Source organism: Acipenser ruthenus, chromosome 27 (assembly GCF_902713425.1).
Source record: "Acipenser ruthenus chromosome 27, fAciRut3.2 maternal haplotype, whole genome shotgun sequence".
Taxonomy (NCBI): Eukaryota; Metazoa; Chordata; class Actinopteri; order Acipenseriformes; family Acipenseridae; genus Acipenser; species Acipenser ruthenus.
The window spans coordinates 23091953-23153572 of NC_081215.1; the positions used below are offsets into that span (position 1 = coordinate 23091953).

Consider the following 61620-nt stretch of genomic DNA (forward strand, 5'->3'; position numbering starts at 1 on the left):
TTTTAGTACTAGAACTGGACAAAACTATGTACAATGGTAGATCGTAAACAAATATCACTATATAATTTGTGTGTGTGTTTTTTGTTTTTCACTTTTTGTTTGCAAATTTACTGCAGAGAAAAATAGTAAAAGTTTGCAAATATCTGTGTTATGCCTACTATTAATTGCTAGAACAGGAAAATTCGAGACTGCTTCAGCAAATAGATTTCTTTTTTATATGAAATTAGAATTTCTTTTTTTCTCCAGTGTTATACCCTTCTCAATTCTTCATCATTCACACTCACTTTTGAATCTAATTCTACATCAATCTCACCTTTTATTTCACATGAAAACATATATTGTATAAATACACATGGATAGTTTTTTTTCTTTTTTTTTGTACCTTGGGGGAATGCATTTTATGAAAACAATGAAACTTTTTTTTTTTAATGAATCTTCTGTAAAAGACATAAATCTTTCAGAAAACGGGTGAGAGATAATGTATCTCTTTTGGTTTGTAAAATTCTTTAGTTCACAATAGCTTCTAAAGCCGTGGTGTGCTGGCTTTTAATTTGGAACAGTTGGGAGGGTGTGGATTGCTGGCAATGTGGGACGGGACAGAGCAGCAGAGGCTCTATTCTAACAAGGCCTTGCTTAGTCACACCACCTGCTTCCTCTTCACACAAATAACTGATCATGACAGTATGAACAGACGGACCGTCAGCTTCAATACCTCAGACACCCAGCGCCAGACGGTGCAAGATGAGTTAAGAAAGGCTAAATTAAGTGGTCAATACAGTGAAGATCACAGGGAGCTCTTCAACAGTAAATGTCGTCCACAGAGCAGGAGATGTTATCTCAGCTAGTTAGGTGCTTTATTCCTATTCCAGAAAAGTAGATCCAGCATCATGTAACCCTTCATAATTTTAAGTGCTGATTCTTGAGAAACATATGACATCATTATTCTTAGTGTACACATTTAAACAAGGCTAACTTCATCATTTTAGCAAAAGTCAACAGTATGGGCAAATGTTAAGAGAGCAAAACAACATTATATCATTGGATATAAAACTAGCAAGAAACTACAAGAACACACACACACACACACACACACACACACACACACACATATATATATATATATATATATATATATATATATATATATACATATATATATATATATATATATATATATATATATATATATATATATATATATATATATATATAAATTAATGATGCATTATGGTTTTAACCGCTAATATTCCTGAATCTAAATAATATGTTTAAGCTTAAAAGCAATGGCATTGTAGATAAAAATAATTCTAGTTACAGTACATGCCCTTTCTTCAACATATTAGCAATGTGGGGTGCTGGAAGACACCTTTGGGAGCATTTTTGCATTTTGCACAGCATAATGAAAGCCATTTAGTATGCTGTGTCAAGGTGTTGCACCCTTCAGGCTTGTGTTTACGTTCTTCCTGGCTATGACAAATATCACTCAATTTGAGGGTTATGGAAATCATTACAAGCTGTGATGAAACTGTGACCCCACTGTTTGTGGAACAGTAATACCCAGCAGGTTTTTCCAGACAGCAAACAGCACTATGCTGGTGAGGTACAATGTTGTCAGCTTGCATCACTTAGACACGATGCAGAGCTAACATGGTGGAAAGGCTGTGCAAGGATGAATAGCCACAGTTGCAAGTCATTATAACATAAGTGTCCCACCTTAAAATGGAAATGCATGTGAAACAGTATTGAGCAGAGTAAGCAGACTGTAAGATTATAAATAGCACATGGTGTTTAAATCTGCTTAAGAATCCCAATGAACCCTTAAGCTCAATTCATCTTTGCTTATTATCTCCATTTTCCCTATGGATTGTACGGTACCAATAATACAGGTATTACAGGGAATTAGAATGTTCCCAACACTCTGGCCCATCTGTGTCATCTTTGAAGTACACATCTGAGTATTCTACTAGTTCTCTAAATCTTGTTTGCACACCTGAATTGAGAGGTGGCACAGGTCAACCTCATGTTGGCTGAAGAGCAGAACACACATACCGGCATACTAGAATTCTGAACAGATTTCCAATCTTCCTCAATAACCGTGAACAAAGGGTGGGCATTGTCACCTCACTCTTACTTCTAAGCCCTTCAAGTAGGGGACACACAGACAACAATTGGACTGACAATCATTTTGATTTGTTTACCAGATAGCATCAGAATCTCTGGGGACTTATTCTAAGTTGGTCAAAAAGACAAGAATGAGAGTTAATGTTATTGTAAAAAATGTTACGTCCAAAATAATTAAAGGGTGTCTTTGATCAGAATTGGGGATTCTGCAGCCTGCATAATGATATATACCCTGATATGGATATGATACAGCTATAGGAAATGTCTTTGTACCCAAAGGCTTGTATGAGTTTGTATCAGAGGTAAATGGCATTACATTAAAATGATCTATACTATTGAATTATTCTTGATTAACTATATATTATACGGTAAAACCATAATGTATGCTGATTTCCACCTACTCAGGGTCACCTCATCGTGGCAAAGACACTAGCTGGTAGCCACACTGACCTGCCATAGAGTGGATATCAGCTTGTATCGTACAGCCCCCTAGATGATATTCTATATATATGGATAAAGCTTATAACTGAGTCCCAGCCTATACAACATCATAATTCCCTGATGATTTGGGGTATTAAGCAGAATTCGTCATTCATGAAAGTCTAATTATATATATATTCCTAGGAAATCCAGTCACAGTTATTGATCGTGAATTGAACATGCACAACATTGCCAGTATTTTATTGCATATTTTGTATGGTTATATGAACTCCAGCCTGACATGAAGAACTCAGTGTTTCCGTTTACAGCACTGTGCGTAGGTACTGTAGGTATGTAGGTACATGTGTACCTGTGTCCTGATGTAATCTCTCTGGCATTTCAAATATGTGTTTTTACAAGTTCGTAGAGATGATGCATGCATTTGAAAAACAAACGCTGTGTGCAACTGACTATGCACCATTTCCTATTTTAAAAAGTTTTTAAAATTGCTATTTCATTTTTAAATGTGGGGGGAAAAAACACTGAAAAAACATGTTTCAGGGCAACATTAATATTTTAAATAAACACTGTGCTTTTTTGTACAGTGAGATTGTTCATATCCACAATCTCAATGTATCTGTTGGAACATAGGGACACTTTTTATCATACCGTTCTGCCATACTAGACAAATCATTCAGCTTGGTTTACTAAACCAGACCCCACTATCTGTGTGAATCTGTGTGAAATAAAGCATTCAGTAAAAGTAATCTATAATTATACCCTAGTGGTTACACCAGCTGTACAAATAATAAAATAAATAGGTTTTCGGATTGGTATTAAAATTATGCAGGTTTAGCAAATCCTTACAATAATTCCATTCTCCTTATTCTGAATTCAAAACATTTCTATGTTCTTGTAAGTAGCTTGCGGTGTTTTTGATGCATGGTTTGTTGGGAACCTAAAATAGAGAACTAATAAAATAAGAAAGAGACTTCAGGGGTGTTTATAGATTTCAATTATATCCTGCTTTCTATCCTAGGATTGAGCTGGGCCTGATTGGGTTGCCCTCAAGTAGCACTTGAAACTTAGGCTGTATTTTTTTTTTACAACACTGTCTCCTAAATCTTCTAGGCATTTTCTTTGTAGTGGAATCTGCTTAGTTTGGTAAGTATACAGAGGTGCTAAGGGCTGGTCTGGACAAAGCAGCCCTGCTTTACAAAAGTAAGGAGCCAAATAGAAAGCAAAATTGGAACTCTGGTACCAACTCCTGAGTAAACAGACAAAACTAATGGATCAGCCATTTCTCCTCCCATCCAATTACTGAGATCCAGTGGAGAGAATATGGCCACGTTGGTTCACACAAATTCTAACACTCTTAATCCCTTCCATACATATAAACCTCACATTCACTAACATTACTTCACGGCATAGCCACCCAAGCTGCGTGAGTGCTGGAATGGAATCACCAGCTGCGGAAACCAGCCTCCTTCAGGTTTTAATCAGCTAATGAGGGATATGCAAATGAAAAGCTTATAGGATTAATACTTGCCTAACAGTAGCCCACCCCACAGTGCTATAACACTAATACAGGTGTTAGTAAACTGGTATTAGGAGCTGGCTAATTTAGACCCATTCATACTGCAATTGTACTCTCAGCTCTGCCATTTGTAGTAGTGTTTGTGACCCAGCAGGGGACCTGTTTAGTACTGTGGTGGGTCTGACACGACCCCTTACAGTTACTCCAGACCCAAGTCTGCTTAGATACATTTTAATGAAGCTCTTGAGGGTTTTTGCTGGGTTGGTGCCAGGTATCAGAGAGAACTACTACCACTACAAAGATTACAGTTTATGCTACACCTTTTCTATTTGTCTGTTATTGAAATAAACAACAAAAAATACATATTGAGTTTTGTGTAAGAAACAATACATCTTGGCTACCTGTACTGCATTTGCCATGTCATTTGCACAGTGGCTAAAAACGATCTGCATGTAAAAATTACTTTAATTGTCTACTACTGCTACACATTGAGTGATTAGTTCCACATTGAGCAACAGATTGAAAATGTAAAACAGGTAATACTTGCGTAATACATAGCGTTATATAAGTCAACTATTTGTTACTTGATCTAGCAAAACATTTATAAAACAAATGGCACATACAGTAGCTGTATAACAGTTAACAAGTCTCCATATTAAAATGGTACCGTTATAAATGTTTCAAACATTTTAGACAATTTTAAAGTCAGCTTGAGAAAAAAATAATACTAATTTGGATGATGCAAAAATCCAGCTAAGTATAAACCTGTTTTCCTTTCCACATGGTCACTGTGTCATAATCTTACCATCGATTCTACATTGATTGGTTGTTTAATATGCATTCTTTCAAAAACAATGCTAGCATTTACACTGAAATGCATTTATTTGTAGATGTTTAAAAATAACTGGCAAAGGATCTTGTTAGTAGTTATTCTTTTTATAATGCTGCAAACTATAGATTACATTCTAAAACGGTCCCTGCTTTCTGCTTGTCCACATTACTGAACACTTGCCAACATTTCTAAAATGGGTATTGTGCCTGAGTTTGCTTGGTTAATATGAGCGACGGTGAGGGCCTGTTATTGCACCTGTTTTGCCAATTTCAAGATTGAGAAACTTCAAGATACCAGATTGTTAGATATGCATCCAAATGAGTACCGGTTGGTATCGAATGGTATTTAATATTATTTTACAAGAAATGCAAGTCATTCAGCTCTGAGGTTACGTCACTGCTACATACAGTGTTGGTGAACATTTTGTAGGCTATCTATGTGAGGAAAAAGGTTAAAGGTTCAGATTTAACAAATCTACAGCTAAGGCTGGTAAATGTAACATACAATTCAGTGCTTAAAATAGTTTGGTAGTAAATGTTAGCAATCCAAAGAAACATTAGCCTGCCCAAACAGCATAACAATGGGAAGATTTTAAATAGCAAATAGTTGTCCTGAGAGAGAGACAAATACACATAGCATCTTATAGGCTTTCTGTTATTGCTTAATCTCACTCAGAAACATGAGATATAACTTATTTTCTATTTCCCACAAAAGCTTGCCTGGGAAAGTTTTAGATGGGGCCAATTTACACCATGCCAGGGGCAAAAGAAGCATGCAAATGATGATCAAAATACTAAAAGAAAGAGAAAATGAGAACGTTATAGTCAAAACATGTATTACTGAATTTTACAAAGATTGTTTTTTGAATAAGGAAATGATGACTAAATATGTATTTCTTAGGAAAACTATTTTAAAGAAGGTTCAATGGATCTCTACAGTATAAAAATCTACTTTTCAGAGTTGTTTTTTTTTAAAAAAAAAAACACTTAAAGTTCAGAAAAATAACATTTCAAAACCTTAACTCGTCGTTGGGATTTCTATGACATATTATGAGTTAATTCAGTATGCTACCTTAAGTAAACAACTCCCTAACCTTTTTCACTGTACAGCAATGTCTTCTTGATGAAAATAACACAGGCTATTTATTTTGAGTGTGCTAATTTTACTGGCATTGACTTCATGATCCCTATGGAAGATATCAGTTTTTCTTTAAATATGCAGGCTATTCATTGTCCTGCAGTTTTAATTGAACCAAAACAGTTCTAATATTTTATAAGAAGATAGAAATAAAAACCTCTCACTATATTTCCCATACATTTTGAAAATAAATTGTGTGTGCAGTATTTTACATTTTATCACTAGATTTTAACAAATAAATATTGATTATTATATTACTTTTATACACAGACAGAGAATAGTTTTTTTTTCTAAAATGTTAATGTTCTTATATTTATTAATGTTTTGCATGTGTAAGTGTATTGATTGTATTGCAAATTTCATACATAAATGAATAAAGGATGGATTCAATTCAAATATAGCATGACATGTACTGAGATCTATTGTTAACATTAAGCTTTTAAAGGGTGACCCTAAAGGTTATAACCCAGAAGCACACAAATCTGTAAAGACTAGTTGTAATATACAACACAGGGCTTAAAGGATGTATTGCAACCCTAAGAACCCGTTGAGGTTTCTAAACATTAAGATGTGAAGCAGCAAACAGATGTCCAGTTATAATCAAACACAGCTTTGAAGAAAGGAAAAAAAAAACATTTTACCTTTCACTCCCCCCCAGAAGATAATTTTGGTCTTGAGAATGTCACTTTACTTTAAGGAAGAGTATTCATTGTTCCATAAGCTCAAGACAGAGACACAAATATATTCAATCATGTATTATGTGGTGAGATCAGTTATAACATAAATTACTCAAAGTGGCTCATATGTACCCCAGACGACTGTATAAAACAAAAGTTAGACTAAGTAGAGCATTCCTGGTGTAGTCTTTTACTGTACTGTACCTACTATAATTTACAAAATTATTTAGTTCATTGTTTCTGACACCTACCTGTAGTTAGAAAAAAAAAGTTTACTTGCAACTTTGCCTCCTGAAGCTCTAATAAGCTATTTGCTCACTTAATGAGTGGATTGCTCTAAACTGTTCCAGGCTGGAAACATCTATTAAACCCACAGTGAAGGCTCAATAATGCTTAATTGCTAGCATTAAATGCAGATTGAGATTTCCTAAAGCTGGGTTTGACTATGTGTATTGGCATTCTCTAAACAAGGCTTTCTCCCCAGGTTTCTTGCATGATCTTTCCTGTTGCATAACCCTTTCCTGGCTTAAAGACTGAGCCAGGACTTGTTATATAAAGTTAGGGGAAAGGCCTGGTGGCTGACGAAAGGCCCATGATAATCAGCTTGTGGGAACTTCTTACTGTTCAGTGGCTTCTTGTTTATTTATAAAAATCAAATCAAATCAGAAGTGAAATATTCTGATCTTAGATACCCCAAAATCCAGTTAATTTGAAAATGCATTAGAGGAATTATTGTGTTGCAATGCTTGTATTACTGTTTGAACTTTTTGCTTCATAGTCTGTATATTCCAAGATGCATGAGTCCAGTGTATTGTATAACATCTGATTGTAATACACAGCATTATGTTTTTGAAGGGGTTGAACTATTGTGGTATATTTGATATAATAATAATAATAATAATAATAATAATAATAATAATAATAATAATAATAATAATAATGTATATATTGTCTACGCCAGTAAGGAATAATATATATGAGGCTTTTATACTCCCAATAATATAACTTTCAAATTGTACATTGTTACAACATACTGGGTAGTTTTTCTTTTTTTAATGATCTTAAGTGAAAGCTTGGTAAGTTTATATAGCCAGCAATGTAGACAAAGAACTGAAACAATATTATTTGTATTCTGCATACTATGCTAAACAAACACTGCTTGTGCCATTTCTACCAAAAGTTTCATGCTACATAGATCTAAATCTTCCTATCACATGTTTTTATTATTATTATTATTATTATTATTATTATTATTATTATTATTATTATTGCAATCCGTGCATACGGTTGCTTTATTTGAGAGACGGGCGGTGAAATATGAAATGCAATTTACTCATAAAAGGATAGAGTTTCATAATGTCAAAATCAAGCAGGCAAGCATGACATCCAGAGAAACAAGCAAGTCAAATTATGTATTCTATTCTTTCTTTCAGGTTCCTGGGTGCCAGATGACCAGAATAAAGCTCATATTAATTACATATTATTCAACAATAAAATCCTTCTGACAGTTTCTTTTTGATGACAAAGAGTGACTCTAATTAATCTAATCCTTGCAATAGGATCAGCTGTGCACAGGCCACCTCACCAGAGGGGCCAATTTGTACCAATCTAACCCCGATCAGCTAAAGCGAGGGTGAATGTGACCAGTAGGCTGTATTCAGGGCACAATAACAAACAGATTGTACTGTCAGCCTTCATGACAAGCATCAGCATTGCCCATTTTAATCAGTAAAGCCTTTCTAAGCTTTTAACGCTTTTTAAAGTCTGTATCGGAAAGTTGAGTTTCAGACGAGGAAGCGTTGACATTTCCAAAGGACAGTATTTTACTACGCTGTCTGTAGATAGTGTAGTAGCAGTATAGTGTGTCTGATTACTATGCTTGGCATGTAATAATCTATCTATACATCATTGAACATTTTAAACGGGGAACATCGTTTTATGCATTTATAGAGGTACGATTATTTATATTACACATTAAACCTTTTTCTTTTCAAAAATAAAATACCTTATTCAGGCCCAAATCAATGAATGAATCAACATGTGCAAATGACAGAAATTCAACTCAAGGTCCTTCCCTGCTGCTGTTTGCAATTAATACCTAGTGATAAGAGAACAATGACTCCACATTTCTCTTTTCATAACAAAGCAAGCACTACTGCTGCCATTGTTACCGTTCTAAAGATCACGGTTCTGGATTTTAAGTGGCTGGAGGTAAAGTTTAGATGACGTGAACAGCAGGTGATGTCATCAATCACGTTTATTCTTGATGTTTTGAAGTCATACATGGTAACATTTACTTTTGATATCCTTTATATACATTTTCACTGTATGTAATTTTGTAAGAATTGTTCAAGCATGTCAAGTGACAGGTCTAATACGCAATCTGACTAAATATACGTTGGAAAAATCTAAAATTCCGTAGTCAAAACCAGAATTCGGGTTTGAGTTATGGTTAAAGTTTTATTCATTAATGCTGGTTTATATATTAAAGTTTTGAAATGTTTAATTAAAATTGGCTTTAAGAAAACCGTTTTATTAATTGGTTAGTTAAAGCTTTGTTCATAAAATTATTTTCATAAATGTCCCTAGCAGAGCAAAGCAGGTAGTCACTGGTATTAATTTATCAGGGGTAGAAATATCTAAAATAGCATAAAAGTGTAGAAGAACAACTGTATAATTTTATTTATTTATTTTTTTTTACCTAGTACAAAGAAATACATGTTCAGACAGGGCTACTGGGGTATTGCCGTTGTAGTGTGTTTTTTTAACCCAAAGTAGTGACTTTGGCGCCACCTACATGAAAGCAACAAAATTGCAACATCATAATAATAATGAGGTCATATGCTGTGCACTGACAATAAAGAGATGTTGCTGTGAGACATTTAGTCATGCAGAAAAACAGTTACAAAATACCCTTTTCAAAATCGTATGTAACTTCACGTCAAATTTCATAAACTTCACTGCTGAATTGTACATTTTATATAACATTAATTATGTTTTCCCAATGTAATATTAGCTTTAAGATTCTGCATTTAAGTATCACATTATAAATATAAACCTTAACTAGAGACACAATACCAATAAGAAATAAAAGGTTTGTAAATCAGGCTGCTGTGAGTTAAAGAAATTGAGAAACTGGAAAGAGTGCTGGAAATCAACAGTGACAATCAAATTGAAATGCCAGTAAGGGATACAGCTCCTTCTAAACTCAAATGGCCCTCTGCTGGAAAATTAAAATATGACAACTAAAAAGAGAGAGCTGTTTGCAGTTGTTCATTACACAGCTGTGCACATGATCAACCGTGACGTAGCAACCAGGAAGGATTCGAAGACGAGAACTTCAACAGCAGAACTGTGACTACTGTCTTAAACATCTCACTTGTTAAAGAAGTGTGATGGTACTACCTGAATGCAACTGTATTAGAATTGTAGTTGGCATTGTCAGTGTTTTAGTCGTATTTTTCGCTGTTATTTTAAATCATTTGGAGAATTCTGAACCTACCACACCACCCAGGTAAGCCACACTAGAAAATTGCTTAATCTAGGGGGTGTAATATTTTTTCACTACGGTGCTAGATTAATTTGAACTCTGATCTGGAGCGATGTTACATTTTATTTTGTTGGTTTGGTTAAAATCCTAATATTCCACGGTCTCGCGTGACATTCCCCTTTCCTTGCTGATACTGAGATAAGGTTCAAGGTGTGGTACTTTGCCATTTTCTTAAGAGTAAACGCTAGTTTATTTGTTCATACTCAATAAAATCGTCTTTATATGTAAAAAGCATATGGGCAAAAAAACCGCCTGAACATGTACGTTGGCGTTCAGTATTTTTACACGAGAATACAACGGCTTAAAAAAAAAAAAAAAAAAAAACAGGTTGTTGGTAATTAGTTGCCCTGGAAAAAGCTTGTGCGGTTATGATCGAGTCTAGTTACTTCCCATATGAGGAAATAACTTCATTTCATTCTCTGCATCCAGTTTAACTGCGTTGATCCTTCTTAGCAATGATTTGGTGCTGCAATCACATTCCCACAGAGGTACAGATGACGTTGTATATCCGCAGTTTCTGATTTAAACAACCACACTGACCAGGTGATTATATACAGAGCATTTAGGAAAATAACCTCGGTCTTAAAGTGAACAATAGTTTATTTTTATTTATTTTATTTTATTATTATTATTATTTTTTATTAAGTATTAGAAATCCCAAACACAAACTATTAGCAATGTAGAAATTCCAAAAGTGTTGTGAAAAGGTAAACAAGAGGAATCCGTCCTCATGATTTTCCACATATTACACATTTAAAGAAAATATTTGACAACTGTAAAACATTTCAACAGGGATACAAAAAAAAACAAACAAAAAACTGTTTATTTTTTTTAAAGTAATTTATCTTTTTGTCCTCATTCCAGAATGACTGCCGATATAAAAACCCTGCAGGAGAACTACAGACAGAAAAACAAGACCTGTTTCATTCTCGGGGCGTCCGGCGAGACTGGCAAACTGCTGTTCAAAGAGATACTAAACAGCCAGATCTTCTCAAAGATCACTCTTATTGGCCGTAGACTGGCGTTTGAAAATGAATCTTATGAAAACGTGGTAAGCCAAGGTTAAGCACAGGAAAAACAATTAGCAAGATCCAAACCACTTTAGCATGTTCACAACTGCATGACACCCACATCACAGCTTTATTATGTGTTAAAAAAAAGAGCGTTTATACTGTGTATATATATATATATATATTATATAGTATTAAGCAATTAAAGGTATTTGATTAAAGATAGCCATTGCACATTTCAGTAACAGGTTGTGATTTGTGCAGCTGTAACAATGAAACCAAACACTGATACTGTATGCTGTTGTTAGTTCCAGGAGGTTGTAGATTTTGAAAAGCTGGATGATTATGCAGCTGCATTTCAAGGACATGATGTGGGTTACTGCTGCCTGGGGACAACAAAAGCCAAATCAGGAGAGGTAAGCGCACTGATGGGTATTTTTAAAATGTCGTTTAACTGAAGAGAACACCTTGGTGCCTTCTAATTTTTGACTTTTCAAATAAAAAGTAAATACTGGTACCATTGCTTCATTATTCATAAGACAAATATTAGGTCCCCGGTGGTTTATAAACAATTGTAAAAAGAATGTTTTTGGCCTGTTGGGAACAGTCATTTTGCAATACTTTTTTGCCTCAGCGCTGTTGTTTCTTGAATAGTAGGTTATACATTCTCTTGAGCTGTGATCAGGCATTGTGAGTTTTGTGAGGCGGAATGTTGCTGGCGCTTTTAAAACTCCTGAAAACAGTTTCGCAAACACACTCATTACCTTAGGGGATTCTTGCAACACAACACGGTCATTGTGGTATTCAGACACTTTGAAAGCTAATGAAATTCTTGGACTCTGAAGATCTGAAATTTCTTTAGGCTTCAGAGTCCACTTGTTGCTTATAAAACAATATTTAGGTTGATGTGGGGCTGAGTGTGTGTCACCTTGTTGAATAGAACCCATTGAGGGAGGATGATGGGTCTAGCGTCGGGCTGGGGGGTGGCAGCGTGGGTGCTTGTATATTTGAGAGAGGTTTTCAGTTGTTAGGAGGAGTGGTGGAAAGGGCCTGCCAGCGTCCTATGCTTGGGTTATTATTGATGTGGTTCAACTGCATAATGGGATTGAAAGTGAGTCGCAGCATTTATGTCAGTTCACATTTAATCAAATGACCACAGTGAATTGGAGTCGACAGTACAGAGGGCTAATCCAGAACTAAAGACAAAATAATTAGGGCCTCATTTTAATCCACTCAGTCATTATACAGGCCTTGAATAACATTAGGATGAGGCTATGCTTTCTTTTGAAGGCCAACGTTAGGAATTTTAAATGCACCAATGAAGCTCCGTGTAGACCTTTCTCAGCTCTTGTGGAATTATATTATGCATATAACTTGAAAACTGACTCAAATATATGTGTATATCTGTCTATCTATCTACTCTATCTATCTGTCATATAGAGATATAGTTTTATAAGAGATATAAAAAAATTTTAAAGCACAACTCAATTAACTGTATTGAGTAAAGTTATTTTTGTAGGCTAACATTTATGTAATGGCTGTTTTATTTTATAGTATTTATTTTTGCCTTCATTTTGCATAACTTTATCTGTTTTCCTTTTATTTATTATTAGTCATGATTTTGTTGTGTTGTTTCTGCATATAATTATCTGCCAGAAATAGTTCAGATTGTAATTTTTCCAATGCACTTTCTTTCCCCTGTGCAACAGCAAGGCTTCATACGTGTGGATCATGATTATGTTTTAAATTCAGCCAAGCTTGCAAAAGCTGGAGGATGCTCGCATTTCAACCTGGAGTCATCTAAAGGAGCAGATAAAACAAGCAGCTTCCTATATTTAAAAATAAAGGTATGCAAAGTGGAAATGTGCTTTCGTTTCACATGTATTAAAATGAATGGTTCTTTAATTGTGCAGGACACCATTTTCAATAGCCTTTATTACAATTATTGCTCTCTGCTGCAGTGGGTAGGATGTTAGGAAATGTCGAAAGCAATACATCTCCAGTAGTTGTAAATCTAGTGATTGTTACAGCATACCTATGTAACTGAATAAATAAGTTACTGAGTATTCATTAACTAGCATAGTCAGTAACAATGATAGAGACTTTCTGAATTTAGTTTACATAGGAGCTGAGAAACATCTGTATTCTCTTTTCCTTCGTCCATGATCAACAGTATTAGGCAGTTGGTTGATTTATTTAGTGTTTTTTCTTACATAGGACACTGCAGTTCTGAACCCCCTAATGTTTTGTGTGTATTATACATCATGTGATTCTTGGACAAGAAGATAATTTGGAAGTGTCTTTTCAACTTTCTAGGGTCAAGTTGAGGCAGATATTGAAGAATTGGACTTTGACAGATACACCGTCTTTCGACCTGCGTAAGTAATCTGTTAAATCTTCACACTGTTAATGCTTTGCTTTCCAGATAACACTTGAGGAACTTGAGATTCGAAGTGGAGCGAAATGGGAATCTGTTAGTCTTTTTTTTGTCAATGAATGCTTTGTTTCTAATTTTTTTTAAAACCACAAATACAGTGAAAACTGCTTAATAGGATCACTGGTTATTTGAAAAAACTGCAGATTGTAATTAAAAATTGCAGTCTGTTTGCTGTTCAACCAGTACAAAATCATGATCACATTGATCGATTTCCTCTCAAGTTTTTTTGGTATAGGGTTTGGTGTGCATTCTGTGTGGGTAATATGACAGTAACCTTTTATTCTTTTTGCAGAGTTCTTATGGTTGACAGACAGGAGTCACGTCCCACAGAGTGGCTGGCTCGGAAGTTTCTATCTCCAGTTTCTAGTATTTTTCCGACAGCGCTCTCAATACCTATCTCATCGCTGGTCAAAGCCATGGTTATCAATACAGTCATGGAAGGGGACAAGGTGGAAATATTAGAAAATAAACCGATCTACAACCTTGGAAGACTTGCAGAAAAAACAGACAAATAGAAAAAAGTGTGTTTTATGTGGTGGAATTCTCAGGGTAATCTTGGGGTAATACCCTGCATAATAAATTTGTTAAAAAAAACATATATATGGATGGATGGAATTCTAAATATAATGGAGAAATATTTTTTGTGCTATATGTTGACTTATTTAAATAAAGTGTGCCAATTATGTATTTGTTAGGTTTTTGTTATATTTTGTGTTGAAAAGTTTATTTTGAATACCTTGTTGTTAGGCAAACTTGGGTGTCACATAGTGCATAGTGTACACAGGCTTTTGGGACCACATATGCCCCTTCATCAGGAGAAATCCCAAAGTATGGCCAGCTATGCACAGAAGCATAGTATTGAGTCTTTTTCATGTTTCAATCTTTGTGATTAAAAGGGGGCTGTGATCAACTGTTTTTAGAGAGATTTTAAATTTTGAGTTGAGATCTTGAGAAATAAAATTAGCACATTGAAACGTTAATTACATAGGCAACAGAAATAGAGAGACAGTAATCAATTGAAAAAAATATATATAAGAGCAACACAGTCATATAGTCCACATCTAAGCAGATGCCTTCCACATATTATATAGCAATGGTATGTATTAGAGGAGAGGACCAATAAAATGAAATAGTTGAAATATAATAAATGTAAAATTATAATAAGCCGCCTCTTGTCTCTTGGTGTACAGGCACTGAAGAAATGATATAGCTTGAAGCCTTTTTATTTATTTAGGCTTATGATCTAAAGGCAGACAAACAACCTACACTATGTGGATGACGTGGAATTTAAAGGGTCATCGCTGAAAGCACTTTATCCCCAGCCAGATGAAGCTCATATACTGTAGTGTCATGAGATTAAGCATTATGCATGTTTTCTGCCATATCATATGCTCATTGATGCCACTAAAACAACAATATACATTCAATCACAATTACTAAACACCGTGAGATACATAACGTCTTCTCATAATTCAGCAAAGTTTTGAAAGACTTTGCTGGCCTCACAAGCGCCACACGGTGGCAGAAAAAAAGTACTACACAGACTCTTCAGGATTTCCGAGTGACCCGGAAGCAAAACGCGGCGTGCCTGGCTCAGTGATCCAAAATGGCGAAATACACAGGTATGCACGTGAAATGAATTTATTGTAAAATTAACGATTGGTTCTAAAACAGTAATCTGATATAAAGTATGTGGATTAGTTTGGTTTGTCAGGCTCGGCTATATTTTGTTGTCCGGCGTTATTCTGTTATTTTATTTATTTTTTGCGGTATTTGAATTTTTGTAATTAAATAAAATATTATATTACGATTGTTGTTTGGTAAAATCTAATCGATACATTTCATAACATCGTTTATATCTTTAATCAGTTTTCATTCATTATTTACAATGAAGTTACTGTCAATTTCTGTAGAATTAAATAGCCAGACTTACTACTAGTGGTCTTAACTTGTTTTGTTTACTTCTACAACAACACGTTTGCATTGCGACGCATGTTTATATGTTTAATGTCTTCGCAAGGTGAAGGTGATGCTTCTGTCGATGACATGCCTGAGCTGTCAGAGAGCGAGGGAGAGGATCTTTGGGAGGATGAGGAATGTGAACAAGAACAGAAAGTGTGTTGCTTATTCTGTGACAGGTACCGTGCAATACAGTGTTTCAGGGGCAATGTAAACGCTGTGTGGAGGTGGACCAATTAATGTAATGTAATTCGGTTCAATTATTGGTAACTTGAACACTGCATCTTTAAAACCAAACACATATTAGCGACGTTTTTCTGTACCTGGAGGAAACAATGTAGAATAGCATAGCTACATAGAAGGTAGACTAATAATTAGGACTATCTTTTTTTTTTTTTTTATAGAGCTGTTTGTGTCTCATTTTTCTAAGATTGTGTTTTTTTATTTTTAAATACAGGTTGTTGATTTCCATTCCAGATGCCTTTTCCCACTTTACTTCTGAACATCGTGTCGACATTGGCACTGTGGTCCGTAAACATCGTAAGAATTGATTTATTTATTTTAAAGCTTAGCCTTTGATGTGCCAGTGAGAATTCCAGTGACAGAAATAAAATGACTATTTTTGGTTTCAGGACTTGATGACTTTGGCTACATTAAACTCATCAACTTCATTAGAACCACAGTAAGCGTTTCAATGTCTTTAAAACCTTTTAAATATAGATCTTGTTTGACTGGCAGAATAATCTATAATGAGAAACATATTAACAACAGCGGAATCATGTCATATTTTAGGGATGAAACCTCAAAAGTTGAGGATTATGATGCTGTATATATTGGCTGCTACTTTTTAAACACAGTGAAAGAAAGTCTTATGCTGGTGCACCAAAAGTAGCATTAAATTATTGGAGCGGCTTTCTACTCAAGAATGACGTTGGAGCCCTGTGCTTTTTAGGGAGGTGCTCATCATTTCAAGATGTTGCAGCTGTTTGACTTGTTTTATTTATTGTCCAGAAATGCAGTGCTGAGACTCTGTTGTCAATGTCAAGCCCAGTTCCATGGGAGAGTGACGAATACATGAGACCATCTTCACACGATGACCCGCTGCTTCAGTTTGGTATGTGATGCATTCATTATCTGATAACAGATATCCTAGTACACACTATGGAGGTGGTCAGAATTTAGCCCATAACTATGGAGTTCTGTTGCAGGATTAGCTGGAATCGCAAAGACTTGATTAAATTCTCTTCCTAAAGTTTATTTATTATATTTCATAAATATCCCTGTGATACAACATCATTAAATTATTCGCATTTCATGTGAACTTGTCTTAGAGCCCTTTGGTATCCGTCATGCAGAGACGCACTTTGATACCTGTATAGTTGATTTAAAAAAAAAAAAAAAGCTTTTCTTTTTAAATTCAGATGTTGAAGAGCTGTGGGAGTCACAGACACAGGAAGTCCAGGCTTGTGATCAGTCAGGTAATGGAAGCCCAGCACAGGCAGCTCTGCTACAGAGGGCACAGAACGCTGAAGACAAAGCGCGGAAGGCTGAGGAAGCTCTTGCCAGAGCTTTGGAAGATCTGCACAAAATAAAGTCAGTGGACCCCCCCCCCCCCACCACCAATTAACCTGCCAGTGATTAATTCACTAACAATGCAATGTATTACAGTAAAATTGGATATTGTGCTGGATCAGGCAGTGTGCAGGGTATAATGTAATACTAAAATCGATCAAAAAAAATATTGGTTGCACTGATTTCTTTTTTGTGTCCCTAATATGTAAATAGGACTTCTACTGTAGATATATTTCCAATGTGGACTCCTTTAAGAAATGTTTGTGTTATAACGTCATGGTTTAAAATAACTAGAATGCCCGAGTTTAAAGTTGAGTTTAAATTAATTTTTAGTAGGCAAGGCAAACACATCATGCCAACTACCAGGTTTGACAAGTACAGGTTTGTAGAGGGATTACACTACTCATTGTAGTAGGGATATGGTCTAGACCAAATTAATACAGTGGGTCTGGATTCAATAGGTTTCACTGTACAGCATTTTCTTAGATAATGTTCTTTGAAAAAAATATATAATCTGACACGTTTTTCTATTTGCATGAGCATACAGCACATTATTTATTATGCATAAAGAGTATAACAAAAGTGATGGCAATCCATCAAAAAACATAATTTCAATATTTTAAATCATAAGGGTGGTTTCACAGACCCAGAATAACACTAATCTTGGAGTTCCTTACTTAACATTAGGTAACCTTTAGGCTAATGCTAATTCAATGCATGCATAGTCCTATCGGAAATAAATATAGTACATGTGAAGGTAAACAGCTAAAGCTAAAGCCTTCAGCATGGTTTTCATCAATTTAGCTATTTTAGCAGCAGGTAGTTTGTAGTTTATCTGTTTTGTTTCAACTGCTGGTGTGAGGTACTGTCTTTATTATCACTACCAGCAGAGGGAGTCTGAGCCTGGGCATGATAGGAAACGCGCTGGGAAAATTCCACTGCAGCAGAGTTGTACTTCTTCATGGTCCAGTTATTCTGCCTCAAGGGTGTGTTTGAAATTGATTACAGACAATTTGCCCAGAATTTGGTGATGAACGCAGATGTGGGGATGGGTGCTTCAGCTGGCGGTGCTGTAGCAGGGCTGCGAGCCGATGAGGACGATGTTTACTTCAGCTCGTACGGGCACTATGGAATCCATGAGGAGATGCTGAAGGTGGGACTGTCCTCAAACAACTGTATTAAAGTTTTTTGTTTTTTTTTTGGTTGTCATTTAGACTTGGGTTCCAAAATGAAGACCCTGTATTTTGACACGTTACCAGAATGCCCATTTCTGTTTCCAGGTCTTTATGTTTATGACTTTGGAATTAATCATGTCTTCTTGTGCCCCATGCTGCATGAAAGCAGTTGCACGCAAGGCGCATTATTGCATCCGAATGCGCAGCAGCCAGAAAGTGAAACGTCAATGTTTTGCAGGCTCCCATAAAGCAGTATCCCGTGACGCTGTGCTGTATGTGAGAAATGCTGCATTTTTAACCCTTGTTTTCCAAGGACTTTTTCTTTCTCTATTTAAAAGTACCAAACGTGCTTCAGTTTTATTTTATTTGATATGTGACAATTAGAAGACTCATTTTTTCTTTCTTTTACTATATATATATATATATATATATATATATATACACATTATTATTATTATTATTATTATTATTATTATTATTATTATTATTTCTTTTTTCCAAGGTTAACTTTTACCAGGTTGAATAATGCACCATTACCCCACAAAGTACAACAGTGGTTATCATTAAAGACCAAATATAATTTCTGGCCATCAACACCACAGTGCAAAAGTAGTCTTTGTAACAGCGTATTATACCATCTTCGCGTCATGGGGGGAAAGAATAAATAAAACCTTTGCAGATTTTATGTGCGTCAGTATAGAAACTTTGCTGACAATCACAAATAGATGTTTGTTTAATTAAAATATATTTATTTGATTTTTTTCATTCCCTTTTTAAATTTTGTGTCTGTGCTATGTTTGCCCGTTTTTTGTTTTATAATTCTAATATTAATAATAAATATTTGTGTAGGAATGTGAATGCATTCTACATGCTTAAAACAATAACCAAAAATAGACAAAAAAAAAACCAATCCTCTTGGGGGGGGGGGGGAAGTAATGTTAATACCTAGTCCCCAATTACATTGTAAAATAATTTTCTTGACTTATCAGCTTTTATTACGGTTTGTCACTTTTTTTCGCTCAGAATCTTTGTTTTTTGCTTGTTTCTTTTACATCAGAATATGCATATATTTCAAACTGAATGCTATAGATGAGCTGCAACTCTTGAAAAATAAGCTTCCCAAATCGAAGTATAAAACCCAAGCAAAAACCCAAATATCTTAAACAGGATAAAAATTGCATTAGTGATTATAAAATATAAAACCAGTGCTAATAAGAGGTAAGAAAATGGGTTTTAAAACCTTGCACACCTTTAATTGTAAGTTCTGCATCATTTTAAAATGATTTTAGAAAAATAAAGTAATCAATATTTTGCAGAAAGCGCACTTCACTGTCAGGGAAAAAAGGATTGTTTCCTGTCCCCTTTAAAAAAAAAAAAAAAAAAAAGGCTGTACGGAGAGTGAAAATGAATTAGCTTAATCAAGCATTGGTGTATGCAATCATGTCAGTGTACTTGGAGTGGAATTGATTAAGTTGAGGTAGAGGCAAGACACTGAAATTAGTGATGCTGCAAGTCTGAGAAGTTTCCAGCCCAGTGCTCTGCAGAGTGACACTGAACCTGGCCATTAGGGACAGTTCAGAATATGCAGCTGCTGAGTCCCGTCCCAATCCCCGACGGGACAGTGTTTAAAAAGGACTGTCGGCACTCCAAAAGCTAAAGATGGGTCAGGTCTGTTTTGTAGGATCAATTACAGACTGCTACAGAAGCATAGATTTGATATACTGGTGTTTAAACCATATCTAAAATCAAAATGAGTGGTTAAAAAACCCATAACCATAGAAGTATGCCTTTGTGAGCTATTAATGCAGGCTACCAAGTAAAAATAATAATAATTTCCCCTCCAAGAAAGAGAAAGTAGGGAAGTGAATACATAAACTAGGTGATATTTCATTACACTTCTGTAATTTAATTGAGCAGCAATTTGAAAGTCTTTCTAGATGGTGCGTAATTAGTTGGAGGTTAATGTATACAATACAAAACCTTCCATTTTGATTTTAACAAAGAGACCTGTTTTAATGACCTAACAGGACCTGTTATTTCGAACTGTCACTGTTCAGTTCAGTTGAACAGACACCCTTTTGTTTCCTGTTCTTTTCTTAAAAGTGCTGAATTGCAGTAAATGTGTGCTTGCAGTTTCACTGGTACCAGTTAAAACATTGCCTTAGGGTAGAAACAGTATTTTCTACCCTATGGCAATGCTTTTCTATATGCAGTAGTTGCCCAGTGAAAAAGATTAATAATGAACGACGGTGCAACTGTTTCTGTTTAAATGAAATGACTGCAGCTTCTTAAATGAAATGACTGCAGCTTCTTAAATTAAATGACTGCAGCTTCCCTAGTTAACGTGTCAGACGGTTCAAGTTTTAATGTATCCATTCAGTTTTGAGCTGCTCAGTAATAGAAATGTTTAACCTGGATCTGAAAGCGCATGTACCAGATGAACAAGCAATATAAATGAACATTATCTCCTAATCCTCTAATTAATAGAAAAAGAAAACCTTGACCCAGTGATTCTCAGCTTGATTTTGAATTGGAACAATTATATCTTACTCGTAAGATACTGTTTATTTTCATGTTGGCCACCAAATTGGTTGAATGTCAAAAAATAAAATGGAATTGCTTTTGAATGTATAGTATTGATCATTAGCTTTCTCAACTTACAGCAGCTCCAGGTTTTTTGTTTTTTTTTGTTTACTGCTCCTCATGTTGGACTGGTGTGTAGCCATGGGCGCAATACATGACTGATTCAAACCTGTAGTTGTGATTGCTGATTATACATTATTATTATTTATTTATTTAGCAGACGCCTTTATCCAAGGCGACTTACAGAGACTAGGGTGTGTGAACTATGCATCAGCTGCAGAGTCACTTACAACTACATCTCACCCGAAAGACGGAGCACAAGGAGGTTAAGTGACTTGCTCAGGGTCACACAATGAGTCAGTGGCTGAGTCGGGATTTTAATCGTGGGACCTACTGGTTACAAGCCCGTTTCCTTAACCACTGGGCCACACAGCCTCACATCACTTTAGAATTAAACAATCCCTTTTTCCAAGTAAAGTTTTTTTTTTTTTAAATTATGTAGCCATTATTACAAGGCATTCTATTAAATTTAAAAAAAAAATAATAATAAAAAAAGTCATTGAAATACACTGTCCAAAAACATAAAAAAAAAAAAAAGAGAAGCAAATCCAGAACACAACTTTAATACAGGCAGTTTGCTGTAATGAAACTGTTAGTAGTCCAGGACATTACAACAAACATTACTTTTGGTACACTTTTTAAATATTTATTTTTATTTTGTACCTTTGTTTGCTAATATAAATGATTTGATCTTAATCTGACGATGTTATTCAGCTGTAGCTTGCTGCTGGAGCTATGTTAAAATGTATGTTCTATTTAAATAATTACAAAAAAAAAGCCTAAAAGGCAATTTTGTTTTTTTCTGTTAATTTCCAGGACAAAGTTCGGACGGAGAGCTATAGGGATTTCATGTACCTCAATCCAGATGTCTTCAAGGACAAGGTAACTGGGCCAGGCTGAACTTCACAGAGGCTTTGCAGCATTATTATACAGTGGGGGTCCTCCTGGGTTAGCTGTCTCTGGGAGCTGAGGATCACTGACAGCATTTGATTTAATATACCTTGGCTTTATTACACATGAGAGTGTTATTTAGTTGGTGGAGACTGCAGAACACTGATAACAGAAATCCAGATTAGTTTTGTCATTGCACTTGGTAGCATCCTGCATCATGGTCATTAGTTATATAGTGACATTGCCTAGTTAACCCTTTTATGATTGTAGGCCTGATGTGAGCACATTGGAAGAAACATAATCTGAGTTACCTTTCCATTGACTGTATTGCTTCTGCTTTTGGTCAGAAGGTTAGAAACAACACAACGATTATTATTAGGATGACGAAAAATATAAGTGCTTTTAATGACCAGAAAGGAATTGTAAGGGTTGTTCCCGACTGTTCTACTGGAGTAGCGTGCAGTGTGGAGAGTAGCGTATCGGCACACAGGCTCTCACACATGCCCAGTGCTTTCCCCCATTTGATCTAACATACATCCATATTAGGGTAATTCATTAATTTTGTACACTGAAACAATCTAAAGAACACTTGGAATTTGTGTTAAGTACATGGAACTACAGAGAGAAATAAAACAGTGTACACATATTTTATTGTGATGCTAGCACTTTTTTCTTTGTGTTGAATAATTATTTCTGGAGGAAAATCTGCTATTAATTAGCTTTTAATACAAATAAAGTGGTGAAGCTGGTCATATATTCCAGACCAAGTGCCGGTCAGAATGTATTGCGTAGATTTGCATTATTCTTTGCAAGTCAGCAAGTAAAAAGCTCTTTTAATTTTGTGCTTCTTCATTATCAGAGGGAGAAGTTTTTCCAGTAATTTAGAATAGTATCCGTTTTTTTAGGTGGCTGGTTTGACCTATCCTAGCCAGAAGCTGAGGAAAGGGTGGAAAAATAATCTGAAAAGTCAAGGAAGAAACTAAATTGAGTTTAAGATCAGAAATAGGCCATCCATCTGTCTATTTATCACTTGATAGAAATAGATTGCTATTGTCTCCTGACAAGAAAATAATATGATTTTTAACAAATGCTTTAAAAAAAAAAAACTCAGATTCAGAAGGATCGATTTGTAAGCCAGCTTCATCACAGATAAGATAAATGTGACCTAAAATGTAATACATCGATGTGAATCAGAGGCAGCAAAAAAGTTAGAACAAATTAATGACTTTTTAAAGTCATTATTCATAGGATTTGGGAATAATAATGGATTATTGTGATATTGATAATTGTATTAATATTGATTAGCCGTTGTTTAATTAATATTATCAGTAACTTTGTGCATATTAGTGTGCTTTGGTAATTTCTGCTTTCAGGTTTTGTAGAACTTGAAACCCCAAATTCAGATATTCAAGATTTTGCATTAAAATACTGTAATGATTGATTTGATTTGACTGGCCTGCAGATAGTTCTGGACGTGGGCTGTGGAACAGGAATTCTCTCAATGTTTGCTGCCAAAGCTGGGGCCAAAAAGGTCATTGGAGTTGACCAGTCTGAGATCATCTATCAAGCCATGGACATCGTAAGGTACATACGTTAAACTATTGTCTTGGTAATAAAAGCAATGTATTGCCCATTGACAGTTGCCAGCGACGAAAGTATAGCCAGTATACGAGATGTATGCATTGAAATTAAGTGTAGGGACATACAAAGATTAACCATGCATTAGGACTCCCATAGCATTTTCTCAAGATGATGCAGCGAGACCAGAGTAAACCTTGAGTCTGCCTCAAGCCTCAAGCCTTCAGGGATGACCTGAAAATAGTGACAAGAATGATTAGGTATGATAACAGAATGAATCTTGCATGCAATCTTCACAAAATACATGTAGTATTAAGGACGACATGTTCTATCTGCCTTTCCCCAGGCCCACTAGCTGTGCTGTAGAGGATGTGCTAAACTGGGGTGTGAGCTATATTGAAGCAGTATGCTAGTCACATTACACTGTTGGGACAGAATTCACGAACGCCCTTTGAGTCTACCATGTATTACGGAATGTGATTACTCCAAATATTAGGTTTGCTGCCAATGTTAAAGCACTTTTCAGCACGAGCCTGTCATATATATGTTTCATGCTGTTCATCTTCGTCACTGCTGTGTATCCAAACGGTATTAACGCTTCAAGGTCTACTGTGTCATGTGATGCATTCCAGTCCTGCTGACCTTCCCACCTTTTATTTGTTACAGATGGTTGACGGGAATGCATGCCTGTCAGTTTAGATGGTGCTGGAATTTAAAAGCAAGCTGCTGAGTTTCAGGAACCGATTGCAGTAACGTTGGTCGTCCTTGTCGGACTTGGTTAATCCTGGCTAGTCGGACTTGAAGTTGGAATAGGAAATCTAAAGTGATAATAAATGGCACGCGCCCTGTTCAGTTATTTACTTTATGTTTTTACCAGTATACTTCACCAGTGTAATACCCCTATCCAATACCACATTGACACCAGCCATCAGGCTGAAACTGGATTTGATTCAATGCAGTTATTCCACAATTGGACTGAAAAACCCCTTCTTTGCAGGCATTTTCTGAGCACATTTTTAATTGCAAAAACATTTCTTGGTCTGTTTGTTTTTTCTTAGTATATACATTTTGGTATTAGATATTTTTATAATATAATGTACGCTTGCATGTAAGCCCTCTTGGGTATGACATTCTGTTGGTAATTTATTTATGAAATCAAAAATCTGCATGCCCGACTAATGACCAGTGCGAGTATGCCGAAGTATTAGTATTATTATTATTATTATTATTATTATTATTATTATTATTATTATTATTATGTACTTATGTTGTTTCTCCTGTCTTAAAAAAAAAAATATGGTCCAGCAGTAAACATAATACAGCTGTGTCTACACTGGTAGGATGAATCAGTGTAACTTTTAAGTTGGGGTAAAATGGTTTACATTTGCTGTGATACTCAGCAGGTACTGCACATTTAGAACACTATCTGTGTCCACTTTTATATAGCTGATGTTCTGTTCTATGGTGGTCTACTGTAAGGTGTATTACATGAAAGAAGAATTCCAACACATTGTGAATAGCTACATGTATATGTATTGGTCACGTTTTGTTGTGTGTGTGAGTTTCAGCACAGTGCCATCATAAATATACAGGGCTCTTATTTGAGATTTGTTTTGCCGGCCACCCCATCTTACTGCAAGTAAGACCGATGTCCAATTGGGTTAAATACATAAAGGTTCATTTGTTTTTGTGGTGAATGGGATTAGGCTTTTTGAGAAAACAGAAAATGTTTCATATTAAGTTACTTCATGCAAAGTGCAGAACAACGAAACTTGCGCGCATTGCTCCATACTGTAAATCCAGTTCAATCCGAGACGGGATCACATGGCCTCTGTAGTGTAAAACGTGATGCTTGACTCGTATGAAATAATAAAGCTAGTTCAGAAGAGTTCACAGGCTCTTCACTCTGCTGCTCGTCCGCCCTCCCGCTTCTCATTGCAGTTGTCTCTGGCATTGTTCTCTGAATTACACTTTTAATGAGATTACAGTGTTTCCTTGAGAGTCAGGCAGAGTGATTGTGGGATGCTGGGAGAATGAGATAGCAGGAAGGGACTGAGATAAGGATCTCTCTGTAGAAATAAATTGTAGTGGTGTGAGTAATTATTCTGTCCCCAGTAACATTAGCTGCCATGATAATGGAATATTCAGAAAGATTGATACTGTGTGCCTGGGAGAAGGGAGCAATCGTTAAAACTTGGGCACTCGCATTGTTTGTTGATTTGGATTCAGTGTTTGTATTTAACGGCGTCTGTGACCAAGACAGCTGTGAAAGCAGAATGATGTAGGGCAGCAGTGTGGAGTAGTGGTTAGGGCTCTGGACTCCTGACCGGAGGGTCGTGGGTTCAATCCCAGGGGGGGACACTGCCGTTGTACCCTTGAGCAAGGTATTTTACCTAGATTGCTCCAGTAAAAACCCAACTGTATAAATGGGTAATTGTATGTAAAAATAATGTGATATCTTGTAATAATTGTAAGTCGCCCTGGATAAGGGCGTCTGCTCAGAAATGTAATAATAATAATAATATATATATATATATATATATATTAGGAGATGCAAGTATATACAACCTTTAAAAAACATTTGAAAAATGAAACATTAAAATGTCTGAATTTTAATGCCGATTTTAAATTTAGTTTGTGTAGATGTCATCAATAAATAGTTAAACACAATATACAGTGTGTGTGTATATATATATATATATATATATATATATATATATATATATATATATATATATATATATATATATATCATTATTTTATTTTTTTACTTTGAAAGCTGTGTTCTGCAGTTCAAAATTCTATTCTTTTCATTTGCTGCATTGACTATTATCCCATTAGTCAGTGTGCTGTGTTTGATTCGAAATTAAACATGACTCCTATTAGTTTCCATGGTACAAGCAAACTATTCTCTCCTGTGGTCCTGCCATCAATTGAAAATGAAAGGACTTACACTTGAGAAAGAAATGGTGTGAGTTTGACCCGAGACAATAACATTGCCAAGCACATGCAATCCTGCACACAGTGTAGCTTATTTTGATTATGGTAAAGTCTGCAGATAGAGGTGTTGCGGCTGACATGTTTCTTGTACAGTAGAGGATTATTTCATTCATTTTATTGCCTTAGATATGTGGCATTTATGAGGAATTTAGTTTCATTTTTGTATGCATTTGTTAATAATAAACAAAATGAAATATGCTGTAGGGTAAACAAAATACTGACATTAACACCCTTTAAGAACTGATTTGATGAAGTGGATTCAATCAAAGTATTAAAATCGCTTCCAGCACAGAGCCCAGGGCCACGGGACATTGGCACGTTGAGTACACAGAAGTTAGACAGCACATGGGTTAGAAGACTCTTCTGTATCATTTTAGCTTCAATTGCAAATGAATTGACTGAAAGATTTTTACTAGCACATTACAGCCACCAGAAGCATTTCTTGGGGGAAGGGGATGAAATAACCACCAAACTCATTTTAGTTTTCCAAGGATGTTCATCTCTTCTCCTAGTGTCTGCCTTTAACTACCCTGCTTCAAGCCCCTAGAACGACAGAAAAATAGTGCAAGTGCAGTTCTACATCGGGGCATTGATTCCAGCTCTGTAAGCAGACTGCAAGCGGATTTTCCTGGATTTTACTGCCGATGGCGAACTTTGCTCTTGTGGGAGAACTGCAAGTGAATGGCCAGTGCCGGTCCCTATGGAACCATTATTTCTAATCGAGTAGGATTGCTCCCACTGGGCTGGCAGTCTATCTGAACAAGAATACTAATTAGACCTGGTTTTAGTGCCTCCTCCGCTTATTTACATAATACATATTTTAAGGAAGATTTTTCTACCCTAAATGGCCATTACGTTGCCTTTCAGATAATGTCCAGTAATTGATAAAGTATGTCCCCATTTCATTAAAAACTTATTTAAAAAAACGTGACTCATAACAACTTGGGACCAAGCATTACCTCTCACACAGTTATTCAGTTAAAGGAAACCTTTTTTTTTTTTTTGGTCGCTGTCAGTCAATTTGATCTCCTTTCCTTTTCATGTTCATTGAAATTAAATCTTCTATGGGTGTTAGAAATTAAGGTGAAGACAAAGTTAGTTTTTAGTTGGTACTTAATTTCTAAGATTAATAATTTTAATGCTGGTAAATGTGACCCACAGTGTAAAAAAGTATTTTTCATTTAAGTACCCAGTCACCATTGACGTGTCAGAAGATAAATAAAAAATATAAGCTGTACAGCAATAGAAACACTCATGGGGTATGGTTCTGCGTAGGGCTTGCGATGCAGATTACAATTTAAAGGACATGCTCATTTTGTAGCTCAATAAAAAGTGAGGGTGTTTTTTCCAGACATCTCAAAAGATTTGGTATTTGTTTTTGACAGATCAAATAATCTTGATGGCACAATTACATTAATCAAAGGAAGGATTGAAGAAGTGGACCTCCCAGTTGAAAAAGTGGACATCATTATTTCAGAGTGGATGGTAAGTCCAGTGTGAAATTGCCAATGTTTGAGACACTTTGTTTTACGGATAAAATAAGCATGACAACCACTGGCTGCTGTGAATGGTTTTGGTGATAGCCTGTTATTTTGATCAAGGCTAGATTGAATGATGTCCTGTGCATTGGGGTCCAAAGCTAGTTTAGTTTAAGATGTTGAAATTATTGGGTGGCTGTGCTTCAGAGAGTGAGTGACGGGCAGCGTAATAGTTTGTGGCATTAAAAGTCCATGAGCATTTAATAAGTCTTAAATCCGTGTCACTTGTGATTTTTTAAGAGATGCAGGATGTTTTCAGTTTTGTGAAGGTAGATGACTGTTCTGTCTTCTTTTAAAGCTCTGGCAGATTTTTCAAAGGATTGGACATTTCCATATTAAAATACAATTACTGAATTCTGATGTTCAGGCTTATTGAAGCAAGGAGTTATGATGCCTGAGATGAGACATTTCAATTTCATAATTAGTGGAAGCGAAAGGCGCTACTGTGTGGGTGAATTCCCTTAGTGCAAGGTGCAGCGATCAAAAGGGGTGGGGGGTAGGGCTTATTTATTTTAGATGAAAAAAATGACCCTTTGGCCTTTTAAAAATGTACATTGTTTACGGTCCTTTTCTGTAGGGATGCCGTTCAAGGAAGACAGTCCATAATTCTTCAAGTGTGATAACCCACCAGGCTTATAATTACTTATCAATTACAGTTAATTGATCGCTCAGTCTTTTTTTTTTTTAAATGTATTTATTTTTTATTAGGTTTTGTGGTGTCCATGTTGTGTAAAAACAGTCAGAAGAAAGCCATTTACCTTTTGATTCCTCTCTTATCTGTTAAAGATATTTTACAACATGGGCTAAAGCCCAAGCATTTAGTAATAAAAAAAAATAATAATAATAATAATAATATGCAGTTTGTACAGCTCTGATTTGGGAGGGTTGGTGGGACTGTTGTCCTGATGGCTATCTCCCATCTTATTTAAAATCACTTTCTGTTGAATGTCTCCAGGTCACTTACGGTACATGTATTCATCAGCTCAAAGAGTTAGAGTGCTAATTATTTAAATACAATTTAAATAGGATGAACAAATTGTATTTTTGAAAAGTGACAATTGTCATTATCTAGTGGATGTGTTTCAGCATGGTTTGTGCAACATGTACATTTTCAGAGTCTATTTTTATGATTTAGTAAATACTTGATCCTGGTTTCTTGTATTTGGGTTGTGAATTTGGTTGCTTCAGTTAAGGTTCATGTCATTGAATTAAGTTACTGTAAGGTTAGGGATAGGGTTAGTCAATTTAAACTATCCACTGTGAACCCCTAGCCGACAGGGATCCTATTTCTTCTACAGGTCTCAAAAGAATCCGGAACTTCCTGTCCAGGTCTTTGTTCCAGCCGTGTCCTTAATTATTGAATTGACCCAATTTAACCCCTGATCAGGGTCTTAAGCACTTGATGCTTTAATAACAGCTGTTAAACCTGGAATGGAATTAAGTTTCAGGACTGGAGTTGCCTAACCCTGTATTAGATGTTTTGTACATCTTGGTTAAAAAAGTACCTTCTGAACTAAGTGCAGTGGTTTGATGTATTTGCGGGTTAGTAAATTCAAACTCATTAAAGACTGACTTTTTCTGTAATAGCCTCTCTCTTTTTGTTCAAAGAATGTGATGTGAAGACATTGAAAAATACCAGTGTACGCATTATTGACATACTGTTGTTTTAACCTCAAAATATTGATTAATAGGTTCAATATCTGTTTGTTTTACCACTACTTGCGCAATGGATTGAACGAAAAAATTATGGGTTTGTTGTGGAAACTGATGGAATATGACATGGCGATTTAAAAATGACCTCAACCTACACGACAGTGACTAACACCAAAAAAGAGGATCATTTTAGAAATCCACTTAACAATGTGTATACAGCAGTGTCTGAGAATAGGGTGGTTACTTGAATGCTCTGCTAGGGGTTGTTGTTTTATTCTGTCTGATTTTATTTGGTAGTTACTACTTGCTCAAATTAATACCAAAGGGAAAGTGACAAAGTTATTTTCAACATGAACCCTCTTTTATTAACTGTACCTGTGCAGTGGCTTTCTGATACAGGACCAGTGGTCACTTAGTCATTGCTGTAAATAATTAAAATTATGCAACATTACATGTCAATATACACCAATTGAGACAAAACTTTTACCCTTTACCAAGACTGTAAACGTGTCTTTAACTATTCTTAAATGAGAAACAAATGTGCCACTGTGGGTCAGGCTAGGATACTGGGTTAGGTAAAGTAAGCTATTACCACTTCAGTTAGTATTTTTCACTGTGAGTGAAACAAGTTGTAGCCTTTCGTTGAACTTCAGTGGCCACAAGCTCCCAGCTCTCTGCACACATGAAAATGCTCAGATGGCAGGTTTGTCAAACTAATTAGCTTATGTACTGCAGTCTCATTCGGTTTCCTCTGCCCCTTCTAGGAGCAATGTGTGTTTGTGATGACAGATCTGATTTAAATTAATGACTCTGCTTTATTATCTCCTGTCACTGGATAGCCTGTCATCCAGGGGAGTTGCTGTATTCATTCATTCTGTTTGTCTGTAAACACCCCATGGTGATTTTGATTCATTCTGATCGGAAAGCGACCGTGCACTACAGTTCGGGTTTGGGCATCTGTTTTGTTTCTTTGCAAACATGTGTAGGACAGAAGCAGGAAAACTGAAGTAGGGATTCTCTTCTTGAATGATTGAAGGTTTATTGACTCGTAAAAACACATTAATTAAAAAAGAATAAAATGCAAAGCATCATTATATTTAAACAGGCAAATTTTCTGTTTTGGCTCATTTTTCTGTGAATTCCGCTGTACATTGCCTAATTGTTTAGCTACTTGCTCTTGTGAAATTCTTCATTAAGAAATGCTTGAAGTTAGTAAGATCACAGATACATTGCCTTCAACGTGTTTCTACTTGCGGCATTCTAACTACCGTGTGTATGCAGAACATAATTGCAGTGCAAGTTTGTAATTTTAACAGTGCAAAGAATTTACAATTTTAATTGGTGGAGTGGCTGTTATTATTATTATAACTATTATACATTGGATGCCATATTCAAACTTACTTTAAAGAAGTACATTTTTCTTCCTTAACTCAATGTTGTCCTTTTAAACACCTCATATCTCAACCATCTGAGATACAAACTTCAAATATCCAGTTATAGAAACTCCTGGGGCAAAATATCTATATGTATTTGACCTTGACATTTGACCTCTGACTTTGACTTCTGGGTGTCAAAGATTGAATGTTTTTAGGTATTGGCTTCAATACCCAGCAGTATTCTACACTTTTATTTTAAACAAACTGTGCTTCATGATAAATAATGTTTCATTTGCTTGTATTGACCATTTCCCACAGATTGGTTTTCACAGGACAATGCCTCCAGTTTCCATTTGGAGCAGTTCTGCACAGCAACCCTCCTTTTATCCATTTTGTGTCTAGAAGCTTGTGAGGCATTACCAGGGGGTCTTGTCGCTGAGAGCGATTTGTTTTCCTCACAGTATTCTTAAATTAAAGTGTGGCACAAACAGTGTTTACAGAAAATCAACATTCTATTATGAGAATCATTACAGTGATGTTTGGTTATATTGTCCAGATGCAACTGTCATATCCAACATATTGCTTCCTGCCAAATGGCCAAAAACAACAGCATCTGTAGCAGCGTCCGATACAGTTCTTTTGATTTGTGAGTATAACCATGCAATCACATTTTCTCTCTCCTCGGGGGAAGTGGTAATGATGTTTTGCAATAATTAGAAAAGTGCGTGTGTGCTTGATATATGCAGGCTTCTGTAGAAATACTGATGCCAGGTGGTCATATTGGATGAGTCGATTAAAACAATCTGATTCAAGTTATAGGTAGATTTCTGTTTAGTGTTTATGTTTTTTTTTATCGTCATTGCTCTTTTGCTCTGTAGAATTGCCTCCAAAGTTGATACCCAGCTATATTCAATGATTTTTAAAATAATCTCTAATTCTCTATTTAGTTACAAGCAGTTATTCCACCTGCTCTGAATGCTGTTCATAGATCTTACTTTTCTCTGATTTGAAACATGATTGTCCGCTTTTTCCACATGCTGTTCCAGGTGGCCCACTTTCTTCTGCTATTGACAGCTGTGCTTTATTAATATTATTAGCAGAATGACACACAATGCAGATACCTATTTCTGACAATGCCTTGTTTTATGTACTGTGTGTGCATGTATGTGTTCAATAGAATTCCGCTGTCAAATGATTCAACGCAGTGCTAGTTTAAAACTACTAACCATTCACCACCACGTCGTCCCTTCTTGTAAAAGGGATAAATGGGATTTGTCTTTCATTGAAGCTATCAGTGAGTTTAACGACCCTTTTGATTAAAAAGGACACAGCTCAGATGCTGTATATCTGCTACTTTTGCATAATACAGAATAGTAGTAGTGGAGAAAGAGGAAGGGTTGAATTGTTAAACCCAGTTCTGGTGAAAAGGGGACGTCCTGCTAGGTTTGAAAGTATTACAGATCAGATGTAAATATCTCCACCTTTAACCCTGCCCTAGGCTCATAGGTTGGGTCTACGATCATCCTAAGCCGGCAATTGGGCGATTTGTCTCATTCAAACCAACAGACTACAGGCTAGATATCTTATCGTTGGGCATTTTGTTATTCCACTGTTTAGCCTGTTCATCATAATACACATTTTATACCAAGTATATTGTGACAAAATGTACTCTCTCTATGAAAGATTTTCTGTCTGCTTATTTTTTTTTTTTTTTTTTTTTTTTCTGATGGTCCACAAGAGCTACACTGCATTCAATTTATTCAAATAGCCAAAAGGTGTTTTGGATTTTCGTGAAATTCTAATTGAATTATACCTATTGGATCCCTGTTGTCATTTTCTCCAGCATCTCAGTAATACATTTATTTAGGAACACAGCATGAGACCTAATATTTTACACACGTTTTTTTTGTACACATGCACGAATCTTGCTACTCATAACCGCTCTGAGATTTTTCTGCTTTATGTAATTATTCCCCCAGTGTGCTTTTCACATTAACCTCCTAGTCATACAATCAATGAATCTGTGCAGTGTGAAGGCCAGGCTGCCGAAGCATCCCAAAAAATAATCACAGCCTGTCTCCCTTTCAAAATGCTGCACAAGAAACCTATCCACTGGGGCCTCTGAGATGCTTTCATAGCACAATTGGGGCTTTCTGTGAGGTTAGACATTTGTATGCAAACTGTTGTTATTATTATATTTTTTATTTACCAATCTTCACCAAACTTGTATCCTATACTTCCAGCCTCCTATAGATGTCTCAGATTGCATTTGTGTATAATCGGATAAACTATTTATTATATACACACGTGATTATGAGCACCCTCTGTATGTACCTGCACTGGTTGTTATTATTTTATTTATTTATTAATTGTTACTTAGTTTTACTTCATGTATTCAGTTCAATCGCTGCACCTAAGACAGAGCTTTTATATTATTATTTATTAATTGGAGGTCATTTCAACTCCTGCTTGACTCTAGTTGAGAAACGGTTAGAAACGCTGCTGACCGCAATGCTGGCAGATGAAAAAAGATTTCCAAGGTGGTCAATTTATCAGGAAATGTCCAAGATTTAAAGTGGTACCAAAAAGTGAGCAAAAAACAGATTAGAGGGTAACTTGATTTGATCAGTTCTTCTGCCTAGGCAGCTGTCCAAGATACGACGTACAGAAATACTTGAAAGGCATGGAGTACATCTCTTGAATGAGAAACCTTCTTTATTTCCATTTTTGGACCATTTGTCTTCTTGTTGACTGCTTTTATCTCGGTCACGTCCGTTTTTTTTGTTTCTCTTTGGCTCGGCATATAATACTGTATCTTTTTCAGAAGCGCTCTGAGCTGTAGCAGCGGCAGTTTCCAGTAACTTTCCATCGGGTCTGTGCTTTATCGGTAGTGTACTAGTGGCTTTGGCATTAATATTCCGCTCACAGGTTTGTGCAGTACAGCTCCCTTTCAGGTAATTAATTGTGAAGGTGCTAATGCTGGGAAATGTGAACTCGGGCAGTGCAGAGGCAGTGGCTCCTGGAGCATCATGGGAGTCCATGTCAGGTATAATTCTCCTTCCACATGGCACCCCTACAGGTGAGGCAGCAGCCTGTGAAATTGCATTCTAAATTACACTGCAGATGAGCAGAGCACACAAGCCGCACAGAGACGATTGTTCTGATATTGGTTATAAATGGTACGTTTCAGGACCAAGGACAGCACTAAAATGCTCCAATGCAGAGGAGATATAGGAGACAAGAGGTTGAGAGGAGGAGAGAGAGGGAGAGCTGGGTTAGTGTAAAAGGTCAAACGAAGGACATAGACCATTGGGAAAGCTAGGACTGTCATTTTTCTTTTAGTCTTCATTTGCATCTCAAAGGGATTGTTCACAGTAATGCTTTATCAAATGAACTGGCTGTATTTCTAATTAGCTGTTCATTTTGTTAATGTAGTAAACACAACCGTTGCATTTCTTGGGGTTTGATTCCACTGCCCATTCTAATCTTTCTAATGTTTAATCAGCATATGGTCACTGTCCTAGGAATGCAGCAAAATTTCAATGAGTGGTTCACACAGTAGCAGCCAACCAATGAATAGTTTCTGTTCTTGTGGGAATTGCATTAGGATGTGTGTGTGTGTGTGTCTCTGTTGATTAACACAGGCTTAGAATATGTGCTAACAAACATGCCAGAAAAAAAACTGTGACGTGAACATAACAATCACACCTCCACTACAATAGATAGGTCACTTTTGGAACCCACCATATAGCCAGATACAAATAAGAAAAACTCATTATTGTAAATGGTATGAAGGGGGGGGTTACTGCTTGTGTGAGACTTTTGTTTAATGAAAAAGGGCATAGAATAGTGTAGAAGTATAGAATAGTGATTTTCCACATTATAGGTACGGTCATTAGACATTTCGAGACTTCCTCCACAGGTTTTAAAATAAGGATCATTAAATTGAAGTTTTATTTGCCAATGACCCTGGAACCAGGGGGTTGTTAAAAATAATGCACACTATCAATAGAAGTGTGGCTTTGTGTGTGTGTCTTAGTCCCTGCATCTATCAGCATCCACTACAACTATTTGGAAGATTCGGGATGATGCCTGCATACTGAGGACAAAAAACATTTACTTGCTGTAATTAAGTAATGGTGGGTATTAGGGATGGGTCGGTATACTGGTTTTTGTGTTTCCTGCGGTTTATGTACATTGTGGTATTGATGCCGTTCCTTTTATTCTACACCGCAACTATCATAATTACTTTATACAACGATTAGCACATTTTTCAACTGCAAACACGCTTCTTCTAAATCAGGCGATGGTACTTGCAGCCTTAGCAAAGTGTCTGAAGATCTTTTTGTGAACTGATACTGTATTTTGATAATGGTTTTGAAGGAAACTGTCGACACAGAATACACGTTTCAATCGCTGCGTTCTGTTACCCTGGTGTCTTTCTGACGTCACATGCAGCTTCTAGAGGAACGCCTTCTCCAAACCTTGCAGCGCTGCACACATTTTCAACGTCCTATATTTACATTTGTCTGGATTATTTATACAGACTCAGTTTGATGTAATTGATTAACATTCACTTTATTGTAACATTATACATCACTTATCACAGATTTAGTACATTGTTTGTTTTAAATAATTGATTTATTTAATATAGCGTAGATAAGGCTGTACTATAAGAACATGACCATTGTCTCAATTAAAATTAGCAAAGACAAGTGACTGTAACAGGATAGCCTACTATCCTGTTATCAAAGTAGTTTTGTTTTGTTTAAACAAGTTATTTACAGTATTCATATTTTCTTAGGTAAGTGAAGAAATGTTTTTTTTTGTACAAACTCCACATGTGTAATAAACACGTTTTAGTATTAAAATGCATTTTTAATGGTGTTGCTATACATATTGGGGCAGCAGTGTGGAGTAGTGGTTAGGGCTCTGGACTCTTGACTGGAGGGTTCTGGGTTCAGTCCTCAGTGGGGGACACTGCTGCTGTACCCTTGAGCAAGGAACTTTACATAGATTGCTTCAGTAAAAACCCAACTGTATAAATGGGTAATTGTATGTAAAAATAATGTGATATCTGTATAATGTGAAATAATGTATAATGTGATATCTTGTAACAATTGTAAGTTGCCCTGGATAAGGGCGTCTGCTAAGAAATAAATAAATTAAAAAAAAATTAAAAAAATGTATTTATCCGGTGCAAAAATCAAACAACTCCTCTCTGTTCTTAAATAATAACCTGTGTTGGTACATGTTCGTGTTTTGTCATTTCCTAATTCTGTTTACCACCAGCTGAACAAAGTATTTATCTATTTATTTTAATTTTATACATAGAAATGTTGTAACAAACTTAAGCACCATGTCATTTTGAGCAAATAATAATCTTTATACTGTTGTAGTATAACAGAGTGTACAACGTTAGCGTGTTCTTTAAACAATTCTGATTGTCTTCATAAAAAGTATGAGTACCAAGTTATTATTGTAGTAAAATACAAAACACCCAATGTTTAAATAATTCTGTGAAAGGAAGTGTGATTTTGATTGTTCAGTTTTTGTGAATTACAGTAATTTAAGTGATTTACATTAGTCTTCATTTTTTGCAAGCCTTTATTCCATAACTTGCATGATCTACTGTATCTGTGATATTAAGGTTACCACTGTATTTTTTTAACGGTTATATACCGTGCCAATTTTATACCGTCCCATCCCTAGTGGGTATCTTGTTGTACTTGCCCATGTGTCTTGAGAAGTGTAACAGGGGCTGGATGTAGGCATTAGTGGGGGAATTGTTACACAGTCAGCAGAAATTGTGCTTTGAGTTTGAGGACACAGAATCAATTCTACAGCCCATAAACATTTACTGCCGTAATTAAAAAAAAAAAAAAAAAAAAAAAAAAAAAAATATCATCCAGTGCTGTCGTTTTTTATTGCATATCTTTGTGACCGTGTTACTACAATTGTGTGTGTACTGTATATATAAATATAACCTTAAACACTGCTTCCTCTTCTAAGCTTTCTGTTGTTGAGAAGTAAATGATTAATTTATCTAAGGCTTGTCTTTTGATATTAGTGAAGTGGGTGTGGGGGGCGGGGGTTATCTTAATTTTCTTCCAGTATCAGAAATCTTACCAGAGCAACCTAGCCAGAACTTTCGCTGTTCACTGTAACCAAACTGTCTATCCTTTTAATGCCAGTTACTGCTGGAGTGCTGTAACAACTGAAAACAATGCCAGGGGTTGATTTATAGCCCAGCTGAAGATGAGAATGATCGTTCATTGGGAAGCCATTCATAGCTTTTACTGTTGAGCCTTAAAACATTCCCTTGGGGATTGCTGTTTATTGGCTAATTCAGCATGCTTGATTGTTTAATGTAGGGCCTCTGGGGCAGAGCCTGTCTGAGTATTTGTGAGACTGTACTTTAGAACACAAGGAGTAGGTCAACTTAATCTTTGTTCATCTTTAGAGAGGGTTTATTATATTGTAGTGGGTTAACCAATGGGACTTGTACCACGTTAACTGAACATAAAATTCCAATCCATGTTTTTAGTAAGAATTTTGGAAAACTTGGAAAAATTCTCTTTGAATATAGATTATTCAACCATTGTTCAAATGGATAACATTTATCCCTTTTCACCAGATCTACACCAAACCAGTGCTTCGGTTGTTGTACTCTGAATACATACAAATGAATGGTACACTCGCTTATTTTTCTATCTTTCTTTCACACAGGGTTACTTTCTTCTCTTCGAATCCATGCTGGACTCTGTTCTGTATGCGAGGGACAAGTACTTGGCAGATGGTGGATCAGGTGTGTATTAATGATGAAATATGTCACATTTGTACTATTCAATTTGTTTTAAAATCTTATGAATTCTTTGCAGCACTGATGAGCTATTCTTGGCTGATCTGTGATATTCCACCACAGATAAAGTATGACCGTATTATAAGATATTTCCATGCATTCATTTAGTCTATTACAATTAGTTAACACCAAAGCCTAACTCAAGTGCTGTTGCAGTGCGGTTTAAATTAATAAAACATTGAGCCATTGCTAGCTTATGGTTAAAACAGATGCATTTTTTTCCTTTAAATTCTTACATTTTCATATTTTGTATTTTGTTTAATAGATTGATATTAAAGTGTATTTTTCTCTCTTTTTTTTAAAATATTTGTTGGTTATTTAGTTAAAAAAAAAAGTAAAAATCTTCTGGTTTTAAGTATTCATATCTCGTTTCCACACAAATAGTGCTCAGTGTCTGTCACTGACCCAGCTTAAAGATTTATGACAAACCATGGCCTGACAGTAAAGTTGTTCCGAGACGCTGGTTTTTAGTAGGCTCTTAGGGACAGTGACATGAAAAGGTCACCTGGACTCCAACATGAGGCCTCACCAACAGTGAGCTGTGCTTGACTGAGCTGGCTGAGGGACTTTTTTTTTTTTTTTTTTTTTTGCTAATAGTTCAGATAGGACAGAATATGATGGCCAAAACTAAACAGGACACACAACATTCAAATTCATACTGATGCACATAATGGCGGTGGTCCTGGCTTAAACAGAATGGGTATTCACTGATAAGTTCGTAAGGCTGTATGTATCTGGCTAGTGCATTAAAAATGACAGCAGTATCCTTTAACAGAAAAAAAACTTGTTTATTGTACTTATTGATATGAATCTGTATTTTCCTGCTTGGGGAATATTCAGCCTGATTCCTGGGGCCAGTTGTACTAACCGGGGCAGCAGTGTGGAGTAGTGGTTAGGGCTCTGGACTCCTGACCGGAGGGTTGTGGGTTCAGTCCCCAGTGGGGGACACTGCTGTTGTACCCTTGAGCAAGGTACTTTACCTAGATTGCTCCAGTAAAAACCCAACTGTATAAATGGGTAATTATATGTAAAAATAATGTGATATCTGAATAATGTATAATGTGATATCTTGTAACAATTGTAAGTCGCCCTGGATAAGGGCGTCTGCTAAGAAATATATATATATATATATATATATATATATATAAGATAAAAAAACAGGATCGGATCCGGTCTCACTGGAAAGGCGTTGTACTAAGCGGATCAGGATCAAGCTCCACTGATCCGAAATCTTGATCCGATCCTGGAGCTGCGCAGCCGTAACTAGGGAAACTGACCAATGAGAAGCGAGTACGCGTGGCGCAGAGATTGAAGAATCCGAATGTCAGAAAATGAAGTGCGTTTAATTTAAACGACATGAATCAGAAGCAACTACTGTACATGTATAATTTAAAACTCCAGCGATTCTATTAAAACAGATAGAGTATATTAATACCGGTATCTGGTTTTGTTTTTTAACTTCTAAAATGTTTTAATAAATGTTAGTGTAATCACGATCGTGTGTATTTTCTGACGGACACACAGATATTTTACAGAGGTATAGCCTCCATACACACAAACATCTAGTGTCAGCGTCGGTTCAGGGCAAATTATCAACACATTTTAAGCAAATGTAATCAAGTGCTGACAGACAGCAGCAACTGGAAAATGTTGCCGACAGGGGGAGATTAAAGCCGTCAAAAGGTAAGCTTAAGTTATTGAGAAAAAAGGAATTGGGGGGGGGGGGGGGGGGAATGATATGCATTTAAAAAAAAAAACTACAACGTTAAATCGAATTATTGATTTAATTGTAATCGATAACGTGAGAACGGCTGTATGATTTTTCTCAACACAGAAAACATAGAAATAATATTTATGAAACCTCATTACGCAGTCAGGTCTATTTTTCTTGGTAGCTATACGGCAAAAACAGAAATGTCAGATATAGCTAAACACAAACTAATATTGTACAAAGTACTGTTACAGTTACTTTTAAATGCATTGTTGCTTAATGTTTTCTAAAACGTTAAATCATCTCTGTTTCAATCTACGTTTAGTTCCTCAGTTTTTCAAAAGTGGGATCAAGTTCTGATCCTGCTCAAAAGCAAGATCAGGTTTGAGCTCAGATTTGAGCTCAGATTGAGCACTGATCCGTTTAGTACAACACAACTAGGATCAAGATCAACATCTGAGCCCGGATCCGGGATCGGATCCCTTTAGTACAACTGGCCCCTGGTTATCATCTCTGTTCCATAACATTGCCTGCTTTAGACTCGGGGGAAACCCCAGGTTTTGGATGCTGGAGGCATCGATGATGGAACATATTTCAAGCTCTGTATGGAGAGACAACTCTAAATTAGGAACTGGCCCAGTGCCAGTGCCCTCCCTGGAAATTGTAGTCCCACTGAAGCATCATGGGTACTGAATCGACATGTATGCCATGCTATGTAGCACAATGTCACTGAAGAACCTAAAGTTCTTAATGATAGCAATTTGGAATATGACAGTGAGTGGTTGTTGTCCAGCCAACAGGAACATTCCTTACCACAACTGATCTATCTTGGTAATCTCTGAAATACACCTAGGCTGGCAGTTGGACAAAAGAAGAAAAGCCTAATCTAAATCCATTTTGATATCTGCTGGATTTTGAGCCAGAAAAGATTGTACCCAATTTTCTACCCTAGAGTTCTACAGTAGCAGTTATAAGCTGTTGTTACAGTGTTGTTTTTGTTAAAACACATGCTTTTAGTTCACATTTGAAACGGTTTTCGCATTCCCCATAACATTAACCTCCCTTTATCCTTAAGTGTCCTAGAGTTTGTGAGGCATTACTGAGAGATGAAGGATTTTCCCTCTTTGTGCTGTGACCACGTGAGCTTCTTGAAATGACTAACGGGTTCTGGGCAGTGAATCGAGAAGGACACAGATGTCAAAGCCATGAATCTCTGTGAAGAGCACCGCACTGGGCCTTCCTGCACTGCCCAATCAGCATGTTTGTAATTTCGCCTGTGCTGGGAAATAATTATTCATTTACTACGCTAATCGGAGAAAAATGAAGTGACAAATATGTCATGTAGGGAGGGTGAAAGGTTGCCTGCCGTTGAAGCAGGTGCTTGGCACTGAGAGGAAGGAACCAAGCTTTGACCGATTGTGTTGGCTTTCGTACTGCTTGCATGTCGTAGGTATTCATTCATACTTAAAGTTATAGTTCTTAATTATGTTTCCATTGTTCTTGATCCCTTCAGAGGTGCACCTCGGATATCGGGGGGGGGGGAAATGTATCATATGCTGAAATTAATGTTAAAACTGTTGTTCTCTCTGTTGTATTTAGAATGAACGCCCTGTTGATATTTCTTGGCATGTTTGATAAATGCTTTTGGGGTGTTGTTTAGATGAAGATTTAAGAATACACCAGCTAGGATTACCTTCCATCTGTACCAATAGACCCACATACTTAATTACAGGGGCTTACAGCTGTAAGAAGGGGGAAAAATACTGTTTGTCACCAGAAATGAAAAAACACCTGTTATGTAGCAAAACGGGATAACCACAGCCTTTTTTGTTCTGTCAAGGGTGGCTGTGTCCAAAAATATAAAAACATTAATAAAATAAAGTCAAATTAAATATGTAATGAGAGAGCTGGATTTGAACCAGCAGCCTAATGGACTGGAGACTGTCGCTCTTGCCATTTCCACATTGGCTGGCTAGCTAAGCCAATGTGTTGTTGCTGATCCTGCATCAGACCTTGGTCAGACAGTAGCCCATTGGGACCATCACATGTACTGTACTGTGACAGGATATGTATCGTATCATGCCTTTGGTGCATTGAACTCCTCTATTTACCAGACACATTGCCCAAGCCTTTCACATCTGGAGTCCACAAGTGCAATGATTTTGGTAGATTTCACTGAACTTACCTGTTATTAGGCAACTAACTAGATGTCTTTGAAGCAGTGTCTAGGAAAATGAGACCAATAATTAGATATGCACGGAGACTAAAGTGAGCTTGCACCCCAGAAGTGCTCCCTCCGGGACAGGGTTGAGACAGGCTAGTGGGACAATGTGAGGAAGCCCCTGATGCCACTGCTTGTGTATCTCTACTCTCTGGACAGATTCTGAGGACTTTAGTCGTCTTGTGCTGTCAAACCTTTAAAGAAAATAATACAAATGGTGATTGGAAGATGCATCAAGTAGAGGCAAGAGTGTGCTGAATAATGGGTGCATGCATGGATGGATGGAGAGTTGAAAAGGAAATGGTTCTTTTCTTTACTCAAGATCTAGGTTGTGTACTAGCTGAAAGGTTCATGGATGTTTTCATGTTAATGAATCTCTCTACACCCTTAGCAGTAAATTATAAGGAAGGTCATCAAACAGTTTGAAGATGTTTTAATGAGAACAAAATGAATGGCCTACACAACAACTAGAAACGCACAGAGATGGATGTTGGAAAAGCAGGTGTTTGAAAAGAATGACTTTGTCATTAGGTAAACCAATTAACTTGTAATGTGGTCAACTGGTCTTGAAGGACAAGTAAAGAATAAAAAAAAAAGTATCTGAATAACAATCTTCCAGTAACCCTGAATACTGAAATGTCGCAAAACGTCTATGATATACCAAGTGGAGAAATGTAATTAAAGTGCTGTAGTAAAAATTGAAATAACAGCAGTTGTTGTTGGTTTATATGTAATAAAATATCAAATTCTTTGTTTGTCGCATGCCCTTGCAGCAACCCCAGCTTTATCTTGTAGTCAAGCATGACATTTGACAAGGAGCAAGCCTGCGTTTTATTTGGCGAGAAGATTTTAGGCTGAAAGGAAGTCAATGGAAATGGAAATGAGAATGGAAATACATGAAGCTGCTAACTTTTACTCTTACCATTGCAGTATACCCTGATCTGTGTAACATCAGCCTGGCAGCTGTGGGGGATACACCGAAGCATGATGGCCGGGTAGCATTCTGGGACGATGTGTATGGCTTCCAGATGTCCTGCATGAAGAAAGTAGTGATTCCTGAGGCTGTTGTAGAGGTGTTGAAACCTGAGAGACTCATCTCGGAGCCCTGTGTCATCCAGGTACTGTGCACCGATGCAAAGATAACATTTTAGTGCTGGCACTTGGTCATTTTAAATGTGTTTTTTATTGATCTGTTTTTATATTCTTGCCGAAATACTCCAGCTGAAGTATACACCTGAAGTATACATTTTCCAAGTCTCTCAGTAGAGATGTTGGTAAGCCATTAACCTCAAATTGTCACACATTTGTTTTCAGTAACCTTTACTCTCACCGTTGCTGTAAGTGAATATGAAATATCTTCTGTGTGCATGAATATGTTTCAGCACCTCAAGACACTAAGCAATTAAAAAACATTCAACATTGATTTAGTAAGACAGCGGGGAAAAAAAAAACAAAAAAAACAAACTACCAGCTATACATTACAATGCACTGTATTTCATATAGCACCTTTCATTCAAAGTATTACACAGCATGGTTCAAATTCCGATTCTTCTTTTAATCTTTATCTTAGTATCCCAGTTTATTATACAGGTGCAGTCTAATTAGGCAGAGAGCACAACACCAATGTCAATATGTCTGGAAACCATACATTACTAGTGACCGTTTTATTTGGCATATTCTGGACAGGGTAGGAATCCAGGGTATCTCCAAAGAGATGCCAAAAACAGACATTTTCGTGGACTGTTCATAACAATTTCAGTTTGTGTTGTGCTTTTCGTGATACAGTACATATTGCGGGGTAACTAATTCTGTAAGTACTGCACAGTAAATGTGTTGGGATATGTGTTAATGATAAGAAAGCTCTACATCTAGTTCGTCTTTAGAGAGATGAAGTTCAATCAAAAACAGGAGTGACAGGCAACCACGACCAGAATAAAATAGCCATTAACCATTCAGCTCTACCTGTTAAGAAATGTACGTGGCCTGAACCTTCTCAGACACAAATGACTAATGATTAATCTGTCCGGTTTTAAGTTGAGGAATACAGTGTTAACTGTAACAAAACCATCCAGTTCCAAAGGCATGGTGAGAATTCCTTAAACTCCAACGTATCTCCTAACAGTTTGGGATTCAAATTGCCTGGTGTTGTCTCTCCTCCTTGTGATAAGTGGGGTATTTGTTAACTTCAGTGTTCAGTCAAACGAAAGGAATCCATTTCCTTCAGGTCAAGCAAGTCTAATGCTACCAGTTGTCTCATGGGTGGCCACTTTGACATTCATTGGCACTTTATTTAACCTGCCTTCATCTCCAGGTTGGGATGTTATTGTATCCAGGGATAACCCAGAATAACCCAAGCACCAACATATATAAATTCTAAAATACATTCAATCTTAAAACTTCAAATGAATGCAATACTATAAAGTGAATGCAATTCCACATTCCCAAATTATCTGACACAATTTATCTAGCGTTTTATTGTAAACGAATATTTTATGACTATCGTTAAATATTCAGGGATTTCACCTTTTTTCTCTTCTTTTTTTCCCCACACATATGATCCATAACTGCATGTTCCCATAAACGCATAGCACTATCATCCATGATAAATGACTTAAACACTGGAAATAATGGGATTTGAATTTTTAATCAATAACTCTTTACTGTGAAAAATGGACAGCTGCTTTGTTAAATTACAAGGCTAGTCATACATCACAGGACTTGATAGAATTCAGCAATATTGCATTTATATTGTAAAGCCTGTAATAAATTGTAAAAGTGTCATATATAATTGAAAGTCCAAGTTAACTTTGTGGAGTCATGATTTTTATTGTATTGGCACCGTTGTATAGATAGCTTTGTAATTTGTTACATTAAAAAGGAGACTTTTATACTGTTGTATTTAGTTTGTTTTATTCACAGTATTGCTCAATATGTCAAGCAAGCTGCCAGTATTTCGATGATGGGGTTAGTTTGTTTTTTAGTGGTACAAAAGAAATTTAGTAGCAACATTTTGTTATGGCCTCTTATGCATTCTCAGGACACTGATAAAGACTTGCGCTATCAAATTGTACAGGTGTTCAATATCCGTGTAACTTACAATGTGGCCAGAAATGTGCATAATACTGTTTCACTCCACGTCATTGAAAATGAAATGGCTGTTGTTTTTGTTCACGTTCTGTTCAGACTCATGCATTTCTTTCTCTTCTCACACAGAATCTTGATTGTAATGCAATACTGATTTCTGAGCTGGAGTTTTCTGCGGATTTCTCTTTAAAGATAACTGACAGTACTCTGTGCACGGTAAGTTGGTTTAGGTTACAACTGTATCTCTTTGACTGCAAAGGCTAATCATGATTGGCACACTAGAAGATTAATTACAGGAGTGCAGATAAATTGAAAAGTAGATTACCTCGGATGGTCCACTTCAAAGTTCACAAGTATTGGAACAACTGCCTGATGATAGATTTCACGTACCGCTGGGTGGTGAAGGAGGCAGACTGAGCTGGCTTCATTTACCTGCAGTTACTCTCTGCAGCTCATGCATTCCTTAACATTAAATTTAAAATTAATGCTTTTTTATATTTGGTAACGCTCTAAAAAAGTGATTGTTTATACTTTATGTATAACTGTATTAAAATAATTTTCATAACTAGACAGTACAGCAGGAACTAACCAGCTGATGACTAATGCATGGTTTAAAGGAAAGCTGTATGGAAAAACAGCCTCAACACACCTATAAGGAGGGCTTGGAAAAAGATCAGACTGAGCTCAGTCTTAGGGGTGTCCCTTTATCATTTTGTATGACTTATTTCTAATCGTGACACAAACTATTTAATACGTTACACAGGTGGCGGGTTGTCTTTTTGCAAACTTGGCACAACCTATAAAGAGTTAGATAGGTGAATGAAGAACAGTAATTATCTGATTTGTTATGAGACTAATAATTATTATAATTCAACCTGTGCATGCACAAATAGCATATAGCAGTGGTTTTCAACCTAATTTATTTATTTATTTATTTATTTAAACTGTACCCCTTCTGTCTAAATGTTTCAGCTCAAGTACCCCTTTACAATTTTTCCCGTTTTATTTAATATATAATTTGTCACAACAGTTTGAAACTACACTATGAGCTGCCAAACAAAAATGAAATATTTATGCACAGTGTTTCAGAGATAATATATAGTACCGTTTATGTTTTTTAAATCGTAGCACAAAGTCTTTTTAAAGCCACAATTTCATGTATTGTTCAGATCAATACAAAGTTCTTGTCTAGCTTGCCCTCGAGGTTGTGCTACCCTGGTTTAATGGGGTTAGACCTATTCTTTTATTAGCCAGTTCCTGTTTTTAACAGGATAACCGTGTACACCACCATGCTTTTGACTTTGCCTTTGTAATTCTATAAAGTGTTGTTGTTTTTTAACCTGAAGGATGTATGATATATGAAAAGCCAATCAGAAAACACAATTCTCTGAGCTTGTTTATTTGTGCCTGAAAGATTTTGCTGATGAATGCAGGTAAAAAACTAAATAGGATTCTATCAGGTATTTAGCAGTATATCATGGGGGTTATTGACGTTCAACGAGTGAAAGCTGTGCCACTGCCGTGATTGACTGTATGCTTTTAGTTTGTGGCTGACAGTCCATTCATCATATTGGCCTGCCTAACCTTGCATAAAATGAACAATACAGCCCTTAATTTTTATTCTCCTAGATATGAAACTAATGCCTAAATAGTAAACGCCATATTTTCTTCAAATCTAGAGCTTATAAAGGTCACCTCCCAGTTGAACGTCTTCCCTTTGTCTGCTTTCACTTGACCAACACATGGTCAGATGATTTGAATCGAATAGGCTGATGTTTGATTTACACTGCGCTTTTAAAGTTATATTTGAATTGATGTTATTTGTTCTTGCATTAAGCCTTCATTATCTACAAAGGAGCTAATAGATCTTTATTTCTAGTTTAGGTATGGTCAGAAGCACATCATGATCAAGGTCACTGGATGTCAGACCTCGGCTCCAGAATGAATCTATTCATTTATTGTGTAATTATAATTATAATTAATAATTGTTGCACTGGAATTGTGGTGAAATTGAAAATCTTCAAATAATGAAAGTGGTTATTTGGAGTGTAAAAAACATATAAAGTTGCAGGTAAAAATAGGGATTAAAGAATAATATTGTAGTAGGAATTTTGGGGAGTACCTAATTAATCATATGAGATCTCTTAAAGATTCTTACTAGAAGTGTAACTTACTAAAGTTTGAAATACAGTTGTGAATGTTTCATACACAGTATTAAAAAAGGAAACTTGATAAAATCCCTATATAAGTGGTTACTTTGCATTTTTCTAAAAAGCCTCAAACCCTCCTGCAAGGCTGGAGAGCGTTCAGGCTCCACGCTTGGATGAACTCCATCAAAAGCACATTATCCGCCTCCTTCCACGGCCAGCTGCTTAATTGTATCTGGCTCAGCCACACGCTGCTTGAACATGATACCAGTAAAGGAAAAATGATAAATGACTCCCTGTTGATGTTGGTGATGATGATAATAATTATTAAATGTTTTTCTTCCCTCGGAAGTGTCCTCATCTGCCTGTTTTTATTATTTTTATTTCCTTTGTAAATCTCTGGAATTTGTGTTCATTATTTATCCATGATAGTCTATAAAAAAAAAAAGTGTCAAGGCTAAAATGCTAATATCGTTAAAAAATACCCCTTAGATTTCTCCTGCGTTGCTTTTTGGGTTTGGGCTGCTGGACTGCTGTGCTTTTAATAAGATTGGCATCCCGATTTCTTTCGTCAGGAGCCAACCGTTATACTGTATCTGAATTTCTAATTATGTACCAACGAAGTATATTCTGTTTTGGGGGTTTACATAGTCTTATGGTAAAGCCATAATAAGATTGTCCTCATTAGTAATGTAGTGTTTGATAAATGTGGAAGGCTAGTAATGTTTTCACAGATAGCATTAAAGACACTGTCTCATTCACAAAACACAGTAGGAGGCAGTGGAAATAGACAAGGTCCATCTTATACATAATGATAAAAAGGGTACTGGTTGAAAAAACAAAAACTATTAATGGAACAGTATTTGAGTACTAGTGGTGATAATGCATAATGGAAATTTTTGCCTCATGGGGATGGAAATGAAATGTGCTTATTCTGTATATTGTAGTGTCTGTTCTGTAGTGTCTAAATGTATCTACATCATTTTAAATAAAAAGGACCTTCCCTGGTATTTTAAAATATTTTTTATAGATTGAAAAACGCTAAAGAATGTGTTTTAAATATCTAAACGGTGACAGAGTATCAGTCCGAAGAATTTCTGTTGTTTTTTGTTATACATAATATTTCTGAACAAACAGAAGATAAGTGTTTAAAATATGTAGATCTAGTCCTGTGGAATTTCCAAGGACATTCTGCGATGTATCTTTGAAAGAACAGTGCTTAATTGGTAAGGACAGTGTGTATTGAACGTTTGTTTATCCAAAGTGCTGCTTCTGTTTAGATGACTGCTGTGTTTTCTTCCAGTTATTTTCTTCTTGTCAAGATATTTGGGGGAACAAAAGAATGAATTATGCTGCTGCTACAGTCTCCTAACCAATATAATATTCTTTAAAAAGAGGGGGCTGGTTTCAGTTATTTATCACAGGAGCCTGTTACTCATCCTTTTCAATTTTCCAGCCTGTGCTGTTTCATGGACTGTAGTTGAAATGACTCCTCGGGTCAGATACCCAAGTCCATTACTACAGGCTCCCCAGGGAGAAGTTAAAGAAAGAGCTTCCACTGCAAATGTGCAGATTTCAATTAACTGTGTGAATTGAAACCTATTATGCCTTTGGCTTGTAGCCTTGGACAAACACACACGGTCTTGAGGGACAAAAGATACTTAGAACTCCACAGAACTTTATAAAAGATGCTTAGAACTCCACAGAACTTTTTATTTGTAAATCGTGTCCATGGTTCCAAACAGATCGTATACTAGTAGCTATTCACCTTGGATGAGTAGCTTCAGGAGCAGCAAAAATTGTGCTTGATGCTCGGCAAGAGGCCAGAGCCTAAACAAGAATGAAACACTTAAACAAGGTCCTGTTCACTTAAAAGGTCCAATGGCACTCTTCTGAAGAAGAACCAGTGAAACATGTTGGTTATATCTCAATGCAGGTCAGCAAAGCTCTGTCCTGGCTTCATTCCATCAACCACGGGAAATACAATTGTAAATGTTTGGATTGTATAACTGGGAATGTTAACAAAAAGCAGATGAAGATATGTTTCCAAGAGCTTGCACATTCAGGCTTCTCCTTGTTCAAAATAGTTTGCTCAACAATGAATGTATGTTATGTTCTTGTGTTGGTACAATTCATGAGTGAGGTGTGTGGGGCAATGTGCGAGCCTGTATTGGTTCTTTGGAAATTCTTTCTTTAGGGTGCTGCGTTGTCGGTAACAGGAAGTGATGACCTGTGCATGACCTCTCCCCTTTGCTGTGCTCGGCCAGTTCATTTAAAAATCAATTACATGGCAAAAGAACAAGCCTATTGAAGGATTAATCCAGCATTGGTGGGGCAGTTGTCTAATCAATAAATTAAAGGAAAAGTATACTGATTGTGACAAGGAGCAGTTCACAGGATTTCCTTTTAATCCTGGGTTGTCATTTAAGATGTTTCCAAGGCTGTGTTTAGACTGGATTTGGAAAACCACACGAACACAGTGAATTTTATCTAAATTGGAATTATAGATCTGGTAAATGTCATTAACAAAGAATGGGGTCATTAAAATTCATCATTTCAGTCGGTTGACATGGTTTTTCATTTTTGCACATCACTGCTTTTTCAGTCACCTGTCTATCAATAAAAAGCGATTTGTACTTCTGTTTCAGTTGTGAGATGAACATGCTGTTCTGACACAGTAATTATGAAGTACAACCCCTGTGGACCATGCTCTGCTTTGCTGATATATATATTCTTTAGATCTGCTGAGTGTGCATTTATTTTGAGTGAGTCCACAGTTGTATAGTTTACTGATTTAAAATCATTTTAAAATGCAGTTGTAAATAGTTCCATTATTTATTTCTTTTTTTTAATGGATATTCTTGGAATCTCATGTTTATTTCCTTATATGCAGGAACATTTTATTTGAAAATAGAAACTGGAATATTTTCTAGCTTTTTCTTGTAGGCTTGATTTATGATTATTCTTTTTACTGTTCTGCCTGATAATGGTTTACATCTGTGTGTAGACTTAAAAGGAATTTTGCAACTGTAAAAATCTAAAATATTTGTGTCATTTCTGAGTAACATGGCAATAGGAATAACACAATTTGATCGGTTTATTAGCAAATACTATTTCATAGTGTGTGTAACATTCTTAAATTGTGGTGTTTGTCTTGCTGAAAAAGCATTCCTTTTGAACAGAAAATGGGTACCTGCAGTACTCAGTATTACAAGCTTTCTCAATTGTTAGAGTAATAATGTATATTATTATTATTATTATTATTATTATTATTATTATTATTATTATTATTATTATTATTATTCCTTAGTTATACCAGGAACAAAACAATCCTATTGTGTTCAGTAGTTTACCAACTTGCAGTGGAAGAATAATAGTTAATACAGCAGTGTGGAGTAGTAGTTAGGGCTCTGGACTCTTGACCGGAGGGTCGTGGTTTCAATCCCAGGTGGGGGACACTGCTGCTGTACCCTTGAGCAAGGTACTTTATCTAGATTGCTCCACAAATAACACAGCTGTTTTATTTGCTTTTGCTGAATTAAAAACTGTTTTTTTTTCTTGCTAAGCATTGCAGAATTTTGACTTATTATCTCTTCATTGATTATTGTCCTCTTTGTCTGTTGAGAACCTCTCTCTGTGTTATCAGCTATGTCAGGATTAAAAGCTATTAGTTCCATATGGCTGCATTTACAAGCATGAATCCCAGATTGATGGAGTCCTCTTTCTTGGTGGAAATGTGTTAATTTATTTTATTTTTTTTCAGGGTGATATCTTCTCCCTCTTTTCATTTCTTAATCCAAAAGCACAACTGCTTTACTTTGTTGAGGACTATAGTTGTGTTTTCGGTATATTTTATATACAAAAGTGTTAATAGTAGATCTGTCCAGCAGGCATACTTTAATTGTGGACAGGAACCCATGAAAGAATCAACCACTCCAGATTTCAGAAGCTTAAACAATTTAGCATTTATTAATAACAAGTATTAATGCATAGTGGTTATAATGTTACAGCTTGTAGAACAAGTTAACAGCCCATATCTTTACAGCTGGTGCACAGCTGTGTTCTATGATTCTCTCACCATAGGTGTCTTTGACAGTGAAGCCAGCAAAGCTAGTTCAGGGACTCTACATGTGAAGTACAACACACTGAAAACACAAAAACATCTACTAAATTAAAAATGACTAAGATTAATATGTATTGATTGTTTCGTCTGTATTTTACAAATTATTTGTGAAAATTAATTAGTTAATTTTAGCTGTGTAAATATACCTTTAAGTTGAGAACAATTTTTCTTATCATTGAAATTGTTCCGGGAATCTGCCTAAAGAAAAACATAGTCTCTGCTTTCAGTATTATAATTCACCCTTTACTTTGTTACAGGCAATCGTTGGATATTTTGACATATTCTTTCACAAAAACTGCAACAACAAGGTAAGTGGTGTAAGGCTTTTAAAACTCTTAACTTGGCACGTGGCCCGAAATACACCCATGTCTGAACAACTGGCTTTTCATAACTCGGAGTGCAGCTGTGGCCTCGGGTCAGATGATAACACTTTTGTATTCGCATAAATTGTTTCTGCTTAATAAACTGTTTTGAGCCTATGTACAAATCAGAATCAAACCAATTGAAACACACTATTGGAACACATAGGCTTTTTCTGATACACGCACCTTGTGTGGGGCAGTGTACACGTTGGTCCAGTTAAATTGCACAAGCTCTTATTGTTTTATCAGCCATCTGTTCTTTTGCATTATACAACCCGTTACTTATGCTTCCCATTTAAATGGTGAAAGAAGTGAGAAATCATTGAAACTGTAAACATTGTGTGATTTGTCTGCGTTTTAATGTAAGCTCTGAATCAATGCAGGGTTAATAAACTCTTAAAATCAAGCTGTACATAGCTGGTGCACATCAGCAGCCTTGTTCGACCTTGTGATGCGTGGGTATAGCGCTACACTGCCTGCGAGAATTGAGCAAAACTCATGGCATTGTTCTTCAATGTAACTTCTTGTTATCTGGGTTTCTGCTGACATTGGTAAAGTGAAGAAGAAATGCCAATGTAACTTTTTATGTGCTTTGTCTCATGCTAGGGAAATAAGACCAAATTTGGTCAAGGAAATTACATAAGCTAGCTGTATGAAGTAATTTATTTGCTCAGAAACTAATATCTACACTGATGTTAGCTCAGACATTACACGTTACATTAATTGTATTATTTGAACCCGGTATTAGAAGTAATGTTTCTCTTCTTTTGACATTGCAGGTCATGTTCTCAACAGGTCCCCAGAGCACTAAGACTCATTGGAAGCAAACTGTGTTATTCCTGGAACACCCTGTTCCAGTGAAATCAGGTTTGTACAACCACTATGAAGTGGAGAGAACAGTTCATTTTAAATCCAAAAAGTAATTCTTACCAATGTCAGGATACAGAACCGGAGCTACTGTAATCTGAAACAAGAACCTTGATGTTTTCATCCCATGTGCAGGGATGGTAATAAGACTGCCATTGCAAAGCAGTTTGATCCGTTCTTGGTTTTAATATGAGTTTAATAAGCCACACTTGAGCTTGTTACCTGTGTGCTGGAGCTAATCAGTTACCTATTAAATACTGGAATGGGTGAAACTGTTATGCAATAGAAGTCTTATTACCTCCAGTATTCAAACATTGTATCATTTACTGTGTGCTACTCAAAGGAATGACATTGAAGTTAATATAGGGGTTTGATGTGTGAATATTTTAACCAATTTACACATTCCTATATTTGGGTTAATGGCTTTTTCACCACAAACTGCACAGATCGTCCATCCACAGTTTTTTTTTTTTTTTTTTACTGCAGTACACAATTCCATTACCTCAGATTGTGTTCACTTTATCATAATGAAAATCTTAGAAACATAGGTTAAAGACAGACGATTTAATATTAAAGTGATCAATAAAGTACATCTTGCTTTTGTCCAGACTTCATCAGTGCATCAGTTGCACAGGTGAAAGTGATTTATCATTCCTATAAATGAGAACAGAAACCTTTTTACCACATCAACGCACCATGTCATTGATGTGGTAATCTTATTTTCTAATCGCCCTGTATGTAAGAAATGTTTCGTTAAACATGCATGCTTTAAAGTTTCTTTCAGTAGCCGCAATCATTGTCAGGGGCTGACAGTTATTAAATGAAACAGCTGTTTTATTGTGAATACATGTCTTGTTCATATTTTAGGATTACACGATTGGGCCTTTTAGTCTCTTCAACAGCTAGAGCCACTTTAAAATGCATTGCCAGTGTAACGTCTCAAAAGCAACGGATATTATCCCAAGTTCATTCTCACTGTTTGTTCCTCGCGCAATATATTCAATTATTTTATCCAGTACCAAATGCAGTAAAACCTGTCATAATGACAACTTCTTTACAGGAACCACTCCCTATATATAAACTTATAGATATAATCTGAAGAACCCAAGGTTAAAAAAACAATCCTGCAGCAATACCAAATATGTGTTGAATGAATGCTCTCTGGGTGGCAGTTCATATAGGGTTTGTAATTCCCCAGCATATGGTAATGGCTGTTGTAGTGAAAAGAAACAGATTTCAGTACCAGCTGTTTACAATCTAAGCCACTTTTGAGTGTTTTATAATGCTTCTCAGCAAAATGTAAAAGACACAGACATGTCTTTAACTGTCTTTTACTGTCTTTTGCATGCACCTACTGCCTTTAACAGTAGGTGCATGCAATATATGTATTCTGCTAATTTACTACCTTAGTTAGGAAGTTTCATTGTATTCAGTTTGTGCCCACAAAAGCCAGCACAGATACATCTCAATAGAGCATGCACTAATACTGTGCATACTTGATCTTGCAATCATTTCCAAACTCACAGTGCATGTGTGAGTGAAAGCTTGTGCCACATGTGCAGTCTTGCCTCCTGCTTTGGAATGTCCACCCCCCCCACCCCCCCCCCCCAGATGAGTCATGGACTTGTGGAAATGCTCATTACATCCATTTGAAATACTTAAGAAGTGATGATTACACATAATCAGTTAATTTTCTACTCTGAAGCACTGCTCTCTCTGGGGGCGTTAAAATGAAATTAACATTTTGCACCCTCCGTTGGTTTTCAGCCTGACTGCTCCCTCTCTCAAATCCTACAGCACAGCAAGGCTAGTGCCGTCCTTGAGTAATGACAACCTTTACATTTAACAAGTGAAACTTTTTTTTTTTAAATGATCACATATTTGTAGCTTTCCCATTCTATCTTATAGTTTCCTGATGTTTAGTGTTTATGTTCAGTACATCAGCTTGTTCCTAAAGCTGTTACATAAAACTGTGACAGGTACAGGACACTCAGTACAAGTTGATTCAGTGCTTTGTTAAACTTTGTTCAAAAACTCTTTGGAACAAATGAAAGCAGATGACCAGTGATAAGAACTGCAATTGGACTTTTTTAAGACCTCATTAAAATACATAATTTGAGAAAATGAATTACACTTCCACCCAACCTGCTATTGCATTTCAGTTGGAAACTCAATTGTGTTGGGATCAAGAGGATCAACTGGTTTTTGGCATACTCGTATAATTTAAAACAAAAATAATTAATCTTTTTGGCCTCTGTGATGAATTCATAAGTTAATTCAACTACCTTATTGCTTTTTCCAGATTTCATTCTAAAACCTGGTTGATGACAATTAAATAAATAACACTCGTGTTACCACTGGCATTATGATGTAATTGCACCAGTGTGTTTACTCAAATTTAACTGTGTCCCTAGAGGATTATTTATTTATTTCATTTTGGATATTGTAGCAAGTCTGCCACAGTACGTTTCACACATCTGCATGCTTGATCCATCCTGACCAGCTTGCGACCCGAGTTATGTACTGCGATTTCACGTGGTAGTTTTCTGCAAACCATTACCATTCCGGGAGCGCTTGGGATATTGTCTTGATGGAAAGATTTGCTGCCACTGCATTGAGGGCCCCTTGTGAAGTCCTGGACACCTTTCATTGTTCACGTGATTGTTGCTGAATATTTGCACAAAACTCTTAACACAGCTGATATTGTTACTCTTATGACATGACACATGACAGCAGAGTTGCATACATTAAAGGCCAATTTCTAATTTTACTTACTGGTCTGTCTTTTTGGGTCAGTCAGTGTATTAGCTAGACATGTTGGAGTTTTTATGCTGTTTGACATGGCACATTACAATTATCAAACTAAAAAAAAATAGAAACAGGAATTGGAGGTGTTGATGGATCAGGGCAGGAAAATTCCTGATGCTCAGGCTAAGCACACATTTAATGGGTCATGAATTCAAGGACAGGCTTAAGATCCTTGTCCAAAGTGAAATACAATGTAAAGGAAATATATGGCGCATTTTGTAGGAAAAAAAAAGGCGGCAGCCATTTATTTGGGCCTGTAGATGAAATGCAGCTTATTGCAGAAGTGGGTGTGTGAGGCACTTGCCTGTGAAGGGCTAGCGTTCTTCACACGGTTCAATGGGGGTGGGAGATCAGTCCACTAGCACCTTGGGAGCAGGGAAAAAGCAGGAGGATGAAAGAAATCTTTCACAATAATAGATTTTTAATTCAGCTTCCCTTCTAATCAGACTGGAACAATGCAGTACACTAACAGTTGAAGGGGTGTGATGAGAGTGGAGTAAAGCAGCTCCGCTTTGGTGAGAGTCTTCTCTCATGGTTATAGGGGCAGTGGAGCCTTTAAAACATCAGTCATTTTACACCAGCGTGACAGTGATGAATTGCTCTGATCAGCCTTTGTGCTACATAGCCCTTTGTTCAGTCCAGCTAGTAGGATGCGGCTATAGCGAGAAGTGGATTAAGAGAACAGAGGTTAGTTTTCTAGCCTGCTAATTCTCTCCTGATTGTTTAGGTAGGTCAAATATAGTAGCTGAAGAAACTAGGGAATAGGGCATCTTCAGCAGTATCAAATAAGTCTAGGGTCTGCTTTTTTTTTTAAGTTTTATTTTTTATGGTGCTTCTATTATTTGTGTTTGTAATTTCCGGCAGTGCATTGTTAAAAGATTTGTTGTGCATTGTCATTTGCAAAATTGCTACGAATTAGCTACATTTATCATTTGTCACCAGCTAGCAGTAAAAATAAGTCAGCTGTCTTTGCTCTGGTGAATATATGATGGGTGATCATCTTTCCCCCAGGGGGCGACTGTCATCCCCACCACTAAGAATTACAACCCTTTAAGCCAACAGTATGGTCATCTGTACTATATTTTGTGCACTGAGTTCTCTAAAGGTGATTTCCTGTGCTGGTATTGATCTTGAGCACTGAAGTTGAAAGGAGCATAGCGCAAAACCACCACAAACCATGAGTCTTATAACTTGAGGCCTGTTTTTGCAATAACTTGACAAATGCAATACTAGTCACTATTTGTCTTGAAGGGTTCCGTTCTTGGGATCCAGGTTGCAGTACACTATTTAAAATTAAGCCAAATTCAAATAGCATCTCTAATTTCAAGACCAAAACCAATTAAAAAAAATATGCAATTTGTTGGGGTTTTTTAAAACTAATTTTCACGGCATTTTGTTATGTGTTATTTTTCTGCAAGATATGGGACGTCGGTTTGTAGAGTTGAATTACATGCGGTGTTACAAGTTCTTGCAAGCTCCACATCGCTGCGCAGTGGCACTCAAATCCCATGAAACCCTGCACCTGCATTCAATGTAAATGATGGCCTGCTGTATTTGTTGCCTTCTTAAAAGGATTGTCGACTTTTCTTCATTTCTGCACTTGGCTGGTTTGTTCTTAAGGCTGTCAAATCCATTGGCATTCTAAAACAATTGTAAACCAATCGTGTGAATCCAGCTTTTTTTTTTTTAAAAAAATACGCTCCTAGTGGGGTAACTGTTTTTAAAGCAACATGCTACCTAATAAAGAGTCATCAGAATGCAGAGATGATTTTATTTAAACTGGTCAGAACATTTTTTTTTTTGGTCCTGCTTGGTGCAACTAAAAAGGAAAGTCACAGTAAATCTATTTTAAAGCAGTAAATCTAATGAGGACAAAATACATACACGGCTGGACAGTGGTCTTTTAATTGGCTGTCAGTCTTTTGCAGCCTTTGGAAATGGCCACAGTTTCGTTATCTATTGAATTTGGTACAGTATTTTCTAAAGGCATCCACAGCAGAAACTGATTTACCTCAAGCCCTCGGCAGTGGATTGACCCAGTGTATGATTTGAAGATTTCCCTCCATAATGACGTCCCCATCCTTTGAAAAATGTAGCTGCATTTCATTTAAATATACAAATTACCTGCTTGTCAAAATACACCTTTTCCCTTGCTATATGACTTGAAGCGTGTAAGACCAGACAACAAATTCCAATTAGAAATGTGACAGCTTGTCTTGTATCCTTACCTGGAACTGGAAGTACATGTTTTAATTAATTGGATTCAAATTTAATTAAAAAATACTGATACCATTTTTTATTTGTGCCATCAATCTGTAAAGCCCCCTGCCATGCCATGTTGTATGGAGAATAGGGAGGATCTGATTTGGCTGTATGTCTTTAGAATTAGTCCAGGGGTCGTTTTTTAAACGCATCCAACCCAGTAAAGTCATGCAGTTGCGCTTGCAAATGTGTCGGCTACAGAATATTTAGTGGTTTACGTCTATATGAAGTGTAACTCACAATCCATTTCCCAAAGCATCTGTTGAGTTAAGGTTGGTTTATTTTTGTTTTTGATATTTATATTTAATAATTAGGAAATGCCAAGCGCTCACTGTTCCATTGCTAATGATTAGTCCATTTCCAGCTACAATTCCAGACATAAATCAAAAATCACTGAAGTGTAAAAATAACATGACCTATATAGTAAATACATTTGGGAATATTATTTCAACCTTATCTGCCCCTTCCCATAATAGTTTGCAAGTATGTTTATTAAATGAGGGTGGCATATTCTTGATTTGATGTTTTCTTTGTTGTATTTGGTATATATGTTGAAACAGCAAGCAATACATCATGTTGTTTGTCACTCAGAGTGGCACCTCAGCATCCACTAAATTACCTGCAATCTGAGCACATTAAACCTGTACGGTTGATAATGTTGTCATCTCATAACTATTACAAAAATGTTCTCAAATGTATTTCTTGTTTTTATTTTTATTTATTTTTTTGTATCATTATAACTTAGGCTCACTACAGTTATTCACCACCAAGATACTCTAAACAGTACAAAAGACATCTTACAACTTTGAGAATTCAGCAATGTGTGTATGCCTAAAGCAGTAAAAATGAAAGTAATGGAAAAGGCTTGAGTGTAACGAGTAAACAGTGATTTATCATGGCAGTGAAATGTGTTGTTAATCAAAGTAATTATCTCTGCTGAATTATCTCTTAGTCGATGTGTACTTTTAATGTATGTGTTTGGATTTCCATCTGGTCATAAAATGTTAAAGCACATTTTAATGTATTTTCTCACATCAGTCGTAACATTTTTGTAACACTTTAGAAAAGTGAAAAAAAACAACACATTAAGATCAAAAGAATAGCACTTCTTACTGTTGAGCGAAATGTAACATACTACTATTATGAGAGAGAGAAATATGGACTGGAGAGGAGGGCTATAAAAAATTATTGACCCGAGAGAAGACTACTGTTGCTAATGGGGCTATAATGCCCGAAGCTGCAGGCTGAGGTCATTGCACCCTGGAGGTAACAATAGTCTTCCCGATGGGCATTTAATTTTCCACTACGACTGAGTCTGCAGTCATATTTCATATATGAATCAGTCAAGAAAATACGTGAGGCAATTTTGGATAGTAAATCCAACTTGATATATTTTGTTTAAATATAGTTGATACAGCATACATAAACAAATAACATACATAAATAACAGAAACTGTTTTTGAAGTTCATACCCTATAGTTAGCAAAGTTTTTCTGTCTCCGGCTGGTTTGCCAACTGCTACATAATCCAGTTTATAGCCCGCCCGTCATATTTGTTTTCGTTGAGTTGAATTTGTTTGAATTTCAGAAAGTCAAAAAACAGTGACACTGATGTTTTAATCACCATTTTAGTGTTTGGAGCATCTTTCTTTTGTAGTATAACACAGAATTGGTGTTCAGCCATTTTCTCTTGTGAAGAGTGCAGGGGAGAAAGGAGTTCCTTTGAAAAGGGGCAGGACTGACAGTGATGTGAACCAATCACATGATAGATGGAGACTTGTCGACCGGCGGTGTAAGGATGTTAGGGGAATAGTTCAATCTATTTTTCATCCTATAATGAGGTTTTAATTGTTCTTTGCAATTGTTTACTAATTATTATATTATTTTATTTCTTTGCAGGGGAGGCCTTGCAGGGGAAGATAAATGTTCGCAAGAATAGGAAAGATCCTCGCTCTCTCATCATCACCATCTCCATGGGTAACACCAAGCAGACTTACAGTCTACAGTAGAAGCTTTCTACACAGTTGCTGATTCTTTGTTTAATATCTGTGTAATTGGGAAAATAAAAATCTGCTAAACCCTTCCAATATTCACTTGGTGATCTTGTTTTCTCTCCACCAGATCCAGTACATTATACAGCCAGCTCGCTGTATAGTCCTACTCAATATACTGCAATTCGGGTCTGGAATTAGCTCCCTGGCCAAACTTTCATATTTATCCTAAAAGAAAACCAACTAATTTGTGTTTGTTTGTTTGTTTGTTTGTTTTAAACAGAGCGGTATCTCACTGTTTTATGAAGTATGTTGTTTAATAACCAAATTATCACAGTAGTTATAACTTTTTATCTTTTCCCCTTGTCTCGATATATATATATATATTGTCTCCCTCACTATTTATATTGGACTGACACCAGCAATAAACCAAGGGAGGGGTGCCATTAAAAATTATGCTTTTGTCAAGGTAATCCCCTGGAAAAGGAAAAATAAAAAATAAGTTTCAAGCTAATTTCACTAGGAGTTGCTGCTGAAATACAGTAAAATCACTGTATTAGAAACACCAAATGGAATGGGTACAATGGTATAGTGAGATAACAGATCGTACTAAATTGCTGTTGAAAGGCATGGGGATTAGGAGGGAGTTTAGCACACAGTATATAACAATAGACGTTTGTTCTATCTATTATATATATATATATATATATATATATATAAAAACTTCAAATTCAGCATTGGGTTTAATTATGATTAGAACCACAGCTTAAGAAAAATAGCATCATTGAATGCTACTTCTGTGAGAATTTGCATCCAAATTGCCCATGTACAATGGAACTGCTGCCACATATATTCAGGGGAGTAAGCAGAAATGTCTGTAGTCCCATGTGTTGCAGGAAATAGCCGACAATGAGTTTTAAACAAAAAAATGCTGACAATAAATGTACACATCGTTGACTAGACTGCTGACTTTTTAAAAACGGTTTAACTGCACAATATTCCTTGAAAGTGATAAATCATGTTTTAATTTCAAGACAAAAATGTTACAGCTGTGTGATGTATGGGCATTTGAATAATGGTGATTGAGATAATGCTTACCTAAGTATTTCTTAAGGTTTTTTTTTGTTTGTTTTTTTTTTTTTTTTAAACTCAAAATCAGGATTCATAATGTTGATGGAGAAACACAGGCATTTACCCATGTATACATTAACTTAAGATCTGATTAATCTCATGTCATATTTCTTGTTTTGTTTGGTTCACAGTGGCAGCACACTACATCAATCTCACAAAGACCTTGTTGATGATTTAAACAAAGTTGTGTATCGTCTGTCTTTGAGGAATACATTACAGGTGATTCTTGCAAGGAAAGATTAGGTATACTTGCCCCACATACACGTTTTTATTGCAACAGCACAAATGTGATGTTTTTGGGGAACTTGGACAAAGACTTCACATTAGTACCCTTGTGTCTGGGCAGGACAAATCCACTTACCCTATAGACATGTCCTAGGGTACTGAAATGTATGTGCCAGCAAAGTGAACAATCCGTGCTTAATGTGCTCAGAACTTTGATCCCTCTATGGTGTTCTGCAACTCTTCCAGCTAACCTAGACTTGGGTAAGACTTATAACTGGTAGAATAGCTCCTTGTAGCAATGCAACTGAATCACGTATTTTTGAAGTTCTGCGTGCAGTGCATGTGGATAGTATTGTACAAGACACTGGTAACCTGAATATACTGCTGTAAAACTCTTTCATAGTTCCACTGCCATCTTAATAATGAGAAAAATGATATAAAAATGCACATGGACTAAAAATGTGAGCATATGTTCATGCTATGACCCTGCATTCTATGGATAAAATGTATTTTATAAACAACTGATTTGACTCTTTACAGAACTATTTAAATGCCCTGTTTTTGTGTATTATTGACAATGCAAATGATCTGTTCCTTACATGGGCTAAATAATGTCCCCTTATTGGGCTATCCCCTTATTGATAATACTGTGAATCATAACAAACCAGTCATTTTAAAGCTGCACTTTCTGATACTGTTTTTTTATGATTATTTATTTATT

General features: G+C 36.2%; 2 protein-coding genes across 3 annotated transcripts; both read left to right on the forward strand.

The window, feature by feature from the left end:
* The first annotated feature begins 9994 nt into the window (after positions 1 to 9994).
* htatip2 (HIV-1 Tat interactive protein 2) lies at positions 9995 to 14408 on the forward strand. Its single transcript, XM_034053700.3, has 6 exons — positions 9995 to 10238; positions 11139 to 11325; positions 11593 to 11700; positions 12994 to 13131; positions 13601 to 13662; positions 14014 to 14408. Exons 1-6 carry the CDS (start codon positions 10120 to 10122, stop codon positions 14234 to 14236), a joined length of 837 nt encoding a protein of 278 aa, XP_033909591.3. The 5' UTR covers positions 9995 to 10119; the 3' UTR covers positions 14237 to 14408.
* Positions 14409 to 15252: 844 nt separating this feature from the next.
* Positions 15253 to 59643, forward strand: prmt3 (protein arginine methyltransferase 3). 2 transcript variants are annotated; one of them, XM_034053277.3, is made up of 16 exons: positions 15253 to 15343; positions 15742 to 15859; positions 16138 to 16220; positions 16313 to 16362; positions 16692 to 16794; positions 17102 to 17273; positions 18261 to 18405; positions 21887 to 21952; positions 23424 to 23545; positions 27925 to 28024; positions 37836 to 37914; positions 42831 to 43018; positions 45114 to 45200; positions 51512 to 51562; positions 52396 to 52483; positions 59452 to 59643. In XM_034053277.3, exons 1-16 carry the CDS (start codon positions 15328 to 15330, stop codon positions 59559 to 59561), a joined length of 1578 nt encoding a protein of 525 aa, XP_033909168.3. In that variant the 5' UTR covers positions 15253 to 15327; the 3' UTR covers positions 59562 to 59643. The 2 variants fall into 2 exon arrangements, with proteins under 2 accessions (XP_033909168.3, XP_058858421.1); XM_059002438.1 differs by lacking the exon at positions 15253 to 15343 and adding an exon at positions 15355 to 15409.
* The last annotated feature ends 1977 nt before the right edge of the window (positions 59644 to 61620 follow it).

Coding starts and splice junctions, on each gene's coding strand:
- htatip2 (XM_034053700.3), top strand. CDS start 10,120: ATGGTACTACCTGAATGCAACTGTATTAGAATTGTAGTTGGCATTGTC. Junction 11,326..11,592: donor ATGAATCTTATGAAAACGTG/GTAAGCCAAGGT, acceptor TGCTGTTGTTAG/TTCCAGGAGGTTGTAGATTT. Junction 13,663..14,013: donor TACACCGTCTTTCGACCTGC/GTAAGTAATCTG, acceptor TTCTTTTTGCAG/AGTTCTTATGGTTGACAGAC.
- prmt3 (XM_034053277.3), top strand. Junction 16,363..16,691: donor TCAACTTCATTAGAACCACA/GTAAGCGTTTCA, acceptor TTTATTGTCCAG/AAATGCAGTGCTGAGACTCT. Junction 18,406..21,886: donor TCCATGAGGAGATGCTGAAG/GTGGGACTGTCC, acceptor GTTAATTTCCAG/GACAAAGTTCGGACGGAGAG.